General features: G+C 32.8%; 5 protein-coding genes and 1 long non-coding RNA gene across 19 annotated transcripts in view; 4 read left to right on the top strand and 2 right to left on the bottom strand.

Annotated features, from left to right (window-relative positions):
* The window catches only part of LOC112274482 (transcription initiation factor TFIID subunit 2), a 14,163-nt gene extending 12,471 nt beyond the window's left edge, over positions 1-1,692 (top strand). For 6 of the 7 annotated variants that reach the window (XM_024504038.3, XM_024504035.3, XM_024504036.3 and 3 more), the window contains one exon: positions 11-1,692. In XM_024504038.3, the coding sequence (XP_024359806.1) occupies positions 11-960 (950 nt within the window). In that variant the 3' untranslated portion in view covers positions 961-1,692. The remainder of the gene's footprint in view (positions 1-10) is intronic. The other variant, XR_016499922.1, reaches the window with a different exon arrangement.
* Positions 1,693-18,015: 16,323 nt separating this feature from the next.
* LOC112274379 (serine/threonine protein phosphatase 2A 55 kDa regulatory subunit B beta isoform) lies at positions 18,016-25,569 on the top strand. 2 transcript variants are annotated; one of them, XM_024503828.3, is made up of 14 exons: positions 18,016-18,599; positions 19,669-19,772; positions 20,436-20,531; positions 20,719-20,838; positions 21,281-21,496; positions 21,668-21,759; positions 22,113-22,231; positions 22,432-22,555; positions 22,861-22,984; positions 23,498-23,566; positions 23,798-23,889; positions 24,038-24,115; positions 24,431-24,507; positions 24,893-25,569. In XM_024503828.3, the coding sequence occupies exons 1-14, from the start codon at positions 18,458-18,460 to the stop codon at positions 25,027-25,029; spliced, it is 1,590 nt and encodes a 529-aa protein (XP_024359596.1). In that variant the 5' UTR covers positions 18,016-18,457; the 3' UTR covers positions 25,030-25,569. The 2 variants fall into 2 exon arrangements, with proteins under 2 accessions (XP_024359596.1, XP_024359595.1); XM_024503827.3 differs by having other exon boundaries at positions 21,281-21,499.
* Positions 25,570-27,852: 2,283 nt separating this feature from the next.
* On the bottom strand, positions 27,853-33,965 carry LOC112274376 (translocon at the outer membrane of chloroplasts 64). 4 transcript variants are annotated; one of them, XM_024503821.3, is made up of 14 exons: positions 33,829-33,965; positions 32,843-33,268; positions 31,859-32,011; positions 31,603-31,727; positions 31,324-31,449; positions 30,902-31,084; positions 30,551-30,689; positions 30,190-30,358; positions 29,846-29,980; positions 29,520-29,717; positions 29,072-29,199; positions 28,861-28,912; positions 28,639-28,708; positions 27,853-28,359 (listed from the first exon to the last, which is right to left on the bottom strand). In XM_024503821.3, exons 2-14 carry the CDS (start codon positions 33,055-33,057, stop codon positions 28,274-28,276), a joined length of 1,779 nt encoding a protein of 592 aa, XP_024359589.1. In that variant the 5' UTR covers positions 33,058-33,268; positions 33,829-33,965; the 3' UTR covers positions 27,853-28,273. The 4 variants fall into 4 exon arrangements, with proteins under 4 accessions (XP_024359589.1, XP_090102014.1, XP_090102016.1 ...); XM_090245888.1 differs by having other exon boundaries at positions 32,843-33,349; positions 33,829-33,961; XM_090245890.1 differs by having other exon boundaries at positions 33,720-33,830.
* Positions 33,966-34,141: 176 nt separating this feature from the next.
* LOC112274378 (amidase 1) lies at positions 34,142-39,425 on the top strand. 2 transcript variants are annotated; one of them, XM_024503826.3, is made up of 12 exons: positions 34,142-34,283; positions 35,166-35,525; positions 35,701-35,853; positions 36,188-36,312; positions 36,563-36,688; positions 36,875-37,061; positions 37,243-37,395; positions 37,566-37,737; positions 37,851-37,985; positions 38,561-38,689; positions 38,810-38,869; positions 39,198-39,425. In XM_024503826.3, exons 2-12 carry the CDS (start codon positions 35,167-35,169, stop codon positions 39,252-39,254), a joined length of 1,656 nt encoding a protein of 551 aa, XP_024359594.1. In that variant the 5' UTR covers positions 34,142-34,283; position 35,166; the 3' UTR covers positions 39,255-39,425. The 2 variants fall into 2 exon arrangements, with proteins under 2 accessions (XP_024359594.1, XP_024359593.1); XM_024503825.3 differs by lacking the exon at positions 34,142-34,283 and having other exon boundaries at positions 35,027-35,525.
* A 236-nt stretch (positions 39,426-39,661) lies between these two features.
* Positions 39,662-42,528, bottom strand: LOC112274380 (uncharacterized). Of its 2 annotated transcripts, XM_090245892.1 has the most exons (7): positions 42,227-42,528; positions 41,659-41,967; positions 41,216-41,379; positions 40,847-40,996; positions 40,586-40,736; positions 40,184-40,460; positions 39,662-39,965 (listed from the first exon to the last, which is right to left on the bottom strand). In XM_090245892.1, the coding sequence occupies exons 2-7, from the start codon at positions 41,717-41,719 to the stop codon at positions 39,755-39,757; spliced, it is 1,014 nt and encodes a 337-aa protein (XP_090102018.1). In that variant the 5' UTR covers positions 41,720-41,967; positions 42,227-42,528; the 3' UTR covers positions 39,662-39,754. The 2 variants fall into 2 exon arrangements, with proteins under 2 accessions (XP_090102018.1, XP_024359597.1); XM_024503829.3 differs by having other exon boundaries at positions 41,659-42,525.
* A 24,633-nt stretch (positions 42,529-67,161) lies between these two features.
* On the top strand, positions 67,162-69,508 carry LOC149986758 (uncharacterized). Of its 2 annotated transcripts, none has more exons than XR_016499807.1 (3): positions 67,162-68,309; positions 68,619-69,043; positions 69,228-69,508. It is a non-coding gene; the product is annotated as an uncharacterized LOC149986758 (long non-coding RNA). The 2 variants fall into 2 exon arrangements; XR_016499808.1 differs by having other exon boundaries at positions 67,210-68,439.
* The last annotated feature ends 2,424 nt before the right edge of the window (positions 69,509-71,932 follow it).

Genomic DNA, 71,932 nt, shown 5'->3' with positions numbered 1-71,932 from the left:
TTCTTTGTAGTTGAGGATGCAAGCCAGGCTTTGGAAGTATCTACTGGAGCTGCGCCTATGGACCATCACGTTGCCAGCTCTCCTCCGAATTGCATGAAGGAAGTAAATCTTCACGAGGTCACAGATTCAAATCTAGGTTTCAGTCAGCTTGAATCATCCAGAATGCAGCTGTTAGACACTCAACCAGACGATTCGCAAACTCTTCTCATGAATACGATTTGTGTAGGCGTAAATGGCGACATCCAAGATACAAGTATTAAAGAAATGAAACACAAGGATACCAATGGCACTGAGGGACAGATCCCCGAGGAAAACGAAGGTGGTGGTAGTCCTGGAGGTTTCAATCAGGGTAATACACATCCAGGGAGAAATTCTCGGGGAAGTATGGAGCAACAGCCTCCTTTTGATATGTATGGAGAGGATACCCAGGATGGCACAGGAGAATCTAGCGATGATATGAACAAATCATTAAATGAATCTCAGACGGTGGACTCAAAGCTTCAGCGGTTTAACAGTCTGTCAGGAATGACGGGTGCTGAAAATTGTACTCGAGATGGTGGCCTTGAGGAAACAGAATCACAAAAGCGGGTTGAGAAGCAGTGTGATGATAAGAAGGAAAGACGACATGATAAGATGGACAAGAAAGATCCCAAGGAGAAGAAGAAGAAGAAGAAGAAGAAGAAACATGATAAGAACGATTCGGATTATCTGGAGAAGAAAAGGAAACGGAAAGAGGAACGCGAGCAGCGACACCGTCAAGAAGGGCACAAATCCTTGAAAGAGGAAAAACATCGAAAAGAGGATAGAGACGTTAAAGTTGAGGAAAGACCTGCTTCAGACGCTCCTGCGAATAATCATTTACATCTGGAAGATGCAACAATTGAGAATCAAGGCGTGAGTGATACTATGAAAGTTAAGTTCAAGTTTAAAAAGCCAAGGACGTCAGCTTCAAACATATAAACACACCTCGTTGGGATTAATCAACATCAGCAGAGAGAAACAAACCAAGTTCATTTTTTGTGTAACCAACCCCATCACGTGATGCGGAGCTGGTCTTATTGAATAGTGAAGGTACAGGATGGTGTAACAACCTAAACCTGCCGAGGACTCTCTCAGGTCAAGTCATGGCAGGTAAATCTCATATTGGTGGCAGGGATGCTGACTAGCTTCTGTGTGGTGGCTATTTATCAAACGGTTCACATAATTTGAATGCCTATGGAAACCGAAGTGGTGAAAGCTGAAAGTTTTGATATTGGCCAAACTGGTGCCAGGCGCTGGGTTTTTAATGTCCGAGATAGGAGCTTCCACGACGGGCCTGGCTTATTACTGCCGCATGTCAAAGGTTTCATTTGAAGATACCACAGTAGTGGGCTGGCCCAAGACCAAAAATATTCGTGATTCACCACTAGTCATCTACTGCGCTTGACCTTGTACGATAATTGATGCTTTGAAGACTTGTGGCGCCTGTGCACATTTTAAGGACTATTTGACACATTGCTACGTGAACGAAAAGGTGTGTTCATTTCTGTAAAGATAGGTGCGCCCTGATGTCTCAAGCTCTCCAATTATGATAAACAATAAAAGTGTACTGGAGACCTAGTGTGCAGGATTGTTTAACTTGGTTTGTTGCAAGCTATATGTGGTTCTAAATGAAGCCTAACATGGCCAGGCTTTCTGGTTGCCGTTTTTTTCTGTTGGTTGAGTCAAAGTGTAGTGATGGTTCCTTGGGGTAAGCCATTAGCTCTCTCTTCTCAATCAACCTTAGTTTTGTGTAAAAAAGGCAAGCTGTAGCTGCATCATTGACACCTACTGTTTCAGTTTTACGAGCCATCCAAGTCGTAAACTGACCAAAAGGTTACCTTTACAATCAAATCAAGCATGAGCCGCTTGTGTTACAAAGCATAATATGACCGATTGGTTTTAATTTTTTCATTGTTACCGTTACAAACAGTTGAACGCGCACACATTCCTACCCAATTGATCTTCAGATGATGATAATTTTCCTAATAGATCAGGACAATCACAGTCGAATGCAATAAAAAACTGGATCATTTGCCATTAGAATTTGCATTAACTCTTCAACTTTACAGTGTATTGCTATTTTCTTCCTTTGGATGAAGCAACACTTACTTTAAAGAAATTAAGTATATCAACATTTTAAATAGTCTATACATGTATTTTAGTTTTTTTATAATCAAAATAAGAGTTGTATGTGAATTCAAAAGACAATTTCATATCAACAGATGATTTTATGATTTATATATGCACTTGAAGCACCACCAATATTAACACTTTTGATGTTGGTTATTGTTGTTGTAAATAATAGAGCTAAAAATATTGCTATTGGTTGTTGTTACTATAGATATAATTGTTGACTCTATCAATGTAGATGTTGTTGGCTCTAATTGGCTACCACTATGAATTACAATAAACTATAGTGATTTATCAAAATTACAATAATATAACTAAAAATAGGGCAATTGTGTATTGTTCATACAACTCAATAACAAAAAATAAAATTACTCTTAGGTTTTTTATATTTATTTTAATTCATTTGATTTTGTGTTGTAAAATTTATCAACTAAATCAAGAATCTATGAAATTCCTGATAGGTTGTGTGTAGATACTTGGATTGTTAAGTATCAATATGAAATTTTGTACATTTAGTACTAAAATAATATCTCAAAAATTACTATTGTCATCCAATTTAAAATTTTAAAAAAATCGGAATAAATTTTAACACTTTTAAAATACTTTCAAAAAATATAACTATTGACAGTAGTACATTATCAATTTTTTTCTTATTTTTAATACGTATTTTATTTGATTACTTTTATAAGCTAAAGTAAATTATTTTTCAGCATCTTATCCAAAAGATGGATATTTTTTTTGTAATAAAAAAAAATTATTATTATAAAATTAATTTATCAAATAAAATCTTAAAATAGTATATATATATATATATATATATATATATATGTATATTTATATTTATATATATCTTATTTAATAATTTAGTGTTTAGATATAAATAATTCTAATCTTATTTACATATACACATGTGTATATGGTATACTTTTATATGAATAATAAGTTTCTTAAATTTGTAGTATTATTGAAAAAGAACTTATATAATTTAAATCAGTTAAAAATTGACATCTTACTATTTACAATCAATAAAAAAAATTAAAATAATCTATATAATGAATTGTATAAATAAAAAATAAAATACTAATTAAAATCTCACAATTATAATAAAAGTACTTATAGAAATAATATAAAGAAACCTAAATATAATTTGAATATATATATATATATATATATATATGAAGTGGTTGGTTGTTGCATTTCAAAAAAATTCTAAATTTTAGAATCTTCATAAATAGAAGTGTGTTTTTTTACTTTCTTCTACTTTATTTTTATTATCACACATTAGATATTTTTTTTAGTATGAAAATATTGTAATAGACACAAAATTTCTAATAGATTATATATTTTTAATATCTTTCAAATATATTTTCTTGTAGTAATCTAAGAAAGAAATTATAAATTTTTGATTTAAAGATAATATCATCTTTCAAGTGTGGACTAATTATATTTCACAAAGTTAGTGAAAATAATTAATAATGGATTTTCTTTGTATTTTTAAAATACAACTAGTTCTAATATGCATTCACTTATTGTTATTCAATTATTTTTTTATAGAAGAAGTGAAATTTTTAATGTAATATTTTATTTTTTCAACTAATTATTTTGTTTTTTTTCAAAATATATAACATATAAAAAAAACTTTTTATTTAAAAAATAAAAATAAAATACCAAAATTATATTATAAATAAAATAAAATAAACTAAAGTATTATATAATTTTTAGATAATTTTCAATATTAAGATCAATTCTATTCTACAATAGGTTTTAGATCAAAAGTTTTTTTATAATATATATCATATATATAACAAAATTAAATAGATTTTTTGACTTATCACATGACATGGCATTTTGTACCAAATCTCATTGGATGTATATAATTTAGTTTGATTTATTAGTTTGCCATCCATTTAGTTTTTTTTTATTATTTTTTATTTTTTATCAATTGACATTATTAATGTCAACAAAGATTTGAATAATTAGGTAAAAAAATCCCCTTATCTTGACTTTCTTATCAAATCAAGTTTTGTAAATGATTTAAAGAGAAAAAAAGCATGTATTATAAATGTTTGCTTGACTATGGTAATTTAGCCATTTTAGTAAAGCTATTGGATTTTATCTACTCACACTTGCATTCTTGGATTTTTCTTTTGTGGTATAAGAGATATCTTGACTAATTTGTATATAGATTCGTCAAAACCTTTCTTCAATCTTATTAGGTATTATATTTTTTAGGTTTTTAGGATGCTCTAAAATATCTATACTACTAAAATAGTACAACATCTAGACTATAGATTACTATGTAGATTGTTGGAACAACACTAAGTCACAAGGTTAGATGCCAATGTATTGTTATCACTAATGTTGTCTAATGTTGGAAAATAGTATGGTTGCAAGAGTAATATAATATTGCTATATAACAAAAGTAATGAAGCTACAAGATATAGCAAAGTATTATGCGGTACAAAAAGTAGTTAGCATTGAGTTGTAGTGGGTGGCACAACAAGACAAGCACAAAAGGGGAAGGGAATTGCATCATTGTTACAAAATTATTATGTTTAAGCAAGAAGTGTGATGTAATGTTATTTGTCGTAGGGTCATGGTATTGTGTTGAGATTTTTTTTTGTTATGGCATAAAGGCTTGCCAACAAAGCATAAGATGTTAGAAAGCTAGAACAAAGTGACACTATTTTTTATTTATTTTTTATTATTTTTTCTAAAAGAAGATTTTAATTGAAATTTAAGATTGGTATGTGCAAATTTGTTATTGCAAACCAAGGTTGCAATTTAGGATTTAATTTGACATATTCTTGTGGCATACAAATTTCAAAGAAATAATAAATAAAAATAAAATAATAAAATAATTTGACTTGTGGCAATATTTAGCAACTTATAATGATAAATGATATCTTTCAATGGTAATTTATATAGTAAAAAGGCTTCTAATTGATCACAATGATTCAAGAAGAAAGAAAAAGTGTGATTATATGGCTCAATTAATGGCATGATCATGCAATCATAAGAGCCATACAACCAAAGAATCTAGCATAGTTATAAAAGACCACATATAATAACATGGCTTAAATTATTATAATTTTTAATAATTTTTTTAAAATTCATAGATATTAAATTTAGAAGATTATTCAAAGATCAAATAAAGTCCAAATTTTATTATTTTTTAGTCGTTTTTATATAGAAGATATCCAATAAAGTTAATAGTATTTTTGATTTATGAAGTAGAGATAATTTGGAGCATTAAAGTACTATTTATTTAATAGCATATGCTTTTTAAGTAAATTTTTGATTTTTTTTACTTTTCTTTATTTTTTTTGTTACAATTATTTTTTTAATATTACAAGTTTGATAATTTGCAACAATCAACAATGGATGGATAGTGGTTGCTTTAATTTACTTTTAATTTGCAACCTTCAATCACAAAAAAGTGCTAATTATTTGATCCACTTTTGATTGTTGTTTTTGTATTGTTAAGAATAAGGATTTAATGTGGATTTCTAAATTTTATCTTTGATATTTTTTCATAATTGCAAGTATTATTTCTAAATATTTTTTCATATTACTCCATTTTTTATTGTACTTGTCAATATGAATAGGCATATCATATAAATGAGATTGAATTAATAGCTAAGAAGATCATGTGTTTTTTGGTTTCTTGGACTTATAGTGATCTAGAGGTAATTACTAATGAATTATAAAGTTTGATGGTGGTTGCAAGTGCATATTATCCTTAAAACTTTAGATTATTGCAAGTATTCAAATAGCCCATTAAATGGTGGATATCAAGAGCCGATATTATTGATATAATTTACCAAACTACTTGGATAGTAACCACATCTTGTGAAGGATATGAATTTCAAAGAAAGAGAATCTTTGATATACTCTTGTGTTACTGAAGAAAACTATAAAGTCACTCTAAAGATAATGTAATATTAACTAGAATGGCTATTGCCAAAAATAAAAAAACTAAAAAGTCTTGAAACAAGACTAAGGACTAAAACAACGTTGACAAGAGTGAAGAAGGATTCACTCTTGCCATCATATATATTTTTAACTAGGAGCTATGTGGCAATGTCCTATAGGACTTCCAAAACATATTGACTTTGCTAGCCACATGTTTTAACTTGCAAGGAAAGTTATCTATGTATGCACCACTTGGTTAGCTTATTCAACAAGCTATTATATGGAATTAACTTGTTCCACAAGCTACCAACATGTGGTTAACTTGTTGGCCAAGTTTCCAACCTACAAACACATCTAAAGTCAAAACCAAGTCTATGAAGTTTCTAGAAAGCTTCACTAAAAGACCTTATGGAATTAATTTATATTTACTTACTTCTACCTAATCATAAAAGTAATTATTGAAGTAAATATATATGTCCGTGATAAATCTAAGACTTCAAGCCAATAGTGAATATTGAGAAGGCTTTTTAGCTTGTTTTGGCATTGGATACTACTAGAAGACTTTAGGACTTAAGTCTAGATATATTTTAAAAGATAGAAGACAATCTTCATAGTATGGTGAATGAAAGATTGATTTTCAAGACAAGTTGGGAGAATTTCTTTGCTAGATTTGAAGTTGAGATTTTAAACATTGATGAGGTAAAAGTACCAAAGATCTTTTACTTTCAATAGTTGGTATGTCTTTGAGCTACAACTATAACATTTGGAGCATGAGGTACTCCAAACTTATGGAAGATGGAATAATGAATACTTACTTAAATTGCGAGAAATAGAGCATTATTGAAATACAAGAATAGTTTTATTTTAGCTCTTAAAGATTGTGTTGTTTCAAGCATATTGCTTATGGTGAAAAAAGAAGATTTGATTAAAGTAAAAATTATGAATTCTTTGAAAGAAATCAAAAGCAAAAAAGTAGTAATGGCCTTAGACAATACTCCACCAACTTTATTGCAAATGGCTCAAGCAATAAAGTTAATTTTATTTATAATAGATGAACCACCATTATTTGAGTCCTTACAAATCTTTATTAAATTCATCAAAAATAAATATAGAGATTTTAAGCATGATCAAATGTAATACATTCAAGACTTTTGATATAAAAAAACACCTTATATACTATATATATTTATGTATGTGTGTGTATGTATTTTTATTTCAGTTTGCAGTAGAATTAGATGATGTATTTGCTAAGAGCTAGCTTCTCAAGATTTTCTTATCTAAGATTAAGAAACAAGTATATAACAGCTTCACAAAGAATTATCTTCAATTTTAATGGCAAGATAATATTGGCTCAAACATTTATTGAAGTTGAGAAATGTGATAGACCTCTATATTAATATAATGCTATTTACATGATATATTAGATGATAGATATGTTTAGGCCTAAGAAGATTAAAATTTCTACAAGTAGCTTAATAAAAAGCCAACCTCAAAGAATTATACAATATTAAAGGTGTGATGAAGTTAAAATTATTGAATTAAAGAAAAGATTCATTAATTTGGCTTCATTAAGCTAAGTCACTCAAACTCATATGAATTCTAGAATTTAAATAAATTCTTCTATTTTAAATAATTATATTTTTATGTATCAAGATAAATGATAATTGGCTAAAAATATGGTACCTACCACAATTAATATATCAATAATCTAGCAAGGCAATTGAAGCAATTGTAAAGATTCTAATACTTACATTCAATTATCATTATTATATCGCCTTAAAGATCTTAGTTGTGCAATAAAGCCTTTAATTTCTACTTTAATATAAGATAGAAAAATTAATATTAAAAAGACGGTACATACTTTGGCTTACAAAGTATTAATTATGCATATATCTTTTAATATTGATGTATTGTTTCTAGAATTCAAACCAACAAGGATTTTTGAGTTACATGATAAGAAGTTGGAAGGTAAGTATCTATCCTATTTTTGAAAGTAGCTCAAACAATCATAGAGTCTCTTTTGTTAAGATTTTTTTAAGTTATAAGCAAAGATTACAGCTAAAACCATTGCTAAATTTAATGAAGTTCATATGAAAGAAACAAATGTAAGTTTTTTAGCTGAAATACCATTGCCTACAAAAAATAGCTTATTTGTCAAACATTGCAACTAGACTTACTCAAAAACGTTGAAACTTGCACCTAAGAAGTGTACAACTAATTAATGACAATAACATGCTTGTTATTAATTATATTAATAGTAATACTACTTGAACTACACCTTTATAGATTATAATAGATTTTGGTGTTGAATTAGTTATGATTAACAAGCAACTTGATTAAGAATTAGGACTTGATGCTACAAACCTTTAGCCTTATTTTTTCACTTATTACTTTAATAAGGAGCACAAAGCAAGCTATTGCTTATACTAAGGAACCATTATAATTAATTTTTTGCATTAGATTTATAGCACTTTATTCATATTTGTTTCTAAAATATTTAATAAATAATGTTATTAATTATAATATTTTGATAAGCCAAAATATAATTTATTTTTTTATTTTGGTATTGATAACTAGATTGATGAAATATAAATCAAATCAAGGTGGTCTGTTGGTGATGTAACTTTAATTACAAATTTGATGCAACTTATATAATGGTGGTTTATACATCAAATTAATTTTCTAAGATATATTTTTAAAATTTTGACTTCATTGAATAATACTCAAATATAGGTTTTGAATTTAGTCAATATATTCACCATTTCTTTTTTTTTGTCTAAATTATATGGATGTTGTAGCTATAGACTCTTATGTCCATCAATTTTGTTGTATTTGAACCAATTTGAATTTATATCACCTACTTAAAACATCACTATCAAAAATCAAAGGATTTCTTGAATGCAAGTTTAATGATATCTTGGATGTTAATAAACTTTCTTTACTTATTACTAAAGTTGATTAGCCTCTCCTTATTTTGGTTAATAAAGTGGAAGCACCTTGTGGCATATTTTCTATTTTTATAATATTTTAAATATAATTTATATTTTGGACTTATAAATTTGATATAGTTTCAGATGTTAATTTTTAAATTCATGTAGAATCTAATGCAAATAAGAGAAAGTGTGCCATAAAGTTTTAGATTAGCACCACAGTTGCTTATGATATCATTGAAGATCAACATTTTTTTGATCTAGCCCAAGCTTTAAGCCTCAATATTTTGGTGTGAATTTTTGGCATATGCCTTATTGTTTATAAGCATCACTATGATCATTTGTTTATTTTGAGGTCAAAGAGCAATGATTAGGAAAAAATGAATCTTCAATTGATTAAGTTTGAAGAATTTGGGTTATTTTTTTACTTAAAGAGGTATACAACTAAAGAGATACAAGTTCAATATATCTTTGCTACTTTAGTCAAAGACTTAGAAAAAAAAAAAATTTAAGATATTTTTGTAGAAGATTTGTTTTTGCAAGATATTCCATGTCTCATTAATATTATTAATTTATACATACATTATTGTGATGAAGCTCTTTATTTGTCTACAAATGCAGATGTTAAGAAAAAAAGTTTTTTTTTGATAATTTATTAGTTAAAGGAGGTATTATCATGTAGTTGTGTTTCTTTGATAAAAAAAACAACAACAAAGTTTAATGATTGGCTATTGGAATTAAAGCCACATCTTATTGGTGCTAAAGCATAAAAGATACTAGCTTTTATTTCCTTATATTATAATTATTTTTCTTTTAACATAAAAGATCTTAAAGACTATAGAAGAAAATATATTCATATATATTTAGAAGATAATCATCAAATCTTATAGCAAAATATCATTAAATTAATTATTAGACTAAATTTGATTAGTATCTAATATCAACGTTAAAGAATTATTTCATGTAATAGGATTTTTTTAAAGTATTCAATACTTTGGACTTAAGATCTAGTTATTATGAGTTATTATTACTTTTTAAAGACCAAATAAAAATAAAATTTTAGAAAGTTAATCAAGATAAAAAATATTAACTCTATTATTTGAAATTTCTTCTATTTGGCCTCAAAAATGTACCAAATAAGTTTTAGAGGATAACAAATCTGCTATTGGCTAAATTATTATTTATTAGATGCTATATTGATGATGTTATTATTTTTAGTATCAGCTCACATAGTCATACAAGGCATTTACAAGTCGTATTTTGAATAATTAAGGCAATAGGAATTATACTTGTATCATAGCAAGTGTAAATTCTTCTACAAATAATTACCATATTTAAGTTATATGATTCTTTTAGGAAGTCTTTACATGCAATCAAAAAAAATAGATGCCTTATAAAAAATCCTAACATTAAGTAATATTTTATAACTTTGGACTTTTCATGGTTTGATAAATTACTATAAAAGATTTGTTAAAAATTTCAACTTGATTGCCAAGCCTTTAACTATTTTCATAAGTTAGGATCATCAATAGACTTAGAGTTGTGAGCAACAACATGAATTTGATACTTTGAAGTAAAAGTTGGATTCAGTTCTAGTGCTTTGACATCTAAATGCTATTAAATCTTTTTAATTATATATAGTTTGAAGTACAATAGAATTAGAAGCAATCTTAATACAAAAGGATGATATAAGAAATAAATATGTTATTGTATTTGATACTAAAAGTACTAACAATAGAAATCTCAATTACTCATCTTATGAAAGAGAAGCTTTGACAATAATTTGGGCCATCGCTTACTTTTGACCTTACTTATATGGATAATAATTTACATTAGTGACCAACCATCAACTTATGAAGTGGCTTATAGAACCACACAAGTTTATTAATAAGTTTGCTAAATAGACTTTATTGCTTCAAAAATATGACTCAAAATTGTGATATCTTATTATATGCTTTCATTTGTAGTGGATCTTATCAAATTAAATTACAAAAAAATTCAAAGATTATGGATATTTACAACATAAAGTATCTAAAATACTTAATGTTAATGCAAGGCACATAATTTTTTATATAAAGGATGTATTATTCGATAGCATTTTGATGCTTGAAGGCAAAGATGGATATAAGTGTCATGAATATTTAAATTTATTTGACCCTTGTCATTTTTTTATTGATGATTTTGTACATCTTGATTTGATAGTTGTACCAATTGGTCTTCTTTGTTTTATATATAGTACAAAGAAAGAGATTACTACTATATTTTTATATAATCAATGCCAATATAGATGGCATATGGTATGCTTGACATTACTTCTTTTGACTATTTCTTCAAAAGATTTTATTTGTCTTTGTTGCAAGAAGTCTTCCAATCATATTCATCTATTAACAAGGACTAAAGATTCCTTCTTCCATGTTTGCTACATGTTTTAGTGGTCTTATTGCTACAACATTAGCTTGATTGTGTACATTTTTTAAATAATTTTATTATGGCATTTGTCTCCAACTATTTGTTTTATTATCTTAATTGAATAAATGAGCTCTTAATTACTTGAAAAGAAGAAGAGGCACTTTTGAGTGAATTCATTGTATAATTATATTTGGTTTATTTTGCATACTTAGTGATTAGTTTGTAGTATTTAATGTATTGTATGTAACAATCTTTATTTATGGAATAGTGTCAAGGTCATGAATCTCAAAGAAAGAAAGTCCTCAATATACTCTTGTGTCATTGAAGAAAACTAGAAAGTCACTCAAAAGGTGATGTAATATTAAACTAAAATGGCTATTGCCAAAAATAAGAAGATTAGAAAGTCTTTAAACAAGAATAAAGTCTAAAAAAGCATTGATAAGAGTGAAGAAGGCTTCACTCTTGCCTCCATGTATACTCTTAACGAGGAGCTATGTAGTAATGTCTTATAGGACCTCCAAAACATTTTGACTTTGTAAGATACATATCTTAACTTGTAAGATACATATCTTAACTTGTAAGATAAGTTTTTTATATAAATACCACATAATTAGCTTGTTTTACAAGCTATCAATATGTAATTAGCTTGTTGATCAAGTTTCTAACCTACCAATTAACTACAAATACATGTAAAGTCAAGTAGTGTCTATGAAGCTCCTACAAAGCTTCTATAAAAGTTCTAATATTTTTATCCTACTTTTATCTACTTTTATCTATTTCTATCTAATTATATAGGTATTATTAGAATACTTATATATGTTCATGATATTATCCCTCTTTTTAGGAATAAGTTCTATAAAGAGCAATGTTCATATATTAAAGAAGTCAAAGATGCAGTAAATAATATTTGCCACATACTTCAATCTTTACTCTCTTCAAAGATGGTTGATATGCTCTCTTAGCCATCGATAGTGTCCCATTCTAGGGCAAGCAAACCACCCTGTTATTTTGTCATTGTTGAGGCCTTCATAACTTCCCTCTAATAAATTATTTAGAACACCATCAGGAGTTTTTCCTACCTCTAGTAAAATCATCAAATATCAAGAGTCTCTTCCAAGGTCTTAATACCAAATACATTATATCTCGCCATCTATTCAAAGAAGGATATGTTATTCTTGAGGATTTTCATTTCAATTTTGTCATGTTGAAGATTGTGACAATTACAATGTCTTGTTTGATAAGTCCGCAAATAAAAGCTCTTGAGTTGAATATGTTGGATGTTGGTTCTCCATCTCCTTAGAGTCACAAATACATAGAAGCTACAAAGAAATATAGAAAGTAGAATGTTATCTTCATTTGATCTTCTTTCTTTTACAGCAAAGATTTACTATTCTTTATCTTAGTTTTGATAGATGTTGTTGATGAAAGGCTTCAATTTTCTTTGTTGCATTTGCAAGATACTTTGATGGCTCCCATGTGCATTTACTAATATCATATCTGTGCCAATGAATAAGATATTCCAACCTATTTTGGCACTACCTTGAGTCTAAGACTTCTTCTACCTCAAATTTTTCATTCTTATCTACTTCTATAGGAGGTGGCATTTGTCTTCTTCCCAAGATATTCACTGTCTTATATAGCTCTAGAAAGGAAAGATGAAATATAAGGTGGATCTTCATAGACTTTGGTAGATGTAATTGATAAGCAACAAGGTTGATTTATTCAAAAATAGGAAAAAGTCTCAGCCTACGATAGTCCAACTTAAAACAAAGATGAGTAGTCTTGATATTGCGATGAAGTAACCATACTTTGTTACTTACGTTAAATTGTGGTTTCTCCTTGAGATAGGCATCCACGTTGGTCTTTTGTCCTTCTTGAGCTTGTTTTAATTATATCTTCATTGTTACATATAGTTTTGACAAATAATTTGCTAAATATTTTGCCGTAGGATTCTCAACTTTTAAAAAGTCAAAAGTATCAAGTCATAGATGATAACCATAATTGGCAAAAAAAAAGTGTTTGTTGAGTACAAGAATGTACTCAATTATTATATGCAAACCATGCCAATAGCAAAAAAGTTATCCAATCATCTTGATGATAGTTGATGGTACACCTCAAATATTGCTCCAATACTTGATTCACCATTCTGTTTGTCTATCAGTTGGAGGATGAAAGTTGAAGAGAGCTTTATATCTACTTTTAGAATCTTGAATAGGATTCTTTAAAATCTTGATACAAATTGAGTCTCCCTATCCAATATAATATCCTTTGATAATCCATGATAGCAATAGATATTGTCAATGAAAAGCTTAGCTATTTCTTCACTTGAAATAGATTTTGTATATAGTACAAAATATGCCATTTTGATGAAGTAATCTACAATTATAAATATAGAGTCATATGAACCTGAACTAGAAAGATCTATAATGAAATCCATAGAAATGAAAGACCATGATTCTTCAAATATAAGTAATAGTTGGAAAAGTCAATAGGATCAATTACAAGGAATTTTTTATCTTAAAAAAATGTCACCTGACTGGACAAAGACTTTTATTGCCTTCTATATTTGTGGCAACCAAAAATCTCTAAATATAAGCTCTAAAATCTTGTTGTATCTAAAATGTCATACTGTTGAGAAGTCATGACGTGCTTGAAGAACACGTAAATATACTTCTCGTTCTGGAACATATAGGTATCCTTCAAAATAGAGAAGATTGTTCTTAAATTCAAAATTTGAAACTTCCTGAGACTTAGAAGAAAGATTCTTGATATCATAAATAAGAGAATCAGAGGACATACTTGATTGAATTTGTTTGACAAAGGTTGAATCAATAGTCATTGTTGATTTCATTGTTTGAAGATAAAAATGTTTGAGCTTCAAGATGATTATTCTTTGTTGATCAAAAGATAAGTCTTTTTTTTTGGTACAAGATAAGAATGTTTAAAAAGAGCATCTAATAAACCTTGTTGTTTTTCAGGTCAATATGTGATTTTAAAATCAAATCTTCATAATGACATGCTCCAATAGATTTGACGATGATTTAAAATACATGTCGATATGAAATACTTAAGTTTCTTGTAATGTGTATATATTATAATTAGAATTGAAGCGCCTTTTAGATAATGATGCCATTCTTGAAATGAATCTACAAATGCAAGAAGTTCTTTGTCATGGATCTTATAATTAATCTCGGTTGCTAAAAATTTCTTGCAACGGAAAGCTACCAGATGGAGTTTGTCATCTGTTCCCATTTGTAAAAATATTGCATCCAAAGCAAAGTTTGATGCATTTGTTTCAATAAAGGATGCTTTAGAAAAGTCAACGCAATACAAAATTGGTGCAAAAATAAATTTCTTCTACAAAACAACAAACAATACTTTAGTTTCTTTATTCCACTCAAGTTTGTCTTTATAAGTCAAACTTGTAAGTAGAGCTACAATTTAAAAAAGTTCTTGATAAAGATTTGATAATAATTGGTAAAGCTCAAAAAACATTACACATCTCTTACTGTTCTTGAAATCTTTCAATTTATGATAGTTTCGACCTTCTTTAGGTCCATTATAAGGCCTTCATTAGAAATGATGTATTCCAAAAAGTTAACTTGAGTAGTGAAGAATACATAATTTTCTATCTTTGCGTATGATCTTGCATCTCTTAGTTTTTATAACACACAACAAACATGAACTTTATATTCTTTTATGTTCTTAGAATAAATTAAAATGTTGCTCAAATAACAAATGACAAAATCATTAAGAAACTCACAAAAGATATCATTCATTAGATGTTAGAAAGCAGTTGATCCATTTGTAAGTCCAAAAGGCATGACATTATATTCAAAATGTCCATACCTAGTTTGAAAAGCAATCTTCCATTTATCTCCATTTTTTATGCTGATCAAGTTATATGCTCCTCGTAGATTTATTTTTTTGTAGATCTTTGCTTGATTTAGTTGATAAAAAAGTCATAAAATCAAAGATAAAGGATACTTGTTCTTCATGGTGATCTGATTAAGTCCTTAATAATCTACACACATCTGCAGAGATCCATCTTTTTTCTTCACAAATAAGATAGGAGCCCTGGCTAGAGATTTAAAATGGCTTATAAACTTCTTAGCCAAGTTCTCATCAATGTACTCTTTGAGTACAACCAACTTATTTTGTAATAGGCTATAGATTGGTCCAAATGGTAGTTGAATTCCTTCTTGAAGATCAATGGTATAATTACAAGGACAATGTTCCAAAAGAATATTTGCATTTTTCTTTTCAATAATATCTTAAAAATCTTGATATTGGCTAGGAATATTACTTGATATCTTCTCACCATCAATAATGGCTGTGGCATATATAGCAAAAGATGGCCCTTCATTTGCTACATGCATGAAAGCTTTTACACCTACTAATAAGAGTTTGGAGATACTAGGCTTATGGATTTCTACTTACCTAACAAGACCTTGGACTAAACTATAGGAAAAATCAAAATTGTGAGAAATCCAATCATTTGAGGGTTATATCTTTTTAACTACAATAATCCTAAAATGATTGGATTAGAAGGAGACTTAATCATATTAAATATTACTAAAGTATTATAACCACTAGTTGTTACTTCTATAAGAATAGTTTCATGTGTAACATCCTTGGAAGATAATGAATGTCTATCTATTACTTCTACATGCATATGTTTGATTTTTTTAATTAAAGATATATCTTATTTTTTAACAAAGTCTTCATCTATAAAACAAGCTGAGGCTCTTGAATCCAACAAGGCTAAGATTTTGTGATTTTTTGGTTGTAAACAAATTTCTATTCTAAAAAAAAGTGAGGAATCAGAGGGAAAAAAAAATACCTTTGCTAGATATTGTACATGATTCCAACACCTATGAATTTGACTTGAGTAAATCCATCAGAGTATTGAAAAGGGTGAAACCTTAGATAGAACTTCACTTGTTGTAAAAATCCTTGAAATTTTGATCTTGTTCCATCAAACTTCTCAAGCATACTAATTCTTGTCGCCATCATAGTTGTACAAGCAAAACTTTCTAGATTTGGTTAAAAGGTCAATCTACATGTTTCTTTCAACTGCACAACTTTTTGCCACATGCTTTGAACTTCTTCTATAGGTGTAAGCATAATACCTCCATGATTCTCATTAGAAATACATGAAATTTTCACTCTTAGAATATTGACAAGTTTATTAAGATCTGTAATTGTTGCAAATCTATTTTCACTTCTATTGAGAGTAACATCCATAATTTTTTCTTCTATAGAAAATTCAAAACAAATTCAAAAAGTTAAATTAGAAGAGAGTAATCTACAACCTCTTATAAAAATTTTCTATAAAGAAGGCTAATCCACTCTCTTTAAGGAAAAGATTAGTGTTAGAAAAAAAGATTTTTTATTTAAAGGTGGGTAATCTGCAACCTTCAAAATACAACAATAGAAGTGGGATAATCCATTCACTTCTAAAACAAGACAAAAACAGTATATTAGCACTCTTGTCGAATTATCAAGGACATGAATCTTGAAGAAAGAAAGTCCTCAATATACTCTTCTGTCATTGAAGAAAACTAGAAAGTCACTCAAAAGGTGATGTAATATTAAACTAGAATGGCTATTTCCAAAAACAAGAAGACTAGAAAGTCTTTAAACAAGATTACGGATTAGAAAGGCATTGACAAGAGTGAAGAAGGCTTCACTCTTGCTTCCATGTATACTCTTAATTAGGAGCTACGTAGCAATGTCTTATAGGACCTCCAAAATGTGTTGACTTTGTAAGACATGTATCTTAACTTGTAAGGCAAGATTTCTATATGTATGCCACATAGTTAACTTATTTTACAATCTATCAACACATAATTAGCTTATTGACCAAGTTTCTAACCTACCAATTAACTACAAATACATGTAAAATCAAGCAGCATCTATGAAGTTTCTTTAAAAGGTCTTATGAAATTAACCTATTTTTATCTACTTTTATCTACTTTTATCTATTTCTACCTAATCATATAGGTATTTACCAGAATACTCATATAGGTCTGTAACAAATAGTTGTCACATAATGTGGCATTGGATACCAATTCTTGTTGGATATATATAATTTAATTTGATTTAGTGGTTTTCCATCCATTTAATTTTTTTTGTTAATTGACTTTGTTAATGCCATCTAGGATTTAAATACTCAAGTGGAGAAATTTCCTTGTTTTGACATTCTTATCAAGTCATGTCTTATAAATGATTTAAAGAGAAAAAAAAGCTTGTGTTACAAGGTTTTGATTAACTATAGTGATTAAGGCATTTTAATAAAGCTTCAGGATTTTTTTAATTTACACCCGGGTAGACTACCAGCGGCATGCCAGAAACCGTATCTGAAACGCCAGCAAGGGGGAAGTTGGGAACACACGTTCCATCGGGTACGTTCCCATAATGGGGAAGGAGCTGGTGATACCCCTGGGCCTCAATGATGGACAAGGGAACTAACGCAGGGAGCACGCGCCACGTGTCACAAGGTATGGTTTCGCAGGGGAAACTTGGCACGGGCGGGCCGGTTAGGGCCCGGGCAGGGTCGGGTCCAATGTTGGCTCGGGGCAACCCTGTCTCGCCCGTCTTTCTCCCAGGGAGAGCTCGGGTGCTTGTTTGCAATGGTCTCGGAGGTAGTAGAGGTGGTGGTGGCGGTGAAGTTATTACCCGAGAGCTTCGACAGCTTCACGCATGTTTGCGATTGCACGCAAGGACGCAACTGGCTCCGTAGTTGTAATGAATGGATTCACCGCGATGCAAGCTTCTCAACGAGCCGTCGGAAGCTTCGTGTGGTGGAGTGTGGAAACTGCCGGAGCTCCGTAACCATGCGGGGTTCATGGAAGTGGTGGCTGCCAATTCGGAGGCGGATTTCAATGTGGTAGAGTTTGGACTTAGAGTTTTGTAGGAGGAGGGGTTGAAGTGTGGGCCAAGTGTTGGGGCTCCTGAAACAGGGGAAAAGAAAAAGAGACGACGACGCCGGAGATTGGAGATTGAGGTGTGTGTGTGTGTGTTTGTGGTTAGTTTAGCGGTTTGAAGTGATGATCAGTGGTGCAAGCGGGGCACCCGCTGGGGCCCCAGTTCCCACTGCTACTGGTTCTGTTGCTGCGCCATTGCCCGCGTTGGAGTGGAAATTCTCGCAGGTTTTCGGCGAGCGTGCCATCGGAGAGGAAGTGCAAGAAGGTATGGTTCTGGATCGTCGTATGTTGGTAGTTTAGGATGTTCGGAGAAGAAGATCGTGTTTTCCGCGAGTTAGTGGGGGCTGGTGTCTGGATTGTTTCCTTTGTGTGCGTGTTTATTTTTATTTTTATTTTATCTTCCCTTCTTCTTCCTGCTTCTAGTTCTCACGAGGTTGTTGTGGTCGGTAGTGGAAATGTGGAGCTCAAGTAGCCGAATAGCTCATTAGTTTTTTGTCTTTTCTACGTCTCGTGAGGGTTTTACATTTAGTTTTTAGGGTCATTGAAGAGGTTTGGTAGTTTTGAATTTAGGGTTATTGGGTCGTCCAGATTTGATATTTCAGTTCTTTTCGTCTGCATACTCATCTTATTTAAGCCTTTCGCAAGGCCTTAGAGACTGTTTGGTTTAGGGCGAACTCCCCTTATATCTTTATACGTCACTTTATTTCAAGTCTGTGATTATGGTCTACTGTCCGGTGTGAAGTAGCGCATGACACCAGCTGACGCCATACACTAATTCCCGATGCCCGTATATGTAAGGATACATTTCTCATTTACTTATCATCAGCGCATGCAGCTTTTGTAGTAAGATTTAGTCGTTTGATTCAAAGCTGATGAACATTCTCTAGCAGTTTACTAGCAGACTTGGTTTGTTCAAGTGGTGGTCTGTGAGCTAGGGTTTTCTTTGCAAGGGTTTTTTTACCAAGTTTGCATCTTTTGTCACAATTTCTGCACACTATATCTTTATCTCATTCTTTCAGTATTCTCATGACTCTGTCGTCGGTTGATAACATGTTGCCCTACTTCAGGTGAAGTTCTAGCACTTTTCAAACTTAGGGAGCTCTTCTAAGTATGTTTACTCTCTTGATACGAAGAGGATTGGGCTTGTGCGAAATTTATGTTCTTTCTACTTTTCGGCTTGACTTTTATCTTTGGTTACCGGTGCAGTGGTTCAGCGGTTGAGTCTATTTTCTTGTTGTCTGGAGCGTGTACCTTTTAGATTAGCCTTATTTTTGCACTCGGTGTCAATTATTTGGAACTTAATTTAATCTAGCTCGCACTGTTGATGAATGCAGTTGATATTATCTCGGCTATTGAGTTTGATAAGACTGGAGAACATTTGGCGACTGGCGACAGAGGAGGACGCGTTGTACTTTTTGAGAGAACAGATGGCAAAGATGTATGTACTAACCACTTATTTAGATTACGTGCTGAATTCATTGTTTGCTGACTTTGTATGCGCTACGCTAGCACATCATGTTCGATCAGCTTTATTAATCTAGTTTTTAGGCACTCCCATCTGTCCTGCTTTGTGTCACTTGGAGAGGGAATCGATTATACTTTTGCTAGTTTCGCTTGAAATCTAATGAACTTCATGTCTTAGTGGTGTAACTTTTGAAGGTTAGGGTACTAGCTCGCATTCCGGTTTTCTTCGTTAACCGCTACGCAGTGTGTGTTAAACTCGAAGGAGATAGGCCGTCTAGACATTATCTTTGATGGACTTTGTGCAGTTTTTCTCTAACTTTGAGAGCTATTGATTCAGCACGAGCTTTGGCATAACATCTTGTACATTGTGCATCACAAGTACACGTAGTCTTATCATGGGCTTTTGAGATAAAAACCAGTGCTTCTGTCACCTGAATTAATTTTGTAAAGTTGGGCTGTCTGTGACCTAATCTGATGTCATATGAACTCTGTTCATTCTCGCTCTAAGTTGTGTAGAACCAGTGAGTGTATTTTTGGCAATCCTCGCCTTGACAGTTATGTCTAGCTAGATGTTGCAACAACTCGGTTCAATTCAATTGTTTAAGAATACTATCTTGTCTGTGGTTGACATCTGTAGCAAAGGACACGGAGAGAGTTGGAAAGAGCTGATTCTGCGGGGTCCAGGCATCCTGAATATCGATACTCTACCGAGTTTCAAAGTCATGAACCAGAGGTAATGTTAGCAACGCTAAGGTGAGTCGTGGTAATTTTTCAAGATTGCGCCCACATAGTTTTCTAGAATATTGATAGTTTCCTTAAAATCATTATATCAACTTCTCTTTTTCATATTTACTAAGTTTGCAAGTTATCTTTATCATATTGACCGTGTTCGGTTTACGATACTGTATTTCTTTCTGCAGTTTGATTACTTGAAGAGTTTGGAAATAGAGGAGAAGATCAATAAAATTAGATGGTGTCAGACTGCCAACGCCGCTCAGTTCTTAATTTCTACGAATGACAAAACCATTAAATTATGGAAGGTACCACTAGCTTAAGCTCTACATATCGTGTCATTTTCTGCTTTTGCTGTGGTTTGCTTGCTTTGAGTCGCATTTGAGTTATTACAGCCTTTAGTCGATTGTCATCACTCTTTCCGATTCCTTGTAATCGAAATTTTACAGTTTCATTTTTCCAACTCCCAATCTTCTCAGCGTGATGAGTTGGTTTGGGGCCTCACATTAACTGGGAAAGGAGAGACCTTTTGGTTTTTGCAAAACTACTCTGGTCGACTTGGGAAGGAAAATCTCAGACTAGACGGTCCTGTTATATCTTTCATTTCCAACATCCTCTTTATTGGGTTGCAGTTGGAATTTATTACAGCCAGCTTTTACCATCGTTTTTACTGCAGCCTTTAGATCATTCCTTGTTTGTTTCTCTTATTTGTTTATTTGTTTTAACGATAGGCGAATCTCAATGTCGTAGGTGACTGAAAAGAAAGTGAAGCAAGTCAAGAACCTGAATGTGGATCCTGGAGCCAGAGGGAATGGAAACCCATTGTCGAATAACATGATGCTCAATCCAAAGGGTTTTGCACCACGGTTGTCGATGAATGGAGTTGCCGCGAACCGATCTACGCCTGCCATCAGCCCTGACTTTGTATTTCCTCCTGGAGGCATTCCGTCTCTTCATCTTCCCTCGGTAGTTGTACCTGCCTCATGCTTTGAATGTTGTGGACCTCGTGTTCTTGATTTTCATTTAGAGAATCTGTTGGTATCCAGTTCATCTTTGGATGCTTTACAATCTTCGTGGTCACCTCAGCGACATGATTATCTGGCCCTAACATGCTATCAATTTGCTTGTGACCTGCAGGTATGGAGTAACGAGACGGCATTAGTTGCGAGATGTAGAAGAGTCTACGCAAACGCTCATGCATATCATATCAACTCCATATCTAACAACAGGTATTTTGTTGTGTGTTATAATTACTTTTTTTTTTCACTCATAGAAGTCTGAACTTTCTGGTGATTATCTTCGCATCTGCTGCTTTTGTGATGTTTCAACCAAGATTATAAGATGAATTTACTTGAGACTGTAAAATCAATAGCATCGTGTGACTATTATGTATGCTGCTTGTTTGTCTAGGGTTTGTGGCTCTCTCAGAGATCACATTGTTAGGATCGTCTTTTGGACACGATCTTAGCTGCATGTATATGTCTATACCTTTTCAGCTTTGTACTCCATCTCATGTGAAGTCTTGTGTAGCTCAGCAAACATGTTGAAGTTTTACTGAAATAGCGCTTAATTTTATATGCAGCGATTGTGAGACATACATCTCTGCAGATGATTTGAGAATAAATTTATGGAATCTTGAAGTTAGTGATCAGAGTTTCAATATTGTTGACATCAAACCAACAAACATGGAAGACCTTACAGGTATTCTCTCCCATGCGTTTAGCTCATCAATGATCCTCCCTCTTTTGGTAGCTCATAGTTTCCTTTAGAGCTTACCTGATGAAGCTGTCCTTTGTCTTATAGAGTGGAGATTGAAGACTTGCTACGTTGTGAATCGGAGTGGTCATTGTAATCCAATGGACTAACGCCTTTGGGTTACTGGGTTGGTTTTGGTTGAACAGAGGTGATAACGTCTGCAGAGTTCCATCCTTCTCATTGCAATGTGTTAGCATACAGTAGCAGCAAGGGCTCTATTCGACTCATTGATATGCGTCAATCAGCCTTGTGTGATCGACATTCAAAGCTGTATGTTATTTTCTTTTGTTTCCAGCACATGGTTTCTCGGCACAGTCGATCCATTTGTTGAAGTGCTTTTGTAGAGTAAGTTGATTTAGATTTATTGTGTTATATAAGTATGGGTTGTACTTTCAATCAAAAAGCATTCATGACTTCCTTAATCTAGTTGAATGTGGTTGGCTGTTGATTCATCAAATCTTGTTTCTTTTATTCTTGCGTTTTTCCTAAAAGTTATATTTCCACAATGGTTATAGGTTGTGTTTTCTGAATATTGGTTTCATATTGAAACTTGTATTGTCTTTTTGTGGGTGCAGGTTTGAGGAGACTGAGCATGCTGGATCAAGATCCTTTTTTACAGAAATCATAGCTTCTATTTCTGATATTAAGTTTGCGAGAGGCGGTCGGTACATTCTGAGTCGGGACTACATGACTCTGAAAGTAAGTAATCTTTATACCTAGTATTTTGAATGTGGGCAGTGATCAAGACTGCTGAAATAAAGCTGGTGAAACCAAGAGACCTAGTGAATAGAGAGCATTAGTTCATTTGAAAGAGTTTATTTGAAATACAATTTCAAAGTATCTATCCTCAAGCTATGTTCTTCTAGCTAGAAGGTTGCTATGGCACTTGCATCCATTTTTGAATCAAAATTGATGCTCCTGAAATTACCGGCCTTTTCTTTTTGACAATACCTGGTATTTGCTAGAAGAGGTTGATGTAACCTTGCGCAGCTGTTGGTCATATTTTGCTCTCAATAGACACTGAACCGAGCGCTAGGGCTGTGTTAGAATCTCGCATGTGAGTTTCTTAAAGTAGCAATGATGGATGATTTGTTGATTGGAGGTTGAACACTTGCAATGTCACGTTATCGTGATGTTCAAAAGTGTAGCGTTGTCTAGTAATGCACCCGTAATGTGATGAAGGCTTATTAGTTGTGTTTTTGCTCCTTTCAGTTGTGGGATGTGAACATGGAATCTTCCCCTGTGGCCGTATTTAAAGTCCACGAGTATTTGCGTCCAAAGGTGAATCCTGTGACTTATCTGTTGAATAGCTTCTCATCGATTCATCAATGGATAGAGCTTATTCCTCTTGTGAGTTGAATCTAGTTGAGCTTATCATTGACTAGCTGCAGTTAATGGAGCCTTCGAGCCCAGCTTCAAATAATGTATAGCTAGTGGCTTAATACGATGATTAGTCAGTTACCCGAGTGTTTTCTTTATTGAACTTGTAGAAACTATTCGCGTCTTTTGCAGCTTTGTGATCTCTATGAGAACGACTCCATCTTCGACAAGTTTGAATGTTGTCTTAGTGGGGATGGCATGCGTGTGGCAACTGGTTCCTACAGGTATTGTATTTCTCAGCTTAATTGTTTGCTATATTCAATGTCTGGAGGAAAGTGTGGGAATTAAGACTTGTATTGGACAATACATCTCATTAGATTTTTATGATTTCTCTTTTAACTAAGAAAACTAATTTAAGTGTGCTTGGTACAGCAACTTGTTCCGGGTGTTTGGGGCCGCTACCGGAAGTGAGGAAGCGTCAACCTTGGAAGCTAGCAAGACTCCAAACAGGTGTAGTAAATGTGCTTATAGGCTGAATACTCGAATTGTTTTGATTTGAAATCGTCCAAATGCTTTGATATGGTCAGTATTGCTTAAGGATTATATCCAGTTCGTTATAAAATCGAGAACTCGAAACTGTGGCAGCTTTAGTGTTATCCGATGAGCATGTGAGAAGTGGCACTTGTTGCCTACCTTAGTTTTCAGTCAATGAATGGTTTATATTATCTATATGTATTTGTTAGCTATTATGCATTTGTTGATGTCTATTATTCCAATAAGAAAGTTGATGATGGAGCCCTAAATTAAGTCTCTGCATAACTGCAGGCGTATCGTGACACCTCCCTCAAAAGCTGGAAGTCGACTAGCCAATCTTGCTCGTGGTCGGCGTGATAACCGTCGAGGTCAGCGTCTGATTCATTGAACTATGCCTACAACTTGGCAAACAGTTCCGCATTTTGTTTTCACTTGTGTGCATTCTGGGATGGATGTAGTAAGGTCAACGAATTATCTTCGTGGGCTTTTAAATGTTAGTTTGCTATTTTGTCTCTGCATAGTATCCATAACATGATTGGTTTACGAACACTTCACTTCGCATTATGTCGGCTGTCTTTAATGTTTTGAGTAGCGTGTACATTTCACTTCATGAGTTGTGCTGCAGATGTAGGTCCGATGGATTCAGTCAATTCGCCTTTTTAATCTGCTAGTGACAAGTGGGTTCCAATTGGTGTCGATTCTGATCTGAAGTTTCTTTTTCTTACAACTAATGTTATTGCGTATCTCATGCAGGTGGAGAAAGCCCAGGTATAGATTTGAATGGGGGAGTGCAAGATTTCACATCAAAGCTTTTGCACTTAGCATGGCATCCAGCAGCGAATGTGATCGCGTGTGCTGCATCCAACAGCTTGTACATGTACTTCGCCTAGGATCAATTTGTTGTTCAGTGAACTTCTACTCACACACGTTTGCTTCTGTTTCTTCGCCGTTTGTGCTCAGCTTGTGTTGATCCTTAACATTCTTGTGTAGTGAGGGAGTGAATATCCGCAAATTTTTGGATTATGTCCTACCCTAAACTGGGTTAGTAGATATTAGAATTGCTGCATGCATATAGAAAGAAATCAAAGCAGAATATTCTTTGAGGCGAATCCAAGGAAAGATAGGGAGTCCTGCAGGCTATCCTCTTAATGCTCAATTGGACTTTATAGGTGTTGTAAAAGTGGGTTACCGAGGATATGCTTGATTTTTGATCACCCTATGTTTAGCTGCAAGAATATCCTTTTACATTTGGAGTTTGCCACGCCTTACATTTGGAGTAGCAGTGGGAGTTTACACTCTTTTCTATCATATGCAAAAGTTGGATTTATAAGCGGATGTGCTTCATACATAAATATGTTGGAGTTGCTCCTATATTCTTTTGAGGAAATCTTTCAATGCCAACGCATGCTGGATAATTTTGTTTTGATAAACCCTTGAAAGTCTTGATTGGGCGGATCAATGTCAACTCGGAACGGTCCAACTGCATGAGTTTCTAGTAAAGAACCAGTAAAATTCTTGTTTTGCCAAGCACAGTAGACCATTAATTCCATAAGCTGTCTGGATTTTTGAGGATATGTGAGGATGAGATATTTTTAAAGTTCAAACCAGGTTGACTTTGAAAGCTAATTGTTTATTTATTTGTGATGTACGCCATGTCTTGGTGTTTTAGGTCTGCATGGATATTTAAAGATTTAAGCATTATGGGTCACCTATGAAAGTGCTATTGCTACTTTGCCAATGAAACTCATGGATCAAATGGATAAAATACACCAAATTCTTTTTATGGCATTTATTATATAATAATAATGTAGTAAGGTTGTGTCATATCTGACTTTCAATAAGTTGACTGGTAACAAGTAAGGTTTGCTTTATGGAATGGCCTCAATAGAAGCATTGAGTTGGGATTATTTTGAATAAAAATATTTATATTATTAATATTTGTGGCAAATTGTTGTCAACAGCCAGACAAGTTGCTTGGTCAAAGAATAAGAGGTGCTTGTAAAGCTATACATAGAATTTGTGGAATGTTTTTTGTTTAGTAGGTTAAAAAATATTTATTAAATGAGTATCATAAACTTATAATGGCTTTTAGACATTTTTTAATAAATTAAACATCAAAAATTAAATATCAAAAAATTCATAGTATAAAAATAGTACATGGTATGAAAGTATTGTTTTAATAACCATTTATAACAACTAGTGAACATGAGTTTAAAAGTGTGCATAGGTGATATAATATTTTATACATAATAAAATGAAAATAATTTAATAACTTTGCAATAAGTCACTATATATATATATTTTAAATATTTTGAATAATTTATATATATATATATATATATATATATATATATATATTTCACAAAGTCTTAATATGATTTTTTTTTATTATAATCTCAAATATAAAAAAATTAACAAATAAAATTTATTGGACATTGTAGTGATTTATATAAATGACACATAATATAACAAAAACAAGGTTGTCTTTATAATTTTGAGTGCTTTTAGAAAGAAAAATATATTGGACCTTGTAACTTTTAATGTTGTTTTAGAAACATAGAGGGATTAAAAGAAAACTTTGTAATCAATTAATATTATTTTTAGATTCAAATAAAGTTAGATGACATAATTATTTAAAATAAAATATTTAATATAATCATAACATCTCAAACATCTATAAAACATAAGTAAATTTAAGTAAATAGAAATAATTAGAAGTTGGTAGAAACATATTTGATAGATAATATCTCCCTTAAAAATATATCAAGAAAACTTTATAAATGAAATTTATATTAATAGATATCTTTAAATATTCCATGTAGTTTCAATAAATTCTTCTTATTTTTTTAATATTTTGGAAGTCACTATAGAAGAAGTCTATAACTGAGATAGCTTGTAAGTGTAGAGAGCTTTGAGAAACTTCTATATAATTTTGTTAGCCAAAATATGTAAAGACAAAACTACAATCATTTTAAATGTTATAAACCTTATTTTTGTGTTGAAGTCTTGATTCAAGATTATCTAGTTTTTGTACTTGGCAGTAGTTATTTCAATATATTTCTACCTTATGAATTTACCTCTTTTTTATTTTCTTTAATCCTTCATAGTTTTACATGAACTTATTTTTTAACAAATTTATTTAGATTCAAGCCCTTGATATATAAATCCTAATAAATATCATCTTTCTAATTGTTTGTTTTATATTATATTTTACAACTCCAAATACTACATATTGCTATAATAATATAAGCTACTTTTTGTATGAAAAGTATTATGTGCATTTTTATATTATTTATAGTAGTTTTCATTAATTGCTACATATTGAAGAATCTCATGTTTCTTTCAAGATTTTTCACGTTTGTTTGCCTTTTCCTATTATACTATTCTAATTCATCACTACCTTTGGTGGTTAATATGTCTTGCTAGCATTTTCAAATAGAATATTTTTCAGCATTTTAGACTACTGTTGCACAAACTGTGTTTCCTATGTTTGTGTGCAACAGTTTTGGATTGCACGTCTCATGTATGAGACGTAAGCATTCTTTAAGAGGGTGTGCGTGACACTGTTGTCGATTTTCTTATCATATCTGAAATCTTAAAAGTGTTATTTTTATTCATAATGATGTTTTCGTCTTTTTTGTGTTCTTTTACTAATTAAGAATTCTAAATCAGCATTCATGCCACTTAGGTATTTTCCAGTTCAAGCAGAGGTATTACTGCAAATACGCATAAATTGAATTCCACCCCAGTGCAACATCAGAATTTGCTGACTAAAATACAAAGGGACTCGAGCAAATGAGGCAACAAATTATGACACCCTTCTCCACTTCACGGGATTTGGGTTCCCTTTCCTGCCCGCAGTCACACCTGCTTCAAGAATTCCAACTCATCTACTTGTCTGTGCACATCGAAATCGGACGCCTACACATTATCATGTGTCCAGCACAAACTGAACACTCTCTCACCATCCCTAATCCAGGTTACTAAGCAAGATTCCTAAACTGGTAGCTAAGCCTTGAAGAGCAAAAGCATCACATAGGCTTAGATTTACTCTCAGTGGATGAGAGGGTAAGAAAATATGTCCTGCCCATCCATTCTGACGACCTCGAAACAATTCAACTAGAAAAAAAAAAATTAACCGTACAGAAGCTTCTTCAGTCTACTCAGCGCCTCACTAGCAGTTTTGTTGGTAGGTTCAAAAATAAGAGCTTGCCTAAAATCTGCGAACACACGTCCAAGTCATCAAATGTCAGCATCTTATCACTGTGAGATGCTGGAAGTATATATGTAGTTAATGTTGACAAAAGCTATAATCTGAATCATACATGTAAGCAAGAACGCATAGATTTTTCATTCACGCTAGAGCTATCCCCGAGGAAACCTAATGACTCTTAGCAGATGACCACAACCAATCCACATGAAACAAGACGTTCAGGCTAGAGAAAGGACTCTGCCACAAGCAAACGGGAAGCCAACAATAGAAGGTAAATGCTTACGACCTTCATCAGCTTCTTTGTAGTATCCCAAAAACTCACGGGCAGTTCCCCTCCTCAAGTAGGCTTTCACGCTCTGCAAACTCACTTCATCATTAAAAGTGTGACTTGCACAACAGCCGGCACATTCAAATCTACAATGAAAACATATATTGGTGCCACCATCCTGCTCCCGTCAAACTGCATTTGTTCTTCTAAGCCTACTTCAAATAGAATAAAAACACTCACCCTCTTGTCAAGATTCAATGCCTTAGTACAATCAGATTCGGCCTCTGAAAAGCTGCAAAGAACCAAGTTAGATGTGAGCTGGACGATTCTCACTTAGGAAAACTTGAACTTCACACGAATGACGCTATTTGAATAGCTCCACAGCTCCTGGCAAGATCGAATTGATTAGATGACAGCTTAAACTACCAAAAATGCAACACATCGGACCTACCTGCAAAGTTGAAGATAAGCCATAGCACGGTTGTTATAGTATGTTGCGTTGTTTCCATTCAGGCGAATTGCATCAGTGTAAAACCCTACAGCTTTCTTGTAGTCTTTCTCTTTGAATGCTGCATTACCCTGCACTCATGACATAAGTTATAACTGCTGCAAACACAGATCTGACAAGGATGTCAAAAAATAAACAGAGAACCTCTTCACTTGGAGGTAGTCTATAAACAGATACAAAGAGGTTTTCTCATCAGCGAGTTATATTTAATCATCCACCAAAACTTTGCAACTTGACGAAATACACAATGCTTGAAGAGTGTGCGAAGGGAATAGAAATATTACACATGACCCAACGAAAACTTCACAAGCACTTACGTTGTATTGAGATCCTAAAGTAAAGAAAGAAAGCACACGCACAACAGATTTCACAAGAGGTTTTTCGTTCACACCTTCTCCTTTGCCAATTCAGCAGCAGCACTGTTGCCGTCACTCACGATAGAAGGTTGGTCAGCCGCAACCTTATCTTCTTCCTGTACTGTAGAATATATAGCTAGTACTGTATCAAGTAGAAACCGGTCAGACCCCTGCCTTGCTAGTAGAGACACTGCCATGGGCACGCCGTCATGGTTTCCTGCTGGCATGGTAACCTGCATCAATTTCGGTCAATGTCGGGAAAGCTAGGACGAGAAAGAAATAACATCTCTACCACACAAATAAAAGCTGACATTAATTTTCAAAACTGCGGAAAACCAAGGGAGATGGGAAGGAGGGGTACTTGACAGCAGCTTGACATCCCTGCTACACATATCAAATCCAACGTCTTGTTCCGAAAAACTTCAAGCGCTTCTGCTTTGGTATTCAGTTTCGGAGGAATGTCTGGGACTGTGGGCATCACCAGAAGAGAATCATTCTATTATGCACGGTGCAAACAAAGTTAGTTTATGACCAGAACAACGAAGTTTAACGACCGTCATAAAAACGCATATTCATAAAGATGCAGAAAAATGAAGTTGCAACGTTCACATAACATCCGAAGCTGGAGCTTTACCTAAAAAGAAATCTAGATAATGTATCAGTAATACAAAATCTTACTGTATTCTTTAAGATCATGCAAATTACCTTGAGAAGTTCACTGATGGCGTAGCGAGTCTCATCCTTGATCTTCTGGAGAAGAGGTACCAGATTAGAACTTGTCTCAAGAGCAAGTTTTGTTCTTGCAGCTAAAGCAGGTGCTAGATCAGGCTTTACAGTGGTCAGCCATTCTTCATGATTCAACTTGAACTCCCACCTGCAAAAGGGCGAACATAAAATTCTGTTACTAAATAACAGCGTACTTGGAGCATTTTACTGTGCTCGTATTGCTTGCAAAGGTAATTGAATCAAATATCACATAAATAATCAACATAAAAATATGGAAAAGCAAGGCACTTGCTTCTCATCACCAAAACCACCACATTCTATTTTAACATATGGTATCTACCTCTGAAGAATCTGCATGGCAGTCCGAAGTAATGCCAGTGATCCTAGATTACTGTCGCTAATCTCCTTCTGCAGCTCTTTCAGACTCGGAACAGTTCTTGCCACATAATCCCCAAGATTAATGTGCTGTAACACTTGCCCTGTGAAAAATCAGCAACAAACATTACACTGATTTTAAAAAACAGGCTCTAAATGCATGCATGTATCAGCATTGCGGAGACTGAGTTAAATTGAATCAGCAAGCGAAAACCTCAAAATAATTATGAAAGACACCTTTCGAAAGTGAAAGAATTTTTTCTGAAAATTCTGTACTAAATGGAGGGGTGCGGACACAAAAAGAAAAGAAACATACGTCCAAGAAGTTTCTGAATGGATTTGACAACTGTCCCCAGAGACAATTCAGTAGGAATTAATGAAATTTTGAAGCAATCATCAGCGATAAAGAACCGTCGTGGTTGCCTCACATCCATGTAAGGGAGCTGAAGCAAAATGTGCCCTACTTGCCGCAAGATCGCTGGATCTCTTGCGAAACAACCTACAAAACACGATTACCCAATTTGGGTAGGTGATTGAAGAAATCAAGAACCGATTGAAGATGCTCTAGATCAAACTAACAACAGAAGACAGAAAAAAAAAGAATACAACATACCTGTAAAAAGAAGCTGAATCCACACAATTTAGAGAGAATAGCAGCATACATGTAAAGGCAACGAAGGCAACGACTCTAATCATTCCATGACCAAGAGTAGTTCATCAAGGAAACAAATTGTTTACCAACAGTATCTAAACTTTGGGCCATAGGAGTAACTCCAACCGTTGAAACAGCTCCATGCGAAGGACGAAATCCTAGAATTCCACAGAAGGCCGCTGGCACTCGCACACTACCAGCAGTGTCCGTTCCTAAAATTCCAAATGATCGCAAGCTTGGATCAAAAATCAAAGATAACATACATTTACGCGTGAAAAAATCAGGTGCTAATGGGCAACTCTTTCTGGAGGATTTTTTACAGCGACAAACACGTATATAAGTTACAGACCGCAGAACACACCCACCTAGAGAGAAATCCACCAAGTCAGCAGCTACAGCAACTCCTGACCCACTTGAAGATCCTCCAGGAATGCGATTTGGTGCTGCAGGATTTACTGGAGTTCCATAGTGCTTGTTATCTCCTATAATGCTGCAGAATCCATACCAATTCAATTTAATAACCGCGCTGAAATGCCTTAATGCACCCCTTTCAATTATGTTTCTCAAAACAGAGCCATGTTTGAATGCTGCATTCATCTGTAGATACATTAGAAAGTTCACCTGTAAGCAAGCTCGTCCATAATAAGTTTGCCGATGCATGTCGCACCTGCTTCTACAAGGACTTTGACAGCTGCAGCGGTGCGTGTAGCAGGCTCATGTGTTGAGGCCCAATCTGGATTACCAAAACCTGTGACAAATCCCTCTATATCGAATCTGTCCCCCATCAAACCAATGTCGAGTTAGAGAAGTACAAGACTGATTGCTAACCTGTTATTTTTATTGATCAGCAACGGGCTGCCAAGAGGTGGAGAATTCTAGCTGTCAACTAATAATTGAGATACTTGGAAGATTCTCGACAACTTCCAGAACCAGGAAACTTGCAATAAAAGAATGCTCAGCAATCTAAACTCCTACCAGAAGTCGCGTCAACATTAGATGCAAAAAAATTTAAAGGCCAAAAGAACCCACGTTATTTGTGTAAATAGACCACTTATGTCCAGTAATCAAACTAATCTGGCATTACCCAGTTCCCAGCCTAATTGCTCTCATTTGGTCTTCCAAATCTATAATGTTTTAGTGCCTTCTAAGAATATTATGATTAATCCGTTTAAAAATCGAGCTTACAAACAAACTTTCGACTATTTCCAAGCATCAAAGGTTCTGATTATACAAAATCCAAAAGCTCTTCTTCATTACGTTGATAAGGGAATCCAAAAGGAGAGATCATAGAGAAGAAATAATTTTAACTGTACATAACTGCATCAAAACCAGTCAGTGTACATGTAGAGAAAGGCAGAAATGAAGGATTAAATGAAGAGATGAGGCAAGATCATAAACAATTTTCGGAACACAATACCGCTAATGAATTGCAAATCTTCAGCCTCCAAGATTCAGAAAAGGCACAAAAGGAAGGCGTTAAACCCCAATGAGTACACTGCGAAGCAATCTCGCAATAACGAAGCGCTGGAACTTTATGATGGGAGAAGTAAAGCTACTATGTTTCAATAGCAAGCCATCTTACAAGTCTTGGAATTCGATACTTACATGTCCTTAATGGCAAATGTGAGCCCTGAGAGAGGATGAGGAGCGCTAGGTGGAGGTGGCGGAGGTGGAGGTAGCAACTCAAAATACTCAATGAAGGCGCCATTATCCTTCCTGCCTGTCAACCTGAAAAGATTCCGCCGGAGAATGAAAATTCCAGCTAGTCCAAGGCCAAATAAGACCCCGAGAGACCTTGCCAAAATTTTATCGTTCGGCATACTTCCTCTGCTGCAGCTTCAAAGGAAGTTCTTGAGAAATCCAAAAAGCTCGTCAGAGCTTGAAAACGGTGCACCCGGAGGAAGAGTCACCACCTAGGTATCTCAGCTTTTAAAACACTGATTTTCCAGTTACAGAGTCTCAAGGTCTGAAGGTCCCTCAAGAGTTGCAAGCCTCGTGAACCACATCATTAAACCCCTCCTGGCTTAAACACTGCCACCCAGAACAATGAGGATTCAGACTTCTTTATCAGGGACGTTGAATTGCAGCATAACATCTGGTCCTCGTCCGTGTCTGAAAAATTACAAGCCGCAGGTATAGAAATCGAAGTACTCAGAACACCCAACTTCTAAAGGTCACAGTTCTGCCTCAAATTGAATTTTATACCACTTCACACCAAACGCATCTCCAATAGACCACCTTCACGGAACTAGTTTCCTCCCCACTAAAAATGTACTACGAGAAGGTTCACTTTTCCTTCTCGCATCACTTGCTCCTCCTCAAGAAGACACTCAACAGCACCCTCGACCACTCCGTAACACCAAAACCAAGCTACATCTCAATGAACTACACAAACACGCCGAACTAACTACAATTAAATCCTCCACTGACAGCAAAATTCAAAAATGAAACATAAAGAATACAAAAGAAGTAAGAATCACACCCCCGTTCCTCAGCCTCAAATTTTATAATTCATCCAACCAGAATCCCGGCAGAAATTTCTCGAATCACAAGTCCTGAATAAAAGCTCTGTACGCGTAAAACTCACATACCTGACGTGCAACTCTTGTGCATTAACCAGACTTCACTTCAACCAACTCCAAGCTTACTGAGTGGACACACCGTCAAATGAAAGAGAAGTTGATAATTAGGGCTTTAGAGCTACGAATGTCCTCTGCATCGAAACTGTGTGTTATCGTCTTTCATCCACATCGTGGTCAGATCCTTTACATGGGTAGTTGTCGTCATTCAATGAAAATCCCAAAAAGAGCTTACAGCACAATCGTCGAGAACTGGATATGCTCAGCGTCGATGGAATTGTCAGTTGTGAGTCATGGGTGATACTTGTGAAACCCACATGCTGAAGCGTAGCGCAGTCTAGAGGATCAGAAGTCTCTTATCCATGGCATTGCCAGACCTTTCTTTAGCTTCGTGAGTTAGTTTCTTCGGAGACGAAAGTCGCGGCATGAGTGAAGTCTCAAGGCTTGGCACTTGAGTTGATATTTGGGTGAGCCTCAAACCATAGCACCGAGGTCATCAATTTGGCATAACCTTTGTTAACTGCTGAAAATGGAGGACTCAGCAGCCAACTTCTCTTCTCTCCTTACGCTCTCGCTCTTTTGCTCTCTCCTCCCACCCCCACTCCCCCCCCCCCCCCCCCAACCCTTCTTGCAGTCAATCATGTTTCATACTCGATTCAGCAACCTTTTCACGGCGATGTCTGCATAGATGATAAGCTTTAATTAAGTATCGAATCTGTCAATCTTTGGTTGATGTTGCAATTCAGCGCTACAGTACTCACTTGAAGAACTTTCAAAGTCTGAGGATCGGGTCCAGGGAGTAGATCAAAAGATTTGTCAGGCTCTCTCAGCGATGCAGAACATGAACAGCTAAACATTATCACATTGTTTCGTTTTTGGCGACATTCAGCTCATATCCCCACATTGAGTCTGCCCTTTATCCATTTAATTTTGCCGTGATTAGGTTTCTCTCATAACGTACTGTCCCAGAATATGCACTTTGGCGTTTCGCCCCATGTTGTAAGATGCTACTAGATCTCGAGTCAAATTGCCCATCAGTATTATTCCAGAGTGTAACATGTAAATTTTACTTTCTTGCAAGTAAGTTGCAATGCTGCATTGTTGAACTAACAAAAAGCAATCTCACTGTGCTCTGTTGAGCAATGCCTCCTCATGTTTTCTGTCGGTCCCACATGACATACGATGGGGCAATTCGACTGCCAAGTCGAGAGGTTGGGATTTCCCACAAAGTACCTCCATCGATGGTGAAAACATAACAGATTCAGTTAGGCGTCATCTGATGACATGGTAAAGATTGATGAACTAAATTCGTGAAATAACTGATAAAAACGTCACACATTACGTTACAGAATGCCGGAGAGGGTTGAAACAAATGTGTCGCCCACACTGTCAGCCAAGGCGCTTGGAAGCTCTTGTCCTCCTCGAACCGTAATTCCACCACCGTCAACAGTCTCGCTGCTTTCATTTAGCTTTCCCCCGAGGAAATTCATCATACTAGGATTATCAGTAGTTGGGATTGCAGGCATCTACGTGCTGGTGAAGAAGGGGAAGTTGACCCTCCCTCGAACATCAACCCTGAGATCGTGGAAATTCCCCAATTTCGATTTGCGACAGTACCTCCCTCATTTACGACTCCAACCAACTTTAAGTGCCTCGGAGAAATCAAACTCGCTACACTTTGGCCAGCTCAAATTTGGCTATCAAGATGTGTAAGATTCTCCTCATCTGATTCTCTGATGGTACTGCATACACTCAATTTTTCGTCGTCATGAAAAGAGTTTCTTATTAATTAAAAGTCGCTTAACTACTAATTCTTTCTTGAATCCAATTACAAAAGCACAGTTAGGTCTACTGAAATATATCATACAATTTACCGATGGGCAGGTTTGATGTGGAGTCGGCCATTACCGGATTTGGAAGCCAGGATTGGGAGCAGACACACGCGCCGGCTACTCAAACTGCGGTAGCAATTGGCCGGATCCTTCAGTCAGGAGCAGCATGCACTGGAAAGCAAACAATGGACGAATTCGGCTTAAGGTACTAAAACATTGAAGAACAATCACAGAATTAATTTATTTTGAGCTCCGTGATAAGTCTTTGCATTGCTGTGTCTTGGGGTCCATACAACTGGCTCATGCTTGTGCCTAATTCTCCTTTCATCTGCATAAGTTACAGGGCTTTTTCTAGGGTTGAAAAACTGGTTTGAGCGTAGAGTTTTTAGTGAGGGGTGAGCCTGTGTGCGTTTTGGTCACAGAAAGAGTGTCAGATGTCTTTCATTTGTGTTCAAGTATGGTCCACGTTGGGGCAACCTGCTTGATTCAAATAATCATAGCAGGAAACGATTGAAAGGTTTTCGTCGATTGTGGGGCAGCATGTTTGGTAGAAATAAACGTGATGGGATAGCCGAGAATCCTGTGGTTCCGAAATATTTCGCAGGAGGAGCGGCGAGTGGCTCTGGTGTTGCAGTTGCCTCCAATACCTGCGACTTTGCACTTGGTATGTACACCACATACAATCTTGAATTCGATGGCTCCCTTACATCAGATGGATGATTCCTTATCCAACTCTGCAGCAACTAAATTGTCAAACCCTGATCTATCTCGGAAAACATGCATTCTACTCGTCAATCAAACAATGGTCGCAATCTTCTGTGTGAAAACTCTTTAACAACGTTGGGTGTGTGGTTTGGCAATTTTTATCCGGAAAAAAACTAACTCACACGACTATGCTTACGCATGAGTGGCAGCGCTTGATACAATAGGAGGAGTACGAAATCCTGCATCATTTTGTGGCATTTTTGGGTACCGAGCGTCTCATGAAGCTATCTCAACAGTCGGAGTAACCCCAGTTTCACCGAGTCTCGATGCTGTAGGTAAGCACATCAATCACGAATCACTATCCTATTAATATCTGAAATTTCGATTGATTTATTTCTGTTTGAACTGCTGTTCGCCAGGAACCCTTGCAGGAATATGGTCATCTAGTGGGCAATTTGATGATCGATGCTTTGGCATGGCGGTGAAGAGTAGTCTATGTTTCTGATACGTGGATGATGTAGGGGTGTTGTCGAGAGATGTACATGTGTTGCACCAAGTAGTGAAGCTTCTGTTGCAACAACCGGATTTGGAACGGGGTCTCCCCTCTTCCGTTCTTGTTGCTGATGATTGCTTCTCGCAGTCCTCAATTTCAACCGTTCGAACTGCGGATCTGATTGCGAGGGCCGTCTCCGAGACACTCGGACGCAGGTGATAACTCACGATTCATACTTCCCTCGAATTACGTGCCCTGTCCGATCATCTTCTGCACGATAATAAAAAAATTAATTCTGTTACCTGATGGCGATGACAGTTTTTGCAAGTGTTTTTTCTCAAAGGTGAAGTAAAGTTTTGTCCATGTTAAAGTCGAATTGATCCTCTTGTCAGGCAGTCTCGTACACCATGTGAATCTGGGAGCGCTCATTGCGTCCAGTGTGCCAACTCTGAGGAACTTTTTGATGGAGGAGGAGCGGCTCCTCAAACAAGACACATCTCGCTACACAACTTTTGATGGTCTTCGAGACGCCATGCTCTTGATATTGCGGTATAGTTGAATCTCTCCATGTCACAATTGTTCTCCTAAGGTAACCAATAAATATTTCAATATAACCAAGCTGTTTGACTCTCGCTCGACGTGCGTCAATTAAATCTAGGATATTTTCCGTAACAGACTGGAATGTGAGAATGATGCTGTTGTGTGTTGAACATTGACAGGGGAGAGTTCAGAGACAAACACCGAAAGTGGTTCAAGGATGTGGATCCAGAGCTATCCTCGGACGTCGATGTGCGTGTGAAATTTGCAATGGCTCCTTACATAGATGGATTGCACAAAATGGCTCTCAAAATCAAAGAGGAAACGCGGGCCGCCATGAATGAAATTCTACTGGTAATTCAACTTTTCGATTGGCCATGCCACAATATACACTTCACTGGAAATGAAAAATGCATTAAACCTGGTTGGTACCAATCAAGTGGGGAGGTAACATTTGCATATGCCAGATGGATTCGCTACTAGTGATGCCATCAACTCCAAGTTTGCCACCTCTTAAAGAAGCCAAGGGTAAAGAATTGGAGATCTTTGAATCAAGGGCTTTGAGTATGCTGAGCCTTGCATCCATGTCAGGTTGCTGTCAGGTAAGTTCTTGTCTTTTGGATAAATGAATTTATCTCCATCCCTCTTTTATGACTTCAGCTCATTATTTCCAATGACATAGGTGGCTGACCTATTGTCGACCACCCCCCATTTCCAACATATAGACCTACCTAGTTCTATTAGTCTTGTGACTAGGTTTGACATTTTATTAATTGGAAATAGGTGGGGACTGGTTAAAATGATGTTAAGGTTTGAGCAATAAATAAAATTAATTGTATTTGGAATAGGTATGCATCAATTATCTGCAGTTAGCAGTTGTTGATTGGTTGGGGTGGAATAATAGTCTAATTAGGTGCTACACTTCTTTTGATAGCATTAGCCACGCATCACAGTTTTGTAAAAGTTGAATTCTTGGTTTTGAAACTGACCACCAGTCAGAATTAGGTAGGCCTGTATGTCCAAAATGGGATAGAAATCCTTCTGATTTCTATTTCCCTACATGGGGTATTTTTTTCCCCATTTTTACACCTGCTAGATATATGCTGAAATGCTTAAGTTATGGGAAATGGGTTGTCTATCTTAAATGTGACTTCATGTATCTGAATTTGCACAACAGGTGACTGTTCCTCTGGGAAGCGCTCGAGGAATACCGATAAGTGTGTCTGTGTTGGCCAGACATGGTGGTGACATGTTCCTACTGGAGTCTTTGATGGAATTGAATGCAAGGATCCAGATGGAAGTTGATGTAAGGAATCTGCAGGTTTAGGTTTCTACTGTGCATTGCTTCTGTTCATTACTCTTGTAGCACGAGTTGCACTAGTCAATCGACATGGCAGATTCCTGACACTATTGAGTGGCAATGTAGGTACTGAGGCAGATAAAACCAAGTGTGAAGGATAACCATATTATTGCAAGAAATTCAGTTGTGAGTTACTTCTATCCTTGCTCTATCTATGGGTTCGTATTTTGTACGATTGTGAAAAGGCCATTGATCCTGTCTCTATAAACAAAACTCCTGTTGGAAGCCAGCTGAAGCAGTTATTTAGCCTTTTTCGTTTCTTGAGAACGAACGTGGTGTACACTCAGAACCCAAGTCAATGAACCGCAATAATAAAGGATTGAAAATTATTTCTCAATGAGAGGAGGATAAGACGGAAACGAACCAACCAAATGAGAATCAAAGAGCTGAGGATGTTTTCCAGCACTGTTACACGTGAAAAACCTAATATTTTCGTTGTGATGAATTGATGCAGCTTCAGGAAATTTCGCCAGATCTAAAAACTGGGAAACGACGACGTCCAACTACCTGAACCTTAAAAATACGCAACATATAGTTTATGACCTACCCTGTTGTTACATGGCTTCCACTGGAAGATTCAGTGCATCCCAACGCCAGAATTTCTTTCAACGTCCTAGAGTCTCAAATTCGAGACTCCAATTTGAGACCCCATGATCAAATGCAATGCGTAAGATTTAAAGCTTATCTTGTACACCAATCTCTTTGCGGTGATGAATTGCCTTGCTTCACTACCTTATACTTTGTGAACGCTTACGGAACTATGACGACTTGCAGTTGCAAATCAAATCGGTTGTGAGCAGGACGTTAATCTAAATGAATAGGACATTCATCTTTGTTCACCGCTTCAATTGAAACCTCTTAGCCAGTCTCTTTCACAGTCCAACTGAGATTTTATGCAGTCCCTGGAATTTCAAAATCGTCAGGGAAGAAGAATACCAATTAAATTATGCTGAACAAGCACTACATCCACAAGACCTTTGCAACACATCTACTGCAACCAAATCGAACAGCTCAAAAAGGTCGAATGCCAAGCGCTTTTCGAAATTGCTCGTAGAAGAAGAAGGTGATGATAGTATGGGGCCCAATCCGCATCCACACAGGTATGAACCCCTTGTAAAGGCCTAGTGGTCCTTCCGACCGCAGGGTCTTCCAGAAACAATCCAACGTTGAAGAATACAATACACCAGCTTTTCCACCAACCTGGATAGCTTGCTGCATTATCCTGCTCTCCAAACATTTCATAGATCAATTAGTATCTATTGAAGACACATAAACTGCAGTTACTCTCATATCCTTAATTTACGAGGCTTTCCAAGCTCTCGTAATATTCCCGTAGGCATTGATCTGTGGAATGCTTAGCCATCTTAGGATTCTCAAAACCGTCAGATTGGTTGCTTCAGATTGCCAGAGCGAGAAAACGACATAAGAGGCTTGACTAACCGCGTTTTGATGAGATCGATGGGTGACATGACGACAGCTGTCACTAACCCCGCCGTCATTGAGGACACCAAATGACACGCAATACCTTCGTGCATAACATTACACTTCAAGAGCGTGTACTTGATGTGATCGTAACTAGGAATCTGCGCGGCATTGAGGATTGCAGCTCTCTGCATTGTTGGCCCTACTCCACGGTACAGGCCCCTCAGACCTTCAGTTCTTGCTATGGTGCCAAATGCTTCAAATGGCCCACGGTAATGCCAATGCGTTGTTGCTCCTTCAAGTGCAGCAGCAAGAAATTAGCCAAATGCGAAGTCAGCAACCATATGCCTTGTTCTAAGATGCCGCTCATAATATTCAGTGGCGTGAACGAGGGACACAAGATAAATAGCGAGCATGTACCTGGTACACTAGTGCCGGCTACAGGAGCTTGCATGCGGATCATGACCACGTCGGTTGGATTGGCAATTGCACTTCCTATGGTTCCTGCCAATGAGCCCGCAGCTACTTTGATCCACAGTGGACTGTGTGCAGAGTCATGCCCTGCAATTGTCTGCACTCGTATCAATAATGAGACAGTCCTCGAGGATGAGGAGGAAAAACCAAGCTATCTCTGCTCAAGTCGACTCAAACAGTGAAGTAAATGTTTTCTTCAAACCTTACATGCTTTAGTGGTTCATATAAACCCATTCGAATACTTGAGTACGATGCTTCACGTAGGAGAGCTGCTCCAGTGCCACGCCAGAGACCCTTGACCCCTTCTTCTCTCCCAATCCGAATCATACTCTTGAAAAAACCTGGATATTGTCGCTCCTGGGAACAAAGAATACCACACGAATTATTCTGTGAACTAGGGCTGGGACAAATTTGCCTTGCTGCAACATGCTCCTGCTTTTAACAAAATATAGGTACAAAACACTCGCATGAATTCAGGCACTGCACATGTGGCCTTCGCCAGCAGTCGCAGGGGGCTGTCCAGGCGACCCTGAGCAAATTGAAAGGAACCAAGAGAGAAGGAGATGGTGGTGTCACCATGGTAGAGGAGAGAGCCCCGTCTAGTTGCATTCGAACCTTGACGACATTGACAGGATTCGTAATGGCAGCTGCACACATATTACTGGATCCAGCGAGTCCGAATAGTGTGGCGTGCCCCTGCCACCCCTGAACCTTCTTAACCTTGTTTTCGCTTCTCTGACCTGAGACATATTCTAAACATTAGAATAGATCGAAATGGCCGAGTGCATAAAACTAATGAGGAAATCAACTCAACACAACCCTTAAATGAACGAAATACGGACCAAGAATCAAAATTAACATCAGACAAAACTCGTCAAATTAGAATCGACGAATACGACAAATCTCCCTCGCGGATTTGGTTGCGAAGCAGCGAATTAAGCGAGAAATAAAGCATTTCTGCTCCATCGACGATCGCTCACATGAAACATAAGAGGCAAATGCTATGATGATCTTCAAACCTGAAGAAACCGTTGGGGCTGCAATTGTCTCGTGGGACTGCGACACCGATGCACTCGCCATACTGGCTCAATCAATGCTCGCTACCTCAGGCAAGTCCACGGTGCTCTTCACTCCCTGTCTCTATTGCACTTCTATGTTCTCCCTTTTTCCGCCATCTGCTCGTTACCCAGCCACTTCATGCTTTTCTTGAGTTCCTGTCCAGGTTGCCGCAAGATCTCGACAGACCTTCATGTTAAGTTCCCCTTGCCTGGTAATGTTACTCCCGCTCCATCACACGAGATGAACGCCTCTTTTAATCCTCTAGTAACCTAGACATGTAACAGAGAGTGGACAATTACCGTACTCTGCTCGAAAACTCCCCTTACAAGATTACTGTGAAGACAGAGCACTTCGAAAACCATGCGAACTGCACCTACATCCCTTCAAAACTCTATCTCAACACACCATCTAGGCATCATCATCGTCCTCTCCACAGACAATCCAACTCCCACATCCTTCCAGTGCCGAACATACAACGCACACACACACCGCAGCTAAAATCCAAAATCATCTCCGAGCATCACAAACCTGCAATCGCTTAACAATCTCTAACAATCCACCGATTGTATCCCCGATCTGTACACCAAATGCACCCTTCCTTGACCAATCTTGAAACAATTAGACGCACACACAAAGCGATTCACCATCACTCAACACGAGGCTCAAGTCGAAAGTTGCGCTATAGGCATCAGTAACCCGGTAATCCAACAGAAGAAAAGAATAATCCCTCTCAAGGCTCGAATAGGGCACCAATTTCGTTGTCAGAGAGGGAAAAATCGAACACGATCACAGGAGATCGTGAAACCATGGAGCTGTGAGTGAGTAGGAAGACAATGAAGGAATGAATCGCGGATTTGCAGTGCCGCCGAATATCCAGCACCTGCACAGAAAAGGCATCTTCCGGTGCAGCTTGATTCTAGGCTTCTCCGTTCCCCGCACGTCATCGTGACATTTGATAATCTCTGACACGTTCCTGCATTATGCGAACGTGTTCCCCTTCCATCTCCCAGTTTATTCCTCCTTCGGGGAGGTGCTGACCGCTCCCATTTGTTCCCATTTGATCCCTCCACTTGTTCCCATTCTCTCTAATAACTAATTTCTACATAAATTTCATGTCATGATTCCTAGTAGCAATTTGTCCTTGCTAAAGTCCCTATTTTTATTTTCCTTTGGATAGTCTCTTGCAAAATGGATGTTTTAAATAATTTCTTAATAAATTAAATCACATAAAGTATTAGAATGATATAAGTAATAATATAGAATATTTTTGTTGAAATCAAGGTGTTTAAAATGATTATGAAAGTTATCATTTTTTTAAGAATATGGTTAGATGTACCACCATGGAATTTTAAGTTTGACAAGTTGTTTTAACTTTACATATGTTTGTAGTTAATTAATAGGCTAGAAATTTGGTCAACAAATTAGCCACATGATAAATGTGTTAGTAGCTTATAGAATAAGTTAACTATGTGGTGCATATATAGATAACTTGCCTTGCAAGTTAAGTCATATATCTAGCAAAGTCAATACATATTGGAGGTGTCATAGAATATTGCCATATAGCTCCCAATTAAAAAGTATATACGGAAGTAAGAATGAAGTCTTTTTCACTCTTGTCGATGCCTTTCTCATCCTTAATCTTGTTTCAAGACTTTCTAGTCTTTTTGTCTTTGACAATAGCCATTTTAGTTTAATACTATATCACCTTTGAGTAATTTTTTAGTCTTTTTGAGTGATACAAGAGTATATTGATCTTTTAGTTCTTTGATGTTCATATCCTTAATAGTTTGACAAGAATGCCAACTTATTGTTTTTATCTTTATTTAGAAGTGAATAGATTATTTCACTTCTATTGTTGTATTTTGAAGGTTGTGGATTATCTACCTTCAAACAAATTGTTTAGTTTTTTAATACTAATTTTTTTTTCTTAAAAAGAGTGGATTACCCTTCTTTGTAGAAATTTTCATTTGATAATAGAAGTTGTAGATTACTCTCTTTTAATTTGGCTTGTAGATTTGTTAAGTTATTTGAAATAGAAGAAAAATCATAGGTGCTATACTTGACAAAAGTGAAAATAGATTTGCAACTATTGTAAATCTTCACAAACTTGTCAATATTCTTAGGCTGAAAATTTCATGTATTACTAGTCCCAAATATAAAAACACTAATTCCATACACATAAAAGAAGTTTAGAATCTATGTTGTCGTATTATAACACAACTATAAGGTAAAAATATAATCAAAAATAAAATTTTAATTAATATTTAATCATATTTGTTCAATAATAATTCAAGACATTTAAACATGGCTTTTATAAAAGCCTCTTAGTTTATTTTCTTCTCTTAATAGTTAATAGATTAAAGATTGATTAATAATTTTACCTTTTAGAAAATAGAATTTCTTTTGGTACCTTAAAAAGGCCATAAATTAATAAAAATAAGATAAAAGAGGTAAATAATCAGTATGATTGATATTAAGATTAAATTGAAGGTAGGGTCGAGTTAAAAAATTCCTATGATAGGTTGGATTGACACCCAAGGATCGACCATTTATAAGATAAGGTCGAAATTAGACCTCTAGCTACTAAAATAGTTACTTAGGATAAAATAGGAATTCATTTGAAGATTAGAAATTAAGATTTGAAAGTTAGCTTTAACCTTATTCTAAAGGTATAAGGCTTATTTTTGTAGATTTTGGAATGACTTTGCAATTGCTATTCGAACTTAAGGTTTATATCAATGACTTGTAATTTATGCAATACAAATAAAGCTAATACTTTCAGCTAGTTCGTGCAATTGATATCACATCTACACTTCAAAATTTGAAAGTTATTAGTTGATTAGGTGTGCTAAGTGTATGTAAAATTTTGTATTAATCTAATAATGTAGTTGGAAGATATCTAGGTTTTGGTACAATACAATATTCAAAATTGGTAGTTTGGGATTAGATAAGATTTCCATGATATCTAAAGATTTATTAAATGGATCGAAGTAAAATTTAGTATGGTATTAGAAGATTTTAAGATCAAGTTATAAATTGATTTTGAGTTTAAATTAATACTTGGAGAAGAAAAAATTACTATTAGAACAACTGCATTAACTTTCAAGTTGGCAGCCAAATAACATCACTGCATTTTTTGGACTTTTTCTCATAATTTATAAGTTGGACTGGACTAAAATTTTCTAAGCATATAAAAGACTTGTAGTGGCATTTATATGAAAAATTTCACATAAAGTGGATTGTTAGATTAGAAATTATAACTTGCCAAAGGTCATTAATTAAGATTAGGACTTACAAAAAGAAATCAAAATTGCCTAATTATAAAAGTAACAAGATAATTGGAATTTATGTATATTTAAGGTTACTAAAAAGAGTACTTTTGAGTACTCTATATTAACTATAAGTAATTTTGAATTAAAATTTGAATTTCATTCTTCTTATATAGGTAAAACCTATTAGAATTTTTTGGATATTTATAAAATACAACTTCACCTTTCACAACTAGATGCCCGATGCATTGTCAAACAAGACAACATGTATTACAACAACATTAAGAAATTTTGCAATTGAAAGAAGCAAGTAGATCAACCTTACAACCAAATTCAAGAATTTTTTTTCCTATAAGTATAATAAGAACAAAGATTAGTATGCTCAAGAAGTTTGATGGAATAAGATTAAAATTTTGAGGTTTTTTATAAAAAGTTAAGTTCTAACTAAGATTGCATTCTTTCTAATACCTTAATCAATTTACTTAAGTTGGATTCATAGATACACTTCTATCTTGAAGTGCTTTCTTTTGATTTGCACCTTTGATGGAAAATGATTTGCAACCCTTTTATAATTTGAATTCATTCCTAGAAGTATTTACAACCACATTTGAAGAAAGTGATTGAAAAAGAGTAACAAAGACCAATCTCTTATCTTTACAATAAAGATCACATTTAGCTACTATATATATTATTGAATTCTAAAACCTTGCTTGTGATATAGACTAGAATGACAAAGTCCTTATTAATCAATTTAGATTTGGATTGAAGGATAATATCAAAGATTTTTTTATTATTAATACTAAAAATAGATTCTTTAAAATAATTCATTACTTAAGTCTTTGCATATAACAATCTATTATTTAAAAGGCATCAAAAATAAGTTTTGGCTATAGAAAAATAAGTCAAGTAATAATGGTAGATTTCAAGTTTTCAATAACTTATTCATTAAAAATGAAACCAATAAAAATTAATACAATACATTTTAAATCTCTTACGGCATAGAAAAAGATTCAACTTTATCAAGAATATTTGTACTTATATTGTAGAGAACTAAGTACACTGCTCAATATTATTCAAAGAAGTATGTATAGATCTAAAAATCATAAAATATTTGCATTATTAGATTTTGGAGTCTCAACCTATTTTATAAACAAAGACTTTTTTAAAAAATAAGAAATATTTTTAGTCAAAAAATCTAAACCTATACATATAGAAGTCATAAGTAATCATTTGTTGTCTTTTAGAGATCATACTTATAAGATTATTTCTTTAGATGTAGCAATTAAAGATCATAATAGTATAGTAATATTTAATATCATAAGATTTCTCTTTAATCCAATTATTTTAGATTTATTATGGTTAAAAAAATATAATCTTGAAATAAATTCGATTTTTTATAATCCAAAATCTTATTAGTCTAGTAGAAATACATAAGTCTAGTACATCCAAATCCTTATTGATTGGTGTGAGAGCTTTCATACATGCCACAAAAAAAGGGTCATCTTTTTTTATATATCCCACGTCCATTTTTTATAGTAGAAAGATATAAAGTTATATTTATAGCTTGTGTTAAGATTTCTATGAAATTTTTCAAAATAAAAATGTAAATATTTTTCTAAAGTATTGACCTTATGATTGTTCAATTGATCTATAAAAACGAGCTTAATTACCATTTTGACTAATCTATAGTTTATTGAAGAATGAGTTGGTTGTACTAAAAAAACACATTGATGAAAACTTTGCTAAAAACTTCATACACTATTCAAAATATATAACAAGAGCTCCTATCTTATTTTTTTAAAAAAATGATAGATCTCTACAAATGTACAAAGACTATCAAGAACTTAATAAGATCACAATCAAGAATAGATATCATCTACCTTTGATTTTAGGACTTCTTGATCAATTTAATCAAGTAAAGATTTATATAAAAATAGATCTATTAAGAGCATACAACTTAATTTATATCAAAGAAGGAGATCAATAAAAGACTGCTTTTTGAACTAGGTATGGACATTTTCAAATATAATATCATGCCTTTTAGACTTACAAACTCACTATCCACTTTTCAATATCTTATGAATAATTTTTTTGTGAATTTTTTAATAATTTTATTATTTGCTATTTAGATAACATTCTAATCTATTTTAAGAACATAAAAGAATATAAATTTATATTTGCCATATATTACAAAAATATAGAGATGTAGGATTATATACCAAGACAAAAAAGTGTGTATTCTATACTACTTATGATAATTTTCTAGGATACATCAATTCCAACAAAGGTCTAATGATGGATCAAAAGAAGGTCCAAACTATCATAGATTGAAAGATTCTAAGAATAATAAGAGATTCTAAGAATAATAAGAGATGTATAGTGTTTTTTGAAATTTTCCAATTATTACAAGTTCTTCATCAAGAACTTTTCTCAAATTTGCCAATTATTACAAATTCTTCATACATGTTTGATATGTAAAAATAAACTTGAATAGAACAAAGAAGCTTAAGCATCTTTTGAAGCCTTAAAGATAATATTTATTTTTCCATGAATATTTTATTGCATCAACTTTTCAAAGACATTCTTCATAAAAAAAAACATATTAGAATTTTTCATAGGTGATGTTTTATGAAAAATAGAAGCAGATGAGAAACTCCTCCCAATAGCTTTTCATTCCAAGAAATTTTTAGCAGTCAAGATTAATTATGAGATTTATGATAAAAAACTTCTTACAATCATAGATTCATTTCAAGAATGGCATTATTATTTAGAAAGCGCCTTGAATCCAATCATCATATATACAAATCACAAAAATCTTAAATACTTCATATCAATATGTATTTTGAATTGCTGCTAAAAATATTAAAATATGTCTTTATCAAGATTTAATTTTAAGATTATTTTTTGATCCAAAAAACAACAAGATTTTTCAGATGTCTTTTCTACAAATTTTTATCTCATATTAAAAGAAGAAAATATAGCTTTTGATCAACAAAGAATGATTTCTTTGAAGATAGAATATTTTTATCTTTAAGCAATAAAATCAACATTAACAATTAATTCAACCTTTGTCAAGTAAATTCAATTAAGTATGTCCTCTATTCTTCTTGTTCATGATATTAAGAATAATTCTTTTAAGTCTTATAATATTTAAGTTTAAATTCAAAAATAATTTATTTTATTTTGAAGAACAATTATATATTCCAAAAAACAAAACATGATTACTTGTTCTTTAAGCTTGTCATGACTTTCTAACAACCAAATATTTTAGATATAATAAGACTTTAGAACTAATATTAAAAGATTTTTAGTGGCATCAAATGTGGAAGGCAATTAAAGACTTTGTAAAATCATGTAATATTTGTCTAAGATCAAAAACTCTTTGTTATCAACCTTATGGACTTAAATCATTACCTATTTTAGAACAATCATAGTCTTTTGTTTCTATAGATTTTAACATGGATCTTTTAGTCTTAAGTTTGTATGATTTTATATTGGTGATAGTAGATCATTTTATTAAGATGAAATATTTTATACCATATATAAAATCTAACGTATGTAAAGAAATATCTAAGTTTTTTCTTAATAACATCTATTACTATCATCAATTGTCCAAAGATATTATATTAGATAGGAAGACTCAATATGTATTAAGATTTTGAAAAATCATTTTTAGAATTCTAAAGGTGGATATAAATCTTCTTTTGGCTTTTCATCGTCAAACTAGTAAATAAATAAAACGGATGAATCAAGATGATAGAACATCTCTTTTGCCATTGCAAGAGTTTGTTTACAATAATTTAGTACATTCTTCTTTTTAATAAACATCTTTCTTTTCTAATTATGATTATCATCCATAACTTTTCAAAAGTTGATAATCTTATAACATAAGATTAATAAATTATTTGTCAAAGCTACATACAACAATAAAGGTACAGTTAAAGAAAATTCAAAAATAACAAAAGATTATTGTAGATGCCTATTACAAAGAATAATCATAATTTAGCATGGGTGACAAGATATGATTACTTTGTTGTAATATTAAGACTACTTTTCTTTGTAATAAGTTGGACTATAGTAGACTTGAATCTTTTCTTATTAGTGAATAAATCAATCTTCTTGCTTATTGATTATATCTATTGAAGTCTATAAAGATCCATCTCATATTCCATATATCTCTTTTTAAGCCATATAAGATAGTAAATATCTTGGAAAAGAAATAAATGTCGCTTCTTCCTATAGAAGTGGATAATAATCAAGAGTTCAAGGTAGAAGAAGTCTTAAAATCAAGGCAACACCAAAATAGTTTAGAATATCTTGTTCATTGGTATAGATATGATATTATTAAATGTACATAGAAGCTAGCAAAGAATCTTACAAATGTAGTAAAAAAAGTTGACGATTTTCATTAATGACATCCATCAATATCAAGATGAAGAATAAAAAATCTTTGTTATAAAAGAAACAAGTTATAAAGAAGATAGTATACTACCTTCTACCATTACTTATAGTTTCTATGTATTTGTAGCACTAAAGAGATAGAGAATCAACAACTAAAAGATTTAACTCAAAAACTACCATTTGTTGAGTTATTGGATGAGACATTGCAATTGTCACAACCTTTAAGATGACAAAATTGAAATTAAGATTTTTAAGAATAATACGTCCTTTTTTGGATAGATGGCAAGATATAATGTATTTGGTATTACAATCTTAGAAGATGTTCTTGATATTTGGTGATTTTATTAGAGGTAAAAACAACTCCTAACGATGTTTTAAATGTTTTATTTGAAGAGAGTTATAAAGACATCAATAACAATCAAATAGTAAGGTAGTCATTTTGCCTTAGTATAGGATATTATTGATGGCTAAGAGGACTTGTCAACTATCTTTAAAGAGAACAAAGATCAAAATATATAACAAACATAATTTTTCACATCTTGAATTTTTTTAATATATGATGACCACTCTTCATGGAACTCATTCTTAGAAAGAAGAATAATGTCACAAACATACATATTTTATTCTAATAATTAATTATATGATTAAATAGAAGTAAATAAAAAATAAATTAATTTCATAATATCTTCTAAAAAAGCTTTCATGTCCTATTTAATTCCCCTCTACTAAAGTAAAATGTCCTCATTTTATTCTTGATAGTATCTCAAAATTATCTCTTGGGAATGGATGAGGTTTTGTCTAAGTTTCTAAGTTGCATTGTAAATGGGATAACCTTTCTAAAGAACTTTATACTAAAGTTGTAGACGTCCGCTGCCATAACAAAGGTAGCGATGCTCCAAAATGCTGTCCATTTCATATTCTTGTTGATCATCAACTACAACTAATAGTGGTGGTGGTTGATGTCGATCCAAAAAGTTCTTTGGTTCAATATAAAATTCCTTCAGTTGCAAAACATGGTAGACTTGATGGATCTGAATATGTGGCGGAAGTTCGAAGCAATATGTAACATAAAAAAAATATTGAAAAAATGTGAAAAGGTCCAATCTACCGAGGTGCTAATTTATGGATTTGAGTTGATGTAGTAAGTGGTAAGTTGGCATTAGAGAGTAACACCTGATCATCCTCCTAAAAGATCTTGTATTGCCGATGGTTATTTGCATATTACTTCTATTGATTTTAACGAATAAGAAGGTGATGATGTGCCTCTTATAAGGCCATTGTAAGCCGTTGTATAAATTCTTTCATTGTCAGGTTGTTGGTGTCGATGGGATAATCAAGAGTTGCTGGTGTAATTGGATGTTGACTGATATTCAAGAAAAATGGTGGATAATAGGTACTTATTTGAATACTATCATTATAAGCAAACTCTGAAGACATCAAGTATTCATCCTAATTATTATGATGAATCACCACAAATACCTGCAAGATATCCTCTAAGGTACAATTTTTATGCTCTATTTATCTATTATTTAAAAATAGAAGGCTGTAGACATGGCAAGTCATGTATCTAATAGCTTGAATAAGGCTTGCCAAAAACTCTTTACAAAGCATGGATCTTGATTTGAAATGATAAAATGATGTAATTTATAGTAACAAAAGACAATATCAAAGAAGACTCGTACAAGTATTAGAGCATTAATATCTGAGTGCACTATAGCCAAATAAAGTTGCTTTGAGAATCAATCCACAAAGACGGCAACCGCGGTATGATTATGAGGCGTCTGTAGCAAACACGCAATAAAATCTATAGTCACTTCCTTCCAACATGTCATAGATAGCAAAATTGATTGCAATAGTCTTAGAGATGTTGTATTACTTGCTTTGTTACATTGACATGATTTAAAGGAGCATACAAAGGCTTGAACATCATGATTCAACCTTCCCAAAAACTATGTCCTTGAGATCTATTCTAAAGTCTTTTCTCATTATAGATATCTAGATATTAGAATGTCATGTCTTTTTTGAAGTATATGCATCCAAAGTTTAACATTGTCAAGTACATAAATTTATTTTTTGAAATAGAAGAAGCCATCATTAAGAATGTAATCTTAATATTATATATTACTCACCTTCAGTAAATTGCTAACCATCTTGAAATAAGCATCTTGATGCATTGCTTCTTTTCATTTGATCTCTTTGGTTAGATCTGAAATGACACTACTAATAGTAGTGACTTCTACCTTATCTTTTGATTTGTCATTCAAGTTTGGTCTCTATGATAAGTTGTTTGGCATTGAATATCAAAAAGCTGCAATTATTCTTTCCAACAAAGATGCCACAATTTCATATTTTTTAGATTCAAATCATGTAGTAAGGGTCAATGGTGAGTCCAAACAACCACTGGCTTCTCTAATAGATAGTGTCGCCACACCTTTGTAGCATGTATAATTACTAATTGCTCTTAATTGTGTGTATAATAATTATGCTCTGTCCTTTTGAGCTTGCGTGATTTATATGTCACAAGTTAAAGGCCCCTACCAAAGTCTTGTTGAAGGATTTCTCCAATAATAAAGTCGAAAGCTTCAATGTCAAGCATAGAAGGGAGATTAAAATCATACGGTTGTAATATTGGTATAGTAATGAATACTTCTTTCAACTTGTCAAAGGTATTTTGCTGCTCCAATTTCCATTCAAATGGCACATCCTTTTCTAATAGATTTTTCAATGAAGTAGCAATGTAAGCAAATCGCTCAATAAATTGATGATAATTGATTTTTAGCAAGGCCTAAAAATAAGCAAATTTCAGAAGTATCTCTGGGGGTTGGCCAATCCTCTACTACTTTCATCTTATCTTACTCCATACGCATGCTTTTGAAGGACACTACATGTTCCAAAAAGATGACTTCCGACTTCCAAAATTTACATTTTGATTGCTTGCAATAAAAGCGACTATCTTGTATGCAACATAATACCTCTTGTAGGTGTTGCTCATGCTCTTTAGAAATTTTACTACATACGAAGATATCATCAATGAAGACAACTACATACTTATCTAAAAGATCTCAAAACAATTTATTTATGTGATCCATAAAAGAGGCAGGAGTATTGATGAGGCCAAAGAGTAAAATCAGCCATTCAAAATATTTATAGTGTGTACAAAATATTGTCTTTTTTACATCCTCTCTTGTAATAGGTATTTGCCAATAGCTGCTCCAAAGATCTAATTTATTAAAGATGGTTGCACCTCAAAGTTGGTCAAGAAGATCATCCACGCATAAAAGTGGATATGCATTTTTAACAATCTACTTATTGAAACCTCGATAGTCAATGCAAAGGCAAAGTCCACCATCTTTCTTAGGTGCAAAGAATATAGGTATTATCCACGGTGATGTGCTTTCTCAAATGATGCTTTTTTCCAAGAGTTCATTCGATGTCTTCCATAGCTCTTCAAGTTCTTTTGATACTAGGTGATAAATTGATCAACTTGTTGGTTTGGTTCTAAGCAATAGTTCTATTTAAAAGGAGACACCTTAATCAAGAAGTACACTACTAGGTAGGTGAGTTGGAAAGACATTATAATATTCCCATATGAGTTGCTCTGCTCATTCTATTCCTTTGGCTATCTTTCCCACCAGTGATGCAATATTTGGAACTACTATATATATTCGTTGTTCATATTATAGTTGCTTCTTTATAAAGATTGTCCCTACAAATAAGTCTTTGGTTGCAAGCTATCTTTCCTTTTCATTCAATGTGGAGGTGCAAAGAGTCACTTTGCATCCTCCATCTTTAAAAGAGATTGTCTTTGCTATCTAATTAACTTTCTTATTTTCCATCTCTAGCCATGGCATACCAAGGATAACATCATACCTTAGCTTTGTCACCTTGAATCTCTCTCTTAAGACGTAGGTGTTTATCAATCTCAAAGTTTGTTCTTCACACATCTCACTTAATACATTCTTTCAATCATCTACAAGGTATATACTTCTTCCATTGATTTCCTTGATTTTAATTCTAAGACGGTTGGTAATTTTAGTTGAGATATAATTTTCTATAGAGTCATAATCTACAAATACTTGACATTGTTGTTCCTTTAATAGTCCCATTAGATGCACAAATCAACTCTTTTTTATAATTTTTCAAGGTATACCATTTGTCTTTGAAAGACAGTAGCTACCCCTAGTACTAGCCTCCAATGCCTTTATTCGGAAGCTCAATTTTTTTACTTTGACTTATTATCAGTTTGGTGAATTTTGAGACTATGAACTTGCCTTGTCTTGTTGATACTTGCACTTAGTTATTTTGAACAACCTTTGATCTGATGGCCTAATTCTTAACAATTGAAACACAATTCTTTTTGCACCAATATTTGTCATCTTTCTGATTTCAATGATCCTTGTAAGGCATCAATTTCCATTGATATTGATTGTTGTGCCATAATATTAGATAGTGGCATAAGACTTTGTGTTGTAGGTTGTATTCCATGATTTCTTAAATTTATAGCATCAACCCTTTCTATAATTCTAATTTTCTCTTCAAATGTTTGTAGATTTTTTAGCTCCACATCTTTCTGGACTCTAAGTTTCAAATCTCTTAGGAATTGATCCATCATCTCTACCTCCAAAGCATTGCCAATTTGGTGACATATAGACTTGAATTAGGAGACATAATCTTGCATCAATCTAACTTATGTAAGATTTGTCAACTGGTCGCATGCTATCTTTTCTGCATTGATAGATCAAAATTGATTCCTAAATTTGGTCTCAAACTCCTCGTAGTTACAAAATCCACCTTAAGCTCTATAACTTTGAACTCGATGTCACCACCAAATAGTTGTTGCATCTCTCAAATAGCCACATGTATATATAATTTTTTCACTGGTATTTATCCTAGATAACTGGAGGTATTGTTTCATGTTGAAGAGCCATTGACATATATCTTCTTGTCTTGAAGTTCTAGAGTATGTATTAGGCTTATTTAATTTTAGCCTAACAGATGTTGACTCTCTTGTCCTCAAGGCTTCTATTTGCCCTTGCAAAGTAGCTATCTGGCCTAAGAAGTGTTATATTTGAGCTTCTATTTGGGATTACTTCGACATATCTCCCATGTTATAATTTCTTCACTGGACTCCACTATTGTAATATCTTTTCACCTCTTGATTGTCTTTAAAAGAGTACCTCATGATAGCCTCAACGTAGTATCCAGTATGACTACAACAGCTGACCTTGGACTAGATGATGAATATTGATATGCTACCAAAAATAAATAGTTTAACACTCGCTCTGATACCAATAAAATAATACTAGACTATCTCAAAAATCCAAGATCCTTCTATTCCACAGTAATATAAAACCTCATCACAAAATAAGACAAAATAGACTAGAATAGAATTGAACAAAACTAAACAAAATAGGACATGAAAGAAAAATTGAGCAAATAGAAACAAAACATAAATGAACTGAATAATAGGATATAAAACCAAATTTTACTAAAAAAAAGAGTCTGAAGCCATATTTGACCAAATGCTCCAAAAGGTCCTAGCTAATTTTATTTATATCTTTTCCTATCACCTTGGACTTTATAGAATGTTCTTAAGTAGTGGGCTCCATCTAAATAATCGTCTTAAACTTCTTTTCTAAAAGGTTCCATAATAGGCCCGACCTATATAATTACCCTATATATTTAATCTTATAAATTATATACGAATTATATAGGTGGCTTCTCTTGTTGGTCATAGATTTTGCAATGTGTTGTTGCAAACTTTGCTATTGTGGCTAACCAACTTGTATTGGAGTTAAGAAGGTTTTTTGTTAACTTGGTATTACTCATATTGTCATTCAACAATGATGTGAGTTTATCTTATTCAAATTAAAATTTCTTCAATAGTCTTCTATTATATGTAATATTCATGAATACTTCAGAAAATATACAATATTTTTCTTTGAAAGAAGAAAGAACAATCATAGATTGCAACTTATTTGATCAAACTATTACAAAAGAGTACAACTTATATAATATATTAAAGATTAATTTTTGAGAGTCTACATCACTAGCCTAGTCTACATTTGTAAGTTTAAGTAATCTCCTTATGTCTTTAGTTAAATAAAAAAATTCAAAATCCTTTGTCTAAAATGGACATCTAACAAACCTTATTGTTTTTATGATCAATAAGAAATCTTAAATTTGAATCTTAACAAAGACATGCTCCAACAAGCTTAGTAATAATTTAAAATGCATTCTAACTTAAAATACTTGAGGTTATTCTAATCTATATATACAGTGACTAGATTAAAAGTACCTATTAAATAATGATGTCATTTTAAAAATAAATTGATGATTATAAGAAGTTCTTTGTCTTAGATCTTGTACTTGATCTTGATTATTGAAAATTTTCTTGAATAAAAAGCTATTGAATGAAATTTTTTATTTACTCCTATTATAATAATATAAAATCTTAAATAAAGTCCAATACATTTATTTCTATAAATAATGGCTTATAAAAGTCAACACAATATAAGATTGGTGCAAAAATAAAAATTATTTTTAAAGCTTCAAATAATACTTTGACTTCTTGATTCTTCTTATATTTGTCTTTACAAGTCAAATGTGTAAATAGAATAATAACTTGAAAAAACTTCTTGATAAAAATTGGATAAAAATTAGAAAATTTCCAATCCATAATAGATTGAATTTTCTTAGAATCCATCATGAATCCATTTTTAAAGTAATATATCTTAAGAAGACAATTTGAGTACTCTGAAATTCATACTTTTCTATCTTGATAAAAAAATCTTATATTTTTTAGATTTTATAATATACAACAAATATGAAGTTTATATTCTTCTATATTCTTAAAATAGATTAAAATATTTTATAGATAATAGACAATAAAATTATTTAAAAACTCTCAAAAGACATCTTTATTAAATATTGAAAAGCTATATGTACATTTGTGAATTTAAAAGACATGACATTGTATTCAAAATGTCCATACCTTGTTCAAAATATAGTCTTCTATTCATCTCTTCTTTTGATGGATAATAGATTATATGCTCTCTATAGATCTATTTTTGTATAGATCTTACCTTGATTCAATTGGTCAAGAAGTCTAGATATTAAAAATAGATAATACTTATTTTTTATGGTGATCTTATTAATTCTTCAATAATCCATACATATTCGCAATAATCCATCTCTTTTCTTCAGAAACAAGATAAGAGCTTTTTCTAGGAATTTTGAATGGCTTATGAAATTCTTAGCCAAATTTTCTTCAATATACTCCTTAAACTTATCTAATTTATTTTTTTCTATACTATAAATTGGTCGAAATGGCAATTGAGCTCTCTCTTAAAAGTCAATTGAACAATCATTGGATAATTTTTTCAAAGAATATTTGCATTTTTTTTCTTAATTACATCTTAATAATCTTAATATTGATTTGAAATGTAACTTAAAGACTTTTCATCATTAAAAAAAAGTGTAGCATAAACAATATAATACGATCCTTCTTTTATAGCATATACAAAGCTCTTGTATTTATAAATACACGTTTGATTACATTAAACTTATGACTTTTTATTTGATTAATAATACTCTTATTTATATTTTTAGAAATCCAATCTACTCAAAATATATATATTTTTAGTCATGATAAATCTAAAATAATTAAATTAGAAGAATATTTAATAGTAGTAAATATATACAACTATTATGACTATTACTTACTACTTCTATATGAAAGGTTTTATAAGTAACATCTCCAAAAGATAATAGATGACCATATATGACTTCTTTATTAACATATTTAATTTTCTTCATTAAGAATATGTTATGTCTTTTAAAAAACTCTTTAACTAAAAAATAAATTGAAATTCTTAAATTTAAGAAAGCTAAGGCTTTGTGATATTTAAGTTCTAAACTAACATCTATTGTAAAACAAAGAGAGGGTTTTGAGGAGATAATATAACCTTCATTAAGTGTTTTACAAGATTCTAGCATACAATTTCTATTATATTTGAACAAACTTATCTTTCAATATTCTATCTTTTTTAATAGCCATACTCTTCATTTTGTAGTTCTATCACTTCTTTGGACAATTTTGAATAGTATGCTTAGATTTTCTATAATATAAGTACAATCCTTCTTGTCAACAATGAGTCTTTTTTTGCTCAATAAGAGATTTGAAATATATTACATTGTTATGTAATAATACGGCCATTAGGTTATATATATATATATATATATATATATATATATATAGAAGAGCTTAAATAAAAATATCTTAAAAATATATCTTAAAAATATAGATAATAAATATAAAGATAATAAAGATTAATAAGTGTTAATATTATCTGTTTTTTAGATGAGACTTCTACTTACTTTGTAGAAGCATAAATGAACCAAATCAAAGTAAATAAGATAAATAGTTAATATAAGCATCTTTAAAAAAAATTAAAAAAATATTTTAATAAAAATTACTTCAAAATACAAAGAAATAATATCTAGACAGGACCAATTGTGAACCAAGGTAAAATTAGATCCCAAAGCACAAAATCGTACATATATAGTGACTCCAAAGTTCTTTGGTTGATTAGAGAGAAAAATTTGAAAAAAAAACTTGTGAGATGATTTTTGAGAGTTGATTTCATGTGATTTGAAGATATATTGAGGTTTTAAGAGCTTTTTAAATTGAGAGGTGTATTCAATAGATTTGAATTTTTAAAATAGTAAGAAGTTCAAAAATTTAATGATTTTATAAGTGTCATAGCATATTTACAAGTTAAGTTTTTTTTTACTTTATCATTATGCTTATTATAAATTTTTGTAAAAAAATTGATGTGAATTTAGCTATTAAATTGAAGATTATGAGAGATTTTGTAGATTATGGTCTTGAATAATTGAAATTTAGGATCAAAGAGGGTTTTTGTGATTTTGCAGCATCCGCCAATTTGATTGAAGTTAAAGAAGAAAGGCGGCTAATATCTAAGAGGTTTTAGAAGCTTTTCTTTCAATTGGTGAATTTGATTCTTCTTAAATTTTGTGTGACTATAAATTGCTTATATTTTAGATTTATTTAAGATTTTTTTGATGTTGTTTAGAATTTATTTAAGTTTTTGTTAGGATTTAGAATGTTATTAAAATTTAATTAAGGTTTGGAATTTGATTAAAATTTGATTAAATTTCAATTAAAATTTAGAATTTAATTGAGATTGATACAATTGTTAAGATTGATATAAATTTTCATAAGAATTTGGTCTAGAATTAAGGTTTAAAATTTTATTAGAATTTAATTAGGATTTTCATTTTTAATATTTCTTTAAGATTTTTTGATATTTTTTTAAGATTTTTTATTATATATATTCTTTCAAGATTAATTTTTAATTTTTTTTATATTTTTTTATAAATTCTTTGAGACTTCTTTTGAGATTTAATTAAAAATTGATTAGCATGGTTTTAATTTAATTGAAATTTGTTTAAGATTCTATTAAAGTTATTAAAAATTTTTTATTATAAGTTCTATTTTACCTACCGTAGTCAAGTGTCTAATCAAACTTCATAAAATATAATAGCATGAATTTGGACATCTACTTTTAAATGTATGTGTTGAAAAGACATTGGTGTTGCCATTAAATTGTAAAAATGTTAAAGTCTGTTTGTGCAACTTTCAAATCAAAATCTAAAAAGTCAATTATCACACTTCATAGCAAAGTCAATTGTTCAACTCAATATTTGAGGATCAGATGAATTGAACATGAATTTTTTTATCTTATATTATAATTTGTTAAGAAATAGGTTAGTAAGTGCAACATCATTCAACTTGATATCAGTCATAAGTTATTAAAATTATAAATCATATAATATTAAAAATTGATTGCCTTCTCACGAAATACAAATCTTGTTGGTTGCAACAAAAATTTGCTTTATATTCTCTATACATAGATCAAAATTCCACTAAGAATGCTTCCAAATCATCTAATATTAGATCACATCATTCTAAAAAAGATAAAAACCATGATAATCCAAAATTTGAAAGTAGTGTTTTAATAAACCTTACTTGTAATCTCAGAGTTGGATAGGTTTGAGCTTGAAATTCTATTGCTAGTTATATTTAATTGATGAATCCTACAAACTTTGATCTTATGCCATCAAACTTCTCAAGCAAGGCAACTTTTGATTCTCTAATATTAGAATTTTGTTCCACTATATGAAAAGTAGTATGATTTGATACAAATATTGAAGTAGATCCAATCATCTCTATATTTTTATTCATATCAATTTTTTTACTTATTATGGTAAAAAATTAAGTTGATATATTACAAGCATTACTTCTCTTAATTGTGGTATAAGTTAAACATTTCAATAATCTTTGCCATGATAACATTAGAAAATAAAATATATCTAATATTACTCAAGATGAATAGAAGAGACAACTTAAAAATAAAAAAATTGATAAGAATAATATTAATTTAGAAGAAAGTAATCCATAGTATTCATAAGATTACTTTTTTCATTAATTTTATATAGACCACTAGTAGTTTTTTTGTTTCTTATAGCTAAGATGTTTCTATCTTGCAAATTTTTCAGAATCAAATATTATTTTTTTGTAAGTACTACCTTTTATCCATCATCTACAAAGTATCCAATTAAAATTAGTTTTCTTTGAAATGCATAAATGTAAAGAATGTAATGAGATTTTATTGATCTTAAATTATTTGCTAAATTAGAAGATCTAATGGCATCTATCTCGTAGATATTTTTTTCTACTATTTTCATATTTTTATTAAAAAGATATTCATCTACCATTTACAATTTTGCCTCTCACTAATAAAATAATTTGATGCTCCTAAGCCCATGTATCCATTTTGATATTGATAGTCTATAAAGTTAACTTTAGATGATATGTTTGAAGGTTCTACAAAGTTATATTTTGCAATATAGTGTGCCAAAAAATTATGATAAGATCCTATCATGCAATCTTAAGCAAAGTAATCTAAGCAACCATAGTAGTAATAATATGTTGTTTTCATACTTTTAGATTGCCATATATTAGAATATGTAGATGAGTTTGAATAACTTCTACATCTTTGGTTTGTGGTTTTGGAATTTGATATGTTGTGTGTTGGTAGAAGTCTTTTGTAATATTGAAGAGATATTTGATAATACTGATATTATTATAGGTCCTTATAATCAAAGTTTTTTTTTTTATGAAACTAATTTCTTTTCTTTAAGCTAAATATAGATTATTGGAATTGAACTATTAAGACTTCTTAACCAAATTTTGGTCTTAAATGTATATTATATAAGTTTTTTCTAGTATTTTTTCCATAATTTCTTTAAATGATGGATTTGACATATGTGTTATATCTTAGATGACTATTTCATAGCTTTAAGAGAGTTTATTAAGTATAATATCATTTAGAAATTATTGATCAAAACCAATAGGTGAAAAAAGAGGTTGTTTAGATAGAGCTAAATATATTTGTAGATTAATTTTGAATAGTTAATAAATTAAAATATATTAGTATCTTAATTTTATAATTATTTTTTTTTACAAATAAATTATAATGCACATACTTTCTAAATACTTCTACTTTTTATTGCATTTGGTATATATAAAAATACTAAATAAGTTATCTATAAATATTATAAAGTAGAAACAACTAAAATAAATTATAAATTATATTGAATTATATATGTCCAATTTTATTAAATTTAAGAGTTCTTAAGTTCTTTATGATATTTCTTCAAAACAATTGTACTCATGTTATTTACCTTTAATATAAAATATATACAAATTTTTTTCTTAAATATCAAAATTCTCAATCTCTTATGTCATTGAGTGAAGTTATTTTATATTGTGTTAATTGAAGTGACTAAGTTTAAAATGCCACAATTTAGCTATACTAAAATTTATAATTGTAGTTATATAAATTATATTATGTTATGATAATATTATACTATCTAGTTTGAATAAGTAATAATAAAATATGTATGTTGCAATAATTTGCATTGATTTATTTAATAGTATAAATATTCTAAATTTTATGCAAATTTTTCTATTAGCTTTTTTTAATTTTTTGTAAAAAAGAATATTTTTTGTAAACCTAAATACATATAAGACTTCAACTATGACTTTTTTTATACTACTAGATAGTCAAATTTTAACATCACCATATCTTGAAATTTGATATAATATCATATCATCTCTAAAATATATAAATTTTTCATTATCATACTTTGTATAATTAATGAATCCATTAAGTTAATGATGCATATGCTATGTTGCTCCAAAATCTACATACTACATAGAATTAGAATTTCCTTATTTCATAAATGTAATTATATATAGTCTATAAGGTTGTATAGCTATATTTTATTTTTTAATATTTTTTAGCAAAAAAAATTATTCTACAATCTCAAATAATAGATCCAAATTTCTTATAATATAAGAATTTTTATTTTTTTTTTATTATTTAAATCAAAGACTAATTTTACTTTTGAAATTAGGATTTGAATTTGAAAACATTTAAAATTTCTTATTAAAATAGAGTTTATTTTCATTGTTGGGGATTTTTTTTACTTAATAGGCTGATTTTATTTTTGATATAAGACTACTTTCTTTCAACAAAGTCTCTTCTCGTACCAAATTTGTTATTAACAATTGTAAAGTTGTATCTTGTTTTCTTCTTTAGGATCAAATAAAAATACTATAACTATGAAAAAGGCTTCTTATTAAGGTCAATATTGCTTCATCATTTGGAACTTCTAATCATGTTTCTAATATTTGTTGGATTCTTATGTTAAAATTATGAATTTTTTAAAGTATACTTTTATTTTTTCTCATCTCAAGAATATGTAGCATTTCTTTAAGGTGCATTTTTATTAGTGTATCTTGTAATTTAAATACATTTTTTAATTCTTTCTTTGCTCAATGTAAAGTTTGGCATGATTAAACATGTGAAATGATTTTTAAGATAATTATTAATAATTGTTAAAATAAAGGCATTTCTATTTTTTCAAATGTTTTTACTTTTTGCTCTTTTGGCATGTAAAGTTAGAGTTCTAAGAGCTATTTTAACTATAGTTGGCACCATTAATAAGGATTCTTCACTATTTACTAGAAACTATGTTTTTTTATTTTAAAAATGAATGTTTATTTTATATTTTTATAGGTTAAAACAGAAACCATCAAACTTAGAGACATGTTTAATATCTATTTTGTAGTTTAATTTTTTATATGTTCTATTTTTTCAAAAAAGTAAATTTTGAATTCTTCTACAAAATCATTAGATATTATTTTTAATATTTTTTTATTTTATTTCAAGCATTGCTTGATTATTTGTCAAAGATTTGATAAACACAAGGCTTCGGTTCTTAATTTTAAAAAATTCATATGTATTTTCAATTCCATTTCTTTAACATATTAAATTTAGAAGTAATATTTTTTTTAAGTATTTCTAAACTTTTGAAAAGATATTGAAAAAAGGATTCATTGAAGACTATTTTTTATATTGTGGGATTCAATGATACGTCTATAATTTTATTAGAAGATCTCAGATTTACTGTGGGTTGTGGCTACTGAATGTGGAGCAGTCTTTTGTGTTTGAAACTGCAAGGGCGAGGCCGTTCACTGGTTCATTTCCCTCATTTATTTTGTAGCAATTCTTACAAATTCCTTAGCTTTTCATAGTTGATTTTAGCTATATTATGCTTCCATTTTTGTACTTCTGAGGTTACATTCAGGGTACAAGTCGGTGCTAAGCTTCAAATTACCATCAACATGCTCAGGTTCTCAACGTTGTTGAACCAGAAAACATGTTTCGAGATTGGAAGGAAAAATGGTAGATGTTGGGTTCAGGTGAGTTAGAATCACATCTCTGTTCTTCCAAAGTTAGACTTTTGGTGGGAGTACGTCTGTCTGTAGCTCTTGTTAGCATTCAACTGCTCTATAAAGACTAGGGTCGTATTTCTGTGTTGCGGTGAGGAGCATTTGGGCGACAGTCACTACTGCAGTCAGTCAGAGAATGTAAGCAAAAACCCCACAGCCACATCTTAATACAGCATTTTGATGTACAGTGTGCTGAATCTGAGCAGGGTAAAATTTTTGTGTTGTAAGTGCATTGGAGCAGTCGGTGAAGAGAGCCGCCCTCCATGTGTTGCACATTAACTTTAGGTACAAAACACTTACTATCATTTGAAAAAGTTTCTGCCTCGTCCATCCAAATCCCAGTTCAAAGGATAACAAGGATTCATTTATCGTCTTGTCTGATGTTTTCGAACTATCCCGTGTAGCGTTTACTGGGCACTCTCCTATTGCTGCAATCAAAAAAAATTGTTGAGGGGTTGATATCACAATATCTCCTAACGAAAAAATTCTGGTGAAACTCAAACCGTAATCAGGTTTTATAATGCTTACTATATTCAATTTCTTTTTTCTTAGTGTGGAACATCGTTTGTGCTTTATGTGAATGGAAACAGTAGTGCTTACGTAGAAATTCTTTAATGAAGGAATGTCAAACCTCTACGAAACGAAGGTTATTTTTATATTGTCCTATTGCCCATGTAACGGTTGATAATCTCTAAAAGTGCTATTTAGGAGTGGAAGATGATATGCAATTCTTTGTGCATGCTTTTATTATCTTAGTTAATTCGACTCTTGAGAATTTTTAGGTATACATTTTCATGTGTTGAATACAAGATTTTATTTTTATTTATAATAAGGTTTTAACAAATGATTGATTGTTATGAGTGATTTGATTTCTTATTCATTGTTTATTTTAATTTTAATTTTAATTTTCTTTTTGGATGTAATTTTATTTTTGTATCACAATCATAAAGTCTTATTATATACTGATGTGTATATGATTCTTTTTATTATAACATTTATGAATTATTTATTGAATTATATTTCTATTTGCAAATTTTAACAAAATAGATTTATTTTTATTTAATAAAATTAAGTATGAATATAAATAATTTGTTTTGTGATATTATTTTATAAACAAAAATTTATTGATATATCTATTTTACATAGGAAAACTAGTGGATAATGAATTATTAATTTTTAAAAAATTGTTATCTATCTTGGTATACATATTGATTGTTTTAAAATTAAATAAAGTTTAAATAATCAATCAATCTAAGGATAATTTAATAAAATATAAATCATTAAAAATAAAATAATGATATGTAAAGAATAACAAAATTACATAATTTGTACCCATAGTAGTAAAGCTACCAAGTATTTATGATATACAAATAACTTCTAAATGTGGTAAATAAATATAGATTCAAACAATAAAGTAGAGATCATTATTAAAAAAAAATACTTTACTTAATTGATATAATAGTATATAAATAATATGTGTACTATTGAAATTTTATTAAATATTGAAAAAATCAATACTTTTAGTATTGCTATACACATATTATTTAATGTGAGTTATTATAGCTTTATTAATTTTAGTTTCATATTTGATACAACTACAATAAGAAAAAAATAATATTCAATAAAACTAGCTTGAAACAAGATACTTTATGACCACAAAGTCTCTATAATCTCAGTTCTACAAAAAAATATTGAGCAAAAAATTCAATACTAATTTAGAAGTAATTATTCTATAAAAAAAAAACACATTAAAAAAAATGAAAATAAAATAGCCTACTTTATTTCCAAAAATCAAAGTATAATAAAATAAAAATAGTGTTGTCTAACTATTGAAAATTCAAATACTTGTGCATCAAAAATAACATCAAATTTATAAAAATAAAAAGTTCAAAATTACTAACTTTGAAAGACAATTGATATCATGATTGTAACCAAATATTATTTATATTAGACATGATACTTTATTATATGACACAAGAAAATTATTAGTAAAGAGAATATATGATTTTATTTCTTTAATTTTTATTTTTTGCAAGAGGTTTGTATGATATCACATATTTTCTATAATTCTGTATTAACTAAGAACTAAAATTCTTTAACCAAGACAATATGTTGTACTTTGGTTACTAAGACTCTAATGACAAATTTGAATCTAGATTTTATTTTTGCAAAAATAAATTGCATGAAAATTATATTTATTTATCCAACTTCACTAGTACTTTTTCTTCAAATTGAAGACATAGGTCCAAACTATCTTTAAAGCATCTTCTTACTTTACCATGTGTGGACGCAAACTCAATGGGGGTCATGATTTTGTAATAACACAATTGTAATAAAATAACACACAATCAAGTAGTTCATCCATTTATCCACCACATCCATCCAACCAATCCATTTATCCATCGTGTTCATCTATCCAAAATATTCATCCACCATATCCATCCAAACATCCTATCGTTCATCCACGACATCCATCCAAGTATCATATCATTCATCCAATCCATTCATCCAACGAAGGGTAGTTCAACGGTAGCAAGAACAGATTCTTAAGGATGGCTTTGCACCACATCGATCACCGACACCGAGCCCTCGCCCTCTATTCCTTCGCTGCTGATTCTACCCATAATGCAAACCATGAAGCAACAACAACGCTCCGGTTGCGTGACCACTGCACCCACAACTGCAATGAGAAGGAAAGGAGAAGAAAGGTAACAGTTTCGTTGGTATCACACCCTGACCTGTTGTTGCATGCCTCGATCCAACCCACTTGGCCTGTGGGCTTGCCGATTTCGAGGAGGTGTCTGTAACATGGTCGATCGAATGAATCCACTCCCGAAAGAGACCAGTTTACAGTGCAATCGTGCCGATGTATCAATCTATGGTGTGGTGTTTCGGATACCAGTTGTGTTTCTCCTGGTGAAGTGCTGCAGTATTCCCTTTAGATCAGTCATGGGACCATGAGCCTGAGTGCTCAGTTTGCAACGTCATAGATACACACACTTAGCCTGCGTAGATGTCGATGGTTCTGTCGCATGCAAGTTTCTTTGAGGAAATCTTACACTTGCAGGAATTCACTGTCACAGACAAGTCTTCGTATGAACTAACTGCATTTGGCATTCTTAGATTTGGGCTTGTTTTATATACAGAGAGTGCGTACATGTTCGAGAACGATTTGCATGTTCAACTTGGGTATCGTGATAGGCATGATGAAATAAAACTAAAATCTGATTAGTGTGGTTATGTTTTATGTCGATTACTGTATCTTTGGTTCAAATCTACTAACCCTTGGCATCCTCAAGATAGTGACTCATACAAATATGTATTGAGAAATATTTCAGTCGTAAATGTATGTATTGACAAACATACACAAAAATAACGTAAATGTAGAAATTCTAGATACGTGTATTAACATGACTTACTGGTATCATAATTGCTCATTTTTCTAATAACTAATGATAAACTTCACTAGTGTAAATCTCGTGTGTGAATAGTCAACATTGCTGGATGAAATTCTGTAAGAAGCTGAAGATAAAAATTTTAAAAAAAAAAAACAAAACAAAACAAACAGAAGCCAAAGATTGTTCAATCAATGTACAATTGTTATTGTGATGTGAATAGTGGTAAATGTATTGGACAGAAATAAATAATAGAGAAAAAAAAAAAAAAAAAAAAAAAAAAAAACATTGTGTTTATTATCATATAATGAATCGATTGGATATATTTGAATTATCTTATGAACTGTTGTTTTAAATTGGCATTTTTTTTCAAAACGGAGTAAATATTTTATATATTAAATAGACGTTTTTCATTACGTTTGCAATCACCTATTTTATATTCAACTATTATCAATCAACTGAGAAAGAAAAAACACTCATTAAACCCATGTACATATGCATGCATGCATACATACATACATACATACATACATACATACATACATACAAATACAATCTGATACTACGAGTAAAATCTTAAAACATATCAAAGTTCATTTAATAAACATTTCAATCTGAAGCGGTATGAAATATCAGAAGAGGTTGAACGAAACAGTGTTGATAGTTCGAGAATCACAATAACAGAAATGAGTTTTCTGCAAGTAAGACTCTCAATGCGCCTTCTAACAAAGTGAATTCATTGCAAAGTAATGACTCCAAACACACAAATACTTTCGTTTCTCTCTCTCTCAGACACTCATCAATCCACTGACCTCCACTAGTCGCACAGGAAGCTACAAACACACATGAAATGCAGAGGAGAAGCTTAATACGAGATGTGTTTGGCAATGTTGTCGCGGTAGATTACTAGCACGTGATGTTGTAGCACCAAGAGGAAGTGCAAGACAAACGTCCCGTTACAGGCAGTGACACATCTGGGCTCCATGCTCGAGGCCATACTACGGAGGAATGAGACTGAAACGCGAGGTTTGAGTTTGTTACGAACGCATGAGCATGAGTTTGTTGTGGTTGTGGTATGATGGTGTGCTGCCGAGTAGGCACAGCAAATGGGGAGCAGCGTGGGAGCTGTGACAGTGAGGCCCATCAGATTGGCTCACCCTCTACGCAGAGGAACAAATCCACGTGAACGACCAGTAGGAATCGGTGCACAAGGGTCTGTTGGTGTGCAGCTTGAGGGGGAGGGAAGGGGAGAGGGCGTTGGAACAGGCTTGAGTATCGTCCTTGGGGGAATGATTTTGTCCTCAGCTGATAAGCCTTGAATTCCTACACTGCAGCAGGTCCAATGTTGGTGGTCTTGTGTAAGGAAGAGAGAGAGAGGGAGGTTACAGTGAGGTGTTGTTGTTGTCGACGTCGTGTGGAGTTATTCCAGAGGCTGTTTATGACCAGAACTGCAAACGCATGTGCAAGTGCAAGTGAATTTGTCTGGGCATTGTACATAGTGGATTTTCACTAGCTTTCAGCTAGTGAGAACCGATCGATGATGAATGTGCGGTGAAGTAGAAAGAAAGTCAATGTTTCAACTGGTGAAAAAGAACTGCTAGATGACCGTCAAACATGCCCGTTTCTCTTTTGCAATATAAGCAACGAGTGATCAGCAAGTGAGACGCATTTTTTTATCTCTGTTTGTTTGTTTGTTTGTTTGTTTGTTGTCTCGCGGGCTTCATATGAGTATTCATACAGGCATTCCAGTACTTCGAAAGAGTTGCTGAATCTGATCTGCAGTAAATTGTGAGCGAGATACCCTTGTGACTCAATTGCGTATGCTACTAGTATAAAAAATAAAAACAAAAACAGTGATGGGTAGATAGATCCCTTGTGTGTTCATGCTCACCAGTTGGCAGCGTGTGTGGTTGATTAAACTTCAAGCAAACCCCTCTGATCATCATATTTTGCTTCTGAAATATCAGGACCTTATCATGAAGCTCCTCTCAAGCACGGCGACAATTGCAACTCCATGCAACTCATGTTGACTTTGTTCACGCAAGAACAAATCAATACTCTGAGCTTCAAATCACTTTGCAACCATTAGATAATCCATGTTTCCAGCTACTCGTCACAACTCAGATTTGTTCCTTGCCCTCGTTATTAAACTAACGACTTTATTTGCTTGCTTCTTACTTTCTTTCAACTACTTTGTTGTTTTCTTCTTTTTTCCTTTTTTCTTCAGTAACAATAATATTGTTATCCTGTATTCATGCATGGTAATAGATAACATGGTTGGGGTGGGGGGTTGGGGGCAGGGCCAGCAACTACAATTATAGAAGAAGCCTTGAGGCAAGGACAAGACAAGGGCATGAGACACACATGGGCCATCCTCCTCCATCAAGCTCAGGTACATCTCCTTCCTGCCTTTTACTATTATTATTATTTTATATATATGTATATATATATATATATATATATATGATTTGTAATTTTTCCCCTTCAACCTGGAGTACAGATTGGTGCCAAAAGGTACTTTTTATATCCCTGTTACTTGATTGCCATAGAGAATTTTGACACCCTGGCAGTGACAGAAGGAGGAGATGAAGGAGAAAAGGGAAGCGGGGGGTCTTAGACTTGGACTTGGACTGCCTGCACTTCGATGAGCAGTGCCAGTTCATCCTTTAGATCCCAAACATATAAACATAGTGCAAGATTGGAAGGAGGCTGTGAAATAGAAGGCTTTCACTTCCATTCCATGTAAATCCCATCTTTCCACTTAGTTTGTGTGTGTGTGTGTGTTTGTGTATGTTTTCAACTGATGGCTGATTAATCAACTGAGAGAGAGATTGATTGAGTAACTTGCCACACAGTACTACCAGAATGTTCCAGAACCCACCAGCTTTGACTTGACAACATACGGAATATTTTATATACAGATATATATATATATATATATATATATAAGGAGGTACTGTGTGTGTGAGAGAGATAGTGCCAGTGGCATACTCTTTTCAGTGAATGGAAAAAACGAATAAAATCCATGTCTTTTAGTCAAGGACACATGTCTACCCCACAAATTTCATATTCATATATAGATAGATAATAATAATAATAATAATAACTTAATATTATGGTGGGTCACTCCTGTCCCTTGGCAGCTTGTGCTTTTGTTAGTATTATTATTATTATTATTATTTTGTTGTTGTTGCTCTGGTTGAGTTGCCTCACCAGTTCCAGTTCCAGTTCAAGAATCTGGCACCCTTGGACTTTCTTCATACAAAGTGTATACGCCATGGAGTCTCCACTCAGTCAAAGAAGCCCCAAAAGCCAGCTCCTCCTCACGGTAGTTAGGCATGTCTTGGTGCTCCCTTTTTCTCCTCCTCCTTCACTTTGCAACCATCTTGTAAGTTGCTTGCATTGAAAAACAAACACCAAGAGATTTTGACGAACAGCTTTGTCTGCAAACAAAACAAAACAAAGCTAAACACCACAGTTACTGTTATTATTATTCCTCATTATTGTTATTGTTACATGCTCAAATATTTCTATCTAAATATATATTGGCTGTTCGCCAAAACATAGTCATCATACGTGTCAATGTAACTTTAACGACATTAATGCTCATCATAGGGACACTAATAAATAGATCTTATAATGATCTCATTATCAAGGCAAATATTTGTTAAGTTTAGTAACCCGTGAAGTGATAAAAAGCGAAGTACACTGGGGTAAGTCAGATTTGAAGATATGTTTACTAAAGTTGTATGATTTCTTTTGATTGAAGGGAACTCTAATAATAACGAGTTGTTATGAGAAACACGCTATTGTTAGACCTATCCAATCTCATTTTGAAGTGCACATGTTTGAAAAAGGATTCGAAGATTTCAAGCTTATTTTGGATCCAAACAAAAGTAGAAGTAGAAATAAATATACATATAATATGCTTCGAGAATAGAGATCTACATTACACTAGCAATCGTCTCTATTTCTGAATCCACAACTTGCGAAATATAGCCCCATCCAAGCCAGACCACAGAAGTGGAGAGATATTTTCAATGAAAAGTCTCAGTGGGCCCAGTGAAGACCAGCGGGGGTGCGTAGAAGAAGAAAAAATATAAAATTCGCAGTGTGAAACACGCATCACAAGATTCCACACACTGTGTGTACAATACCCGGGACACGGCAAATACATAATGGTAAACTACGACATATAGAGTATGATACGATACGATACCATGTTGTATTATACGATTATATATGCGATCGTATGAACCTACTTCGACGCGCACCACAAAGGGCAAAGGAATGAGACAACGAATCGACGGTCGAGAGCCGCCCACGTGATTCAAAATGATCTGACGGTGTTTAGTGGGTCCACAAATCGATGCGGTAATGCCGTCCGATGCGCGTGGCATCGGAAGGCGTGGAAGGGGGTGTTTCAAGGTGGGAAACATTCTGCCGAGCTGCCGGTGATCGGGTTCTGTGGCACCAAAGGAGGTGGAGTCGTCACTTTTCCTTTTTAATGCCTTTTTAATGCAGCATTCTTTGAAGCTCTTTATAATTTATTTGGCCACCTTCAGTTGTCCTTCATAACAGCCTCCCTCCTTCCTAACAATATGTATTTTTGTCAGAGCTTGGAACAAGTCTCTCAATAACACTAAACAATATATATATATATATATATGTGTGTGTGTGTGTGTGTGTGTGTGTATTTTTATGTGTTCCCATGTTTCCTTCATTTTTGTGTTGTGAGATTGGTGTGATGAACTTATATTCATATAGACAACTTGAAACAAGTAGCAGCATCCCACATTGTCAAAAAGAAAGAGAAGTAAATGAGTACATGTAACTAGCCAAGGACATGAAGAAGATAACAATGAATGAATTCAGAGAATTAGTAGTGTTCTGTTTTTGTTTTTATTATGATTATTATTATTATTATTTCATGGAATTATCTTTAATGGTGTTTATTATTAAAGGAAGACTAAATTAAGGTAACTTTATGGGAGAAAGTACTAGGAACCTTTTTGAAACAAATGCAAACTTGTTTTTTCACAATTGATAATCTAGGTTCAAAGAATAAAGTGAAGTAGCTTCTATAATGTGTGTAACAGGATCATCAGAAAAGATATGGCCCAGCATGCACTCCCATGTGATTTTTTCATTTTTAATTTATTTCAAATCTTGTAATTTACATAATTTATTTGGCAATGTGGGATGAACCCCACTTTGCCATATTAAATAATGGAGCAAGGAGAGATGCATTTTATTTTTATTTATTTTTAAATTAATTTTT

This window comes from Physcomitrium patens, chromosome 21 (genome assembly GCF_059467195.1).
Source record: "Physcomitrium patens ecotype Gransden chromosome 21, ASM5946719v1, whole genome shotgun sequence".
NCBI classification, from domain to species: domain Eukaryota; kingdom Viridiplantae; phylum Streptophyta; class Bryopsida; order Funariales; family Funariaceae; genus Physcomitrium; species Physcomitrium patens.
Note: the sequence above shows the minus strand (reverse complement) of the source record. Positions and strands in the feature narration are given on the sequence as shown.

Coding starts and splice junctions, on each gene's coding strand:
- LOC112274379 (XM_024503827.3), top strand. CDS start 18,458: ATGATCAGTGGTGCAAGCGGGGCACCCGCTGGGGCCCCAGTTCCCACT. Junction 20,839..21,280: donor AAACCATTAAATTATGGAAG/GTACCACTAGCT, acceptor TCAATGTCGTAG/GTGACTGAAAAGAAAGTGAA. Junction 21,760..22,112: donor AACTCCATATCTAACAACAG/GTATTTTGTTGT, acceptor TTTTATATGCAG/CGATTGTGAGACATACATCT.
- LOC112274376 (XM_024503821.3), bottom strand. CDS start 33,057: ATGCCGAACGATAAAATTTTGGCAAGGTCTCTCGGGGTCTTATTTGGC. Junction 31,450..31,602: donor CTTGGTGGATTTCTCTCTAG/GTGGGTGTGTTC, acceptor TTGGAATTTTAG/GAACGGACACTGCTGGTAGT. Junction 29,718..29,845: donor GGATGTCAAGCTGCTGTCAA/GTACCCCTCCTT, acceptor AAATTGATGCAG/GTTACCATGCCAGCAGGAAA.
- LOC112274378 (XM_024503826.3), top strand. CDS start 35,167: ATGCCGGAGAGGGTTGAAACAAATGTGTCGCCCACACTGTCAGCCAAG. Junction 35,526..35,700: donor AAATTTGGCTATCAAGATGT/GTAAGATTCTCC, acceptor ACCGATGGGCAG/GTTTGATGTGGAGTCGGCCA. Junction 37,396..37,565: donor GCCATGCTCTTGATATTGCG/GTATAGTTGAAT, acceptor GAACATTGACAG/GGGAGAGTTCAGAGACAAAC.
- LOC112274380 (XM_090245892.1), bottom strand. CDS start 41,719: ATGGCGAGTGCATCGGTGTCGCAGTCCCACGAGACAATTGCAGCCCCA. Junction 41,380..41,658: donor AGCCCCAACGGTTTCTTCAG/GTTTGAAGATCA, acceptor AATATGTCTCAG/GTCAGAGAAGCGAAAACAAG. Junction 40,737..40,846: donor TATATGAACCACTAAAGCAT/GTAAGGTTTGAA, acceptor ATACGAGTGCAG/ACAATTGCAGGGCATGACTC.